The sequence below is a fragment of the Pinus tabuliformis genome, chromosome J, assembly GCF_031772625.1.
Source record: "Pinus tabuliformis cultivar Carrire ecotype Pingquan chromosome J, CPIR1, whole genome shotgun sequence".
NCBI classification, from domain to species: Eukaryota; Viridiplantae; Streptophyta; class Pinopsida; order Pinales; family Pinaceae; genus Pinus; species Pinus tabuliformis.
The window spans coordinates 1,224,615,790-1,224,687,878 of NC_142295.1; the positions used below are offsets into that span (position 1 = coordinate 1,224,615,790).

At 34.5% G+C, this 72,089-nt stretch overlaps 1 pseudogene; it reads right to left on the reverse strand.

The window, feature by feature from the left end:
- Positions 1 to 16,456: 16,456 nt before the first annotated feature.
- On the reverse strand, positions 16,457 to 18,330 carry LOC149231547 (COP9 signalosome complex subunit 5 pseudogene; annotated as a pseudogene).
- Between the last annotated feature and the right edge of the window lie 53,759 nt (positions 18,331 to 72,089).

Genomic DNA, 72,089 nt, shown 5'->3' on the forward strand with positions numbered 1-72,089 from the left:
TCTGATGGGAAATTTATGCAGAGGACCGTAACATTGCGCATGAAATTTTCTATCACATTAAGAATTAAATTTTATATTCTTTTCTCCGCACATTTGTTCTCTTTTACAACACTTATTTTCAAATGCATAAAAAAACACTTCATTTAATATTGGATACTAAGTTTCTACTTAAAGTTTTAATAATTTCATGTGTATAGAAATTCCCTCTACAACATCGTCCCACATTATTAATTGATTAATAATATGTATTGCGAGAGAGATGTGTGCACCGGAACATTGTGAAAGAAAGTCTATGTTCCTTGCTCCACACACATGTTCTCCTACGCAACACTACTTGTTCACACACATTAAAAATACACTTAATTCAAGATTGCATGATAATAATAACTATTTAATGCACAAACGTTGTTATTCACACCTTCGCACTATGCACAAAATGTGGGACATGTGTTTTGTCATTATTCAATAATTCTTCATTTCAGAAATAATTTCGACTACATGTTGTTATTCTTGCATCCACGCTTCTACAATGTGCATAATGAAAGGCAACTCCACATAGTTTTCTCTACACCCCAACATTCCACACATTTGGCTAGTCAATAATGTCTTATAATTTTTGATACGTTGTTCAAAGTGTGGAGGTGCGGATTCATACATTGTGCAGAGTCCAGAAATTCATATTGAGCAATATTATATATTATTTTATTTGTGTGGAGGGGAATGTATGCGAAGGTGCAAGTTCATCCATTATACGGAGCTTGAAAATTCATATTAAGGATATAATAAAGAATACGAAGCCCAACAAATTACAATCTTCCTTTTAATGAGTGCAAAAGAAGCATAAGGCAAATGGAAAAAGAAAAAAATTATAAATTATTTTCATGTACAACGAAAAGAGCTTTCATTGCGCGGAGTGAATTTTCCACATTTTCATCTTCCGCATAATGACATTAGCTCAATACTAAGACGTTTCAACATTCTTTCGTCGAATCAAAGAATCAACACATAATTGGGAACAATAAGTGTTTCCATATACAAAAAATTGTTTCTATCAAATAGAGCCAACTGACATCAACATAGTACTGGGTGTAAGCTGACCTATGAACTCGTTTCATAATAGAGATAACTAGCCAGGTTTTCACACAATATTTCTTTGCAGTTTCCCTTGCACACATTTCGACTTAGAGTTATTATTGACAACATTTTTCCTAGTTGTCATTATCACAAAGAATTCACATTTAATTTGGTTTGTAAACTTCTGACACCTAGGATATGTATGTCAATCATATTAAAGCAAGAGCAAAGTGTGAAGTAAATGGAGTAGATGGTTTTGGAATTTCAAGATTTATTTCCACTTCTTCCCATAAATGCTGACTTTTCTATCTTGAATTGCTAATTTTTTTTGTAAATGAGATATTATGTATTACTAAAAAAACATGAAAATTACAAACTTTGGGTTATGCCGGGGAGAGATCCCGACACAATGACCAACAAAAAAGCATGAGGTGGCCTTAGTATTATCTTTTTTACACAACATCCATGGAAAAAACAGGGTCTGAGTTCTTCGATGGAAACAAAGGAGAACATTTTTTACAACATCCTAAAAAAGGAGAGTATTACTTATAACCGAAGCAGAGTGGACTAGGCTTGAGTCTATTATTTCTGATGCTATGAAGTCTGCTACAGTCAAATCTCTGAAGAGGAAAAGAGACAAAAGAGAGTTAGCTGAAGTCATTCTTGGTTGGTGGTTACCAGATCATCGTCTAGGCTAATTGGGGTCTCCTAGGTGCTCCCATCTTGTTGCGTGACAAAGTTCAAGCGATTAGTGGAGGCTCATGCAGGCTCCTTCTTGATGCTTGGGGAGCCTTCCAATGTATAATGGACAACTTCAACATAGATGACAAACTTCTCAGTAAGATTGTCAATATCTATTTCAAGAAACCTTGGTGCTCTCCTCCCGCTCCTACATTGCAAGCCCCATGATGGTTTTCATCTGCCACCATGTTTCTATGGTTCACCTATAGAGGTTCTCGCGTGCTTTAGTGAGGGCGGGATTAGGGATCCAGGCAAAGTCAGTGTCAACATCCTCATTCATGACCTCTCTGTGAAGAACATTTGCTTGGGCTTCCATATTGTCTATGCGTTGTTGAGTTTCTGGATTAACATCGGCCATGTAGCGCAGAGATGCACGCCTCACAGGTAGTAGGGGATGAACCCATAGAATGCCAGTGGGAAGCTGCATGACTATGCTTTCCTCCCCGACTGGAGCCTAGGATGGAGCTATTCTTTGGATCCATGAGGAAAACAAAGGGGTTGGGGAGTGAAAGGAAACAAAGAGTGAATAACGAGCGAGGAGGAAAGAGAGCAGAGGATAAGATGAGGGGGAGAAAGGGGAGGGGGAAATATATATAGGCTAGGGGATGAAGGGAGGTGTTAGTGTCAGTATTTTCAAACTTCCTCCAGTGATCAAACATGCTCTTACAAAAGTGATTTTAAGGTGTCAAGGTCAAATTTTATCATTTCAGTGAGTCTTCAAGTAAAATTTGGTCACTAGGCATTAGGTCTAGGGTGTGATTTTACCCTTGTCAAAGTTGTACAAATGATGTTCCATGTCACCATTAATCTGAGTCTACCATCATTCAGAGGGTTTTCATCATCATGTCAAGTTCCATTGGGTCATTTCACACCTTGTTCGTGCTTCAGTTGCGCCTAGGCAAGGTTCATTTCCCTCTCTTAGGGTTTTGAAGCTAATTTCTCTTGGATGGTCAAATCATTGGAAAAGCTTGTATCCTGATGTTCATACACCTTCCCCTATCCTTAACATACCTTATCAAACACTTCCCATCACTGAGATTCCCCAAATTCCTCATTTTCGCACAAACCCTAATTTCTTGCTACAACCTGGCAATTTTCTATGGTTGGGCTTGTGTTTTGCCTTTTTGGACCCCTTTCCCTCACTCAATTTCTGAGATTCCACTTTCCCCTACTTCCTAACATCCCTCCATACTTCCCAAAATTTCCTCAAGAATTTAGAAACTCCCTATCCCCTTCATTTCGCTTCATTTCGGCAAATCCTTTGTCCTACACATCGGGATATGTTTCACTCAAATGATGTTTCTGAGCAATAAAAGATGAATTCGGAAAACCTGAGAGAGGTTTTTGTCCATAAAATACCAAGGAAAAAAAAATCCTTCACTTTTTACACAGATGTTATGGTTTTGAGGAAATGTCAAAAATACAGTTGCCTTAGGAGAATTGATGCACCTCTAGAGCGACCTCAGGAAAATCAAGTTTTATCCTAGCTCGGTTAGCCAAATGACTTTTTTGATGATCCAAATGATAACTAGAGACAATTATATTTCCAATGAGCTATCATGAGCTCAATTTGGAGTTGAGGAAGGCATTCAAAAGTTGACTGTAACAACACTCTACCTTTAGGCAGTCTCATTTGGCACAGTTCAACTAGTCTTGGGAGATTTGATTTTTGGCAGGGCAAATGAACTCCAAATTGCAAAATTCTAGTTGGGTTGGAGATTAGATAGCACAGGATTTCCAATGAGCTATCAAGATCTTAATTTGAGATTGAGTAAGACATTCAAAAGTTTACCTCAATAGCACTCTGCCTTGAGGCAGCCTCAGTTGGCACAGTTCGACCAGTCTTAGGAGATTTGATTTTGACAGGTCAAATGAACTCCAAATCGAAAAAAATATGGTTGGGTTGGAAAGTAGACTCAACGACCTTTCCAAAAAGCTATCCTAAGCTCAATTTGGACATCGGGAAGGCCTCAAAAAGTCACCTGGAAAAAGCGTGATGCACAGGAGGAGGAGCACGACGATTTTATAAATATTTTCACTCCATATGGTCAATTATACAAGTGGCAAAGGAAGGCAAAAGGTCATCCAAGCCATGTGTCATGTTTTTGGTGCTACACCTGTAGTTGATTCTTGGCTCTCCACCTTCATTTTGTGACCCTTGGGTGTCCTATCTCTTCATGGCACATTCTATATATTGTATGCAAACCATTTGCAAAGCAATTGGGTTGGTTGGCTTGTAACTTCTGGGAGACTGTAGGAAAGAAACTTTGTTTCTTCACTATGTATTTTTGATAGAGAATTAATGAAAGGCAGCAGCTCTGTTTCATGAGATTCTTGTGGTTGTGAGTGTAGCAAGTGAATTTCTTATGTGTTCATATGTATCTAGTTATGTTTCATAATTCATTTCATGCTCATTTTCAGTGAAGTTTTTCAAATGAGATTAGGTAGAATTCAATTTTATTGCTCTACCTGTGGGAAAATTTCATGTTAGTGTTCATTCTTCTGTTGAAAAGGATTCATGTGGTCCATGCCCTTTTCACTCTCTTAATCAATCCCTCCATTCCGCCATATCTTAAAACTAAATTGCTATGCTTTCCGCCTACCTTGCCTCACGAAATAATATGTTCCTTTATGTTAAGTTCTCTGTTCATTGAGGTCCAGTGATCCCATAACATCCCAGAAACACAGTCATTCATAAAAATCACTTCTTGTTTCCATATTCACTTACTAGCCTAAGATAAATTGTTCGTTTGAAAGTCATCTCATTCCTTTTCGTTCATCTATTCACTAAGTGTGACTTGGAGAGAGCCCTCTCCTGCTCTGGTAGGGCTAGCTACCAGACTGAGCGTGGTTTGTGGTTACCTTAATTTTTTCCTTCCTTCAGCCTGAGGCACATTTAGGTGCTAACATAGTGGCGACCATACTGGGGAGAAAATAGTTTGCTTGAAATTTTTTTTGCCCCAGGACATATCTCAAGCTCAGATCTGATGGTTGATGGTGAACAACGATCAGACATAAGAAGATGGCTGAAATCATTCACCTGGTGACTCCTTTCACTGAAGAATCCAGCAATCGGTGCTTCATGGTGACTCCACTGCAGAGAGATCAGTAGCTTTGATATTCTCAAAATGGAGTGGATTGCAAGAAGATACGCTCCCATGAGCCGAGATCACATTCCAGGATTTCCAAATAAGATTCCGAAAGTAGATTGGTCAAGGAATTTGCCTACGTTTAAAGATGATGGTAAGAAGGACGCTGCTTTACATCTAGTTCGATTTCACATGCATATTCGCAAATTGAAGGTTGATTTTCCTGAAGATTGCTTAATGAAGATATTCATGGCCACTCTAGAAGGTGAAGCCCAGTCTTGGTATGAAAGTTTTCCGCCTGCTTGTATTTACAGTTTAAAGGATTTTCATGCCATGTTCATTGAAAGATATAAAGATTCTTATCCATCATTGAATCTAGTTCATGATTGTTGCAAGCATGCTTATGGTTTTATTGAGAGCCTTGAAAAATATTATGAGGATGATAATTTTGTGGATGATGAAATCATGGAAGCCCTGTATGAAAATCCATTTCAGCAGTGTAAAGACCATCAGGAAACTTTGCAGCAGAATCAAGATCTTTGTATGGTGGAAAATGAAGGAATTTTGCATCTTGACAATCAACATGAATTACATGAAATAGATCATCAGGTTGGAGAGTTCCATATGGCTGAAAGAGATGAAAGAAAAAGTGTTGTTTCAAATTGGTCCATAGAAGAAGACAAAGTTTTGGGTCCAAATGTTCTAATGTCATCAGAACAAAGCCTTCATGAAGAGGTAATCCAGTCAGTTCATAAACAACAAGATGAGATTTGTATTCAAGTAAGTGAAAAGCTTTCTCTGGATGAATTTATGGTAGATGATAAAAATGTTAGTGTTGGGTTTCAAGAATCATCCAAAGTTGCTTTTCTCAAGATTGATGAATGTGATGAATGTAATGAGAATCTGGCTGTCATATCATGTCAAGATGATCAGAAATATATTCAAACTATAGCCGATCAGACCATTATGGATTCCATTTCAGATTATTCCTCATATGTTTCATGTTTTGAAGTGTTCTTTGAAGCGGAAATCCACTCATCTGCTTGTTCAGAATTTTTTGAGGACCAGGAACATACTTTTTCTGAAGTACATTATGAAGGGAGATCAGAATCAAAAGAAAAAGACATCTTGTTTCTTCAGCAAGAGGTACATCTTCATGTTTTTCATGATCCAATGGCATATTTGTTGCAGACAGCAGTGAAGGTCATTATTGCAGTATTCAGTGATGAAGGATATCATGGCCAATTATGTTTTTGGATGCCCGGTTACCGACATCAATTGTTGACCAAAAGATCTGATCGGAAGAATCAGTCAAGAAGCCATCTTCTTGATTGGTTACATTGGCAGTTTGATATAGTTTGATGATATATAGTCTTGTAAGAAATAAAGGTGGTCATGCTCTACCACCAAGCTTTAAGTTTTAAGTTCAGAGTCAAGTTTTTTTTAGTCATGTCAGTTTGCATTGAGTCAGTTTGAGTCAAGTTTCAGTCAATAAATTGAGTCATGTTGGTTTGTCGGAATAATGGACTCCATAGCCCAATGGACAAAAGGCATTGTCTAGCTCTTCCAGAGATCTGTTGTTCTTGGCACCTCCAAGGAGCTACCATCCCCCATTGGAGCCAATGTTAGTGTCAGTATTTGCAGCCTTCCTCCAGTGATCAAACATGCTCTTACACAAGTGATTTTAAGGTGTCAAGGTCAAATTTTATCATTTCAGTGAGTCTTCAAGTAAAATTTGGTCACTAGGCATTAGGTCTAGGGTGTGATTTTACCCTTGTCAAAGTTGTCCAAATGATGTTCCATGTCACCATTCATCTGATTCTACCATCATTCAGAGGGTTTTCATCATCATGTCAAGTTCCATTGGGTCATTTCACACCTTGTTCGTGCTTCAGTTGCGCCTAGGCAAGGTTCATTTCCCTCTCCTAGGGTTTTGAAGCTAATTTCTCTTGGATGGTCAAATCATCGAAAAAGCTTGTATCTTGATGTTCATACACCTTACCCTATCCTTAAAGTACCTTATCAAACACTTCCCATCACTAAGATTCCCCAAATTCCTCATTTTCGCACAAACCCTAGTTTCTTGCTACAACCTGGCAATTTTCTATGGTTGGGCTTGTGTTTTGCCTTTTTGGACCCCTTTCCCTCACTCAATTTCTGAGATTCCACTTTCCCCTACTTCCTAACATCCCTCCATACTTCCCAAAATTTTCTCAAGAATTTAGAAACTCCCTATCCCTTCATTTCGATTCATTTCTTCAAATCCCTTGTCCCACACATCGGGATATGTTTCACTCAAATGATGTTTCTGAGCAATCAAAGATTAATTCGGGAAAACTGAGAGAGGTTTTTGTCCATAACAGACCAAGGAAGAAAAACCTTCTTCACTTTTTACACAGGTATTATGGTTTTGAGGAAATTTCAAAAATACAGTTGTCTTGGGAGAATTGATGCACCTCTAGAGCGACCTCAGGAAAATCAAGTTTTCTCCTAGCTCAATTGGCCAAATGATAACTAGAGACAAGTATATTTCCAATGAGCTATCATGAGCTCAATTTGGGGTTGAGGAAGGCATTCAAAAGTTGGCTGTAACAACACTCTGCCTTTAGGCAGCCTCATTTGGCACAGTTTGACCATTCTTGAGAGATTTGATTTTTGACAGGGAAAATGAACTCCAAATTGCAAAATTCTGGTTGGGTTGAAAGTAGATAGGATAGGATTTCCAATGAGCTATCAAGAGCTTAATTTGAGATTGAGGGCTAGCTACCAGACTGAGCGTGGTTTGTGGTTACCCTAATTTTTTCCTTCCTTCAGCCTGAGGCAGATTTAGGTGCTAACAGGAGGTATGGGGTGGGGAAGAGGGGCGGGAGGGGGAAGAATGCGAAGAATGGATGCTAGGTGGAGGAGGAAGAGCCGAGCAAAAAGGATGTGATAGGGAGGCAACGTCCGCACAAGGGAGAAGGGAGGTGGTAGTAAGGGCCATGACATCTGGCGAGCTGAGGATGGGTCTGGGCACATGCACCACTATGATGTCCTTCCTCCTATACTTGGAAATGACCTTGAAATGATGAAGGGTACACGAACATTTATTGTTCAGTAGATTGGATATATTTGTCATTAATGGAAGCACAGTTCTGATGGAGGTCACCGTCCTCCAGATCCTTCCATGCTCTGGAGTTTAGTTGAAGGGTCCTAGTTGTACCCTCATTTGCAAGTCTGTCCACGAGCTTATTACCACTCCTTCTGATGGCCTGAAAGTGGAGGCCTGTCATTCTGTCTATTATGTGTTTGATCCGCTGTAAAAAAAAATTTAGTCGTTAGTTGTCAGAGACTTTTTTCACATCGATGCCCTACTATAAATTTTTGCCTATCTGGGTGGCCACCGTGGAATCTCCTTCCACGATCAGAGGAATAAGCTTTAAGTTGTGCGCGATGGTGATACCATTTTCCAGATCTTGAAGTTCAACAACATTGTTTGTGGCTGAACCTATGTTTCCCTCATATATCCAAACTATTTCACCTTTTGAGTTCCTGAAGACCCCTCCAAAACCTACTTGGCCTGGATTACCTTTTTCTGCACCATCATAGTTGAGCTTTAAGGTGCCCAACTCTGGCGACCTTTAGATGTATTTTTGATTGTCATGCCTAGAGAAGGAGGTGACTTCGTTAACCTTGATCTGAAGAAGGCCCAACTTTGAGATAATTCTTGCTTCGGAGTTGGTGGGAGGGGCTTTGGAAGTCTGAGTGGGTAGATAAGCCACAGTTTCCCAAATTTCTCTTTTTATCTTCGATATTAGAATTTTGTCTTGAGTGGAGATGCCCCGAAAGATTCTTGCATTGCGCTCCTTCCAAAGTGCCCAACTCACCAAACTAGGAATTAGATTCCATGCGCGATTAACTAGTGGATGTGAGGAGAAGGGTGATCTCCAATTCACGATGGTGTTCTATATGGAGGAGGGATCCCGATCTAAGATGTTGAATACCAGTAATATCCAGTCCAAAAATTTGGACGCGTATGGGCATTCATTCAGAAGGTTATTGGGAGTTTCTTCTTCTTGTTGACAGAGATGATATCTGGAGGGACCGATGAAGCCTTTTCTCCTTAAGTTGTCCCACGTTAAAATCTTACTATGCATCAGTAGCCATAGAAAGGTAGATATTTTAGGCCAATGCTTCTTATCCCAGATGGAATTCCATTTCGAGTCTAGTTGCAATTGATCCAGCTTGGCAGTGTATCTATAGTTTTTTTTTAAATTGAAAAGACTTGCTAAATTTTTGTCCCATCTTATTTTGTCCTCAGCAAAGTCAAGGAGGATTTGTCTTTTTTGAAGTTTTGAAGAAAGATCAGACCAGGCTTGAGGATTATTATGGGGAGCCCAGTCCTTTTGATCCAACCAAATTCTCCATCTGTCCTCTTCCTCACTCGGTTTCCAATACTGGCTTACTTTAGTCTTCCCTCTGTTTTGCATGTCGGTCTTGATTTGATGGTATTGATCTTGATCCAGTTCTGACCTTTGTTGCCAAGCATCTTCCCAGAAGAGAGCCTTATTTCCATTTCCAATCTCCCAGAAACTATGTTTTTGAATGATATCCCTGTTCTCCCACACTTGATTCTAGATAACTGATCCTTTGATATTTCCATTTAGCTTGATGATTTGCTCTTGCGAAAGGGAAGGGGTGTACTTAGATTTCCATAGGATTCCCCAAGGGGATTTTGGATTTGCAATCCATCTCCATAAGGTTTTGGCACCCAGGGCTTTCCCCAGAAGGTTTATGTCTCTTAGACGAAGGCCTCCATCTTTTTTTGGCTTGCAATTTTTTTCCCATGCAACCAAAGCCCATTTCTGCTTAACCTCTACGCCTCTCCATAAGAAATTCCTCTGTAGGTTTCTAATTTTTTCTGAGATCACTTTGGGGGAAACCAAAGCTGAATATAAGTAGAGTAGGATGGCCTAAAGAACTTATTTAACAAGGACGTCCTTCTAGATTGAGGGATCTGAAGGTCTAATTGGAAATTATTTTCTCCAACTTATTGATCAGGTCTTCCCAAGTAGCCCTGGAGAGTGGCTTGTCTGTCAGGGGAACCCCTAGGTAGTTGGAGGGGAGGGTGCTGATGGGGAAGTCCAGAAGTCTGATGATGTTTCTACAGATTGGCAATGGGGTGTTAAAGAAGAACAACTTGGATTTTTCAGGGTTGATATTGATACCAGAGGCCGCAGAGAAGTCGAAAAGAATGGACTTAAAAGAGGATGCTTCTCTGATTGTCGGGAGCCCCATAAGAAGGGTGTCATCCACAAATTTTTGGTGCATGGAGGGGGGAGCAGAGGCATAAGGCTAGATGCCTGAGAGCTTGTTAGAGTGCAAAGCAACAGAAATAGAGTGGCTAAGCCCTTCAGCCATGATGACAAAGAGGAAGCGAGAGATATGATCTCTTTGTCTGACACCCCTGGTAGGATTGATGGGTTGTGAAGGGGAACCATTCACGAGGATCGAGAAAAATGCTCTCAACATCATTGCCATGATCCATTTGATATTGTCTTTGTGTAACCCAAATGCTTCCAGAACTTGTCTCATATATTTCCAATTTATTTTTTCAAAGGCTTTGGACATGTCCAATTGAATCATCATACCAGGTTTTTTTTGAGTTTTGAGAGAGTGGATGAGCTCGTGAGAAAATATGATACTATCTAGGATTTTCCTACCTTCCACGTAGCCAAATTGGTGATGGGAGATAAGGAGAGGCAGGATGGATTTTATCCAATTGGCGAGGACTTTGGAGATAATTTTGTAAATGACATTGAAAAGGGCTATAGGCCTGAATTTTTCCAGGGAGTCAGTGGATTTTCCTTTGGGAATCAAGGTTAGGAAAGTGGAGTTCAAGGCTTTTAGGACATACTTCTGTATGCGGGACTCTTCCACAAGGGAATGGACATCTAGTTTGAGGATGGACCAGCAAGCTTTGTAGAAGTCAATGGTAAATCCGTCCGGACCAATGGCTTTGCCATTAAGCATTCCCATTATCACATCTTCCACTTCCTGGAGGGACACTTTTATTAGGAGCATTCTGTTGTGCTCTTCAGTGAGGATTTTGGGGATATGGTTGGTTATCTTTTCAATTTCTTGCACTTGGTCATTCCTTGGATCTTTGAGAAGAGAGCTAAAGAAACGAGTGAGTTCAAATTCCAACTCCTCTTGAGAGTGAATGAGATGACCCTCTCGGTTCTTCAGAGCCAAAATTCTATTGTTCCTCCTGTGTTGTATCATTGATTTATGGAAAAAAGCAGTATTCTTTTCCCCACATTTCAGCTAATTGATTCTAGATTTTTGTTGCCAACACTTCTCTTCCTATATGGCTCTTTCCTCCTAGATTTGTTGTAATCTTTTTTCCTCTTTCTTTCTGCTCTTCATGAGCCCTTCTTCAATTATATTTTGTTGGAGAAGTTCCACTTTGTGCTCAATTTTTTTTTTTTTTGTTTTTTGTTTTTTTTGTTTTTTTTTTTTTTTTTGTTTTTTTTTTTTTTTTTTTTTTTTTGTTTTTTGTTTTGTTTTGTTTTGTTTTGTTTTGTTTGTTTTTTTTTTTTTTTTTTTTTTTGTTGGTTTTTTTTTTTTTTTTTTTTTTTTCGTGATGATGTTGCCGAATGATTCTTTGTTCCATTTTTTGATTTCCTCTTTGATATATTTTATCTTTTGTTGGAATTTCTACATTTTGTTGCCTAATATGGTGGGAGGATTCGACCACCATTGTTTCATTTTTTCCATGAAGTCCAGGTGATCCAACCAGAAGGCTTCGAATCTGAAAGGTTTATTTTTTTGGCCATTGGAAATTTGAATCTTGAGAGAGATAGGCCAATGATCTGAGCCTGCTTGCAGGAGGATTCTCACCTCTATTTCCCAAGAGGTGAGATAAGTTTCCTCTGATAAAAGGAAGAGGTCTAACCGTGAGGCTATTTGACAGTCTCCTCCTCTTCTGTTATTCCAGGTAAAAATTCCATTGCTGGTAGGTATGTCTATGAGGTTGAGGTTTTCTATGATAGTAAGGAAAGCCTTTGAGTCCTTATTGAGATTTTGGATACCATCTCTCTTCTCAGCCACATTAGATATCATATTAAAGTCACCTACTATGATTTTGAAAGGAAGGTTTATAGGATCAAGGAGGTTGGAGATGCATCAGAACATTTTTATTCGGTCTATAACCTTGTGTGGGGCGTAGACGTTTTTTATGCTGATACTCTTGTTGATACCAATAATTCTCAGGGCCACTATTATGGAATGATGAGTTTCCAAGGAGGATATGAGGTCGAACTTGGAGTTTTTCCATAGGTTCATTATTCCTCCCGACGAACCTGTTGCTGAGTTAGATAAGAAGTTGTAAGGCCTGAAACAAGAGTTGAGAAGGAAAGGGGGGCATACTGACTAGAGTTTGGTTTCTTGAATTAGAAGGATATCTAGCTTATAAGACATAATTCTGTTTTTCAAGATTTGTTTCTTCCCAGGATTGTTCAGTCCTCTAATATTCCAAGAAATGCAATTCAATGACATAGAGAGGGATTAAGGGCTAGAGATTTTACCTTTCCTTCATTGATTAGCTTGGCTTCCAGTTCTTGGGGGAGCTGACTGGTGGTATTTCTGACTCTTTTCTGCCTTGGGCCTTTGAGGTTGATTCCTCCTACTGGAATACTTGCTAAGACACCCTTTGATGTCGTACTTTCTTGAATGAGGTGGAGTGCTATGAGTTTTAAATCTTCTTGGAGGAGATAAGAACCTTCAATTTTTTGTAGCTGGTGTTTTGGTATGGAAATAATTCAATTTAATTTTCATGCCTCTGCAATTGTTTCTAAATCTGCCCCCTCCAGATCTTCTTCTATGGCACTTTCCTCTGGTGTTTCTTCTGTCGCTATTTTCTCCATTTCTGTATCCTCTTGTGAGTGATCCTTCCCATTATTCGTATTGACTATGTCCCTATCTTCGTATTCTCTGTGTTCTTGGTTCAATCCCTCTTCTCCTGCTCCATCTCTTGTCAGGTAGTTGGGATCTGTTTGCTCCTGAGTGATGTTCAGTGTCTCAAACTGGTTTTGACTTGCCTCTTTGTATTGATTCTTCTTGGGGATCGCCTATTTCCTGTTGTTCTTATTCCCGGAGATGACTTTAGTTAAGACTTCATTGTCTCCTGCTCTGGAGATTGAGGGTTTTTGTTAAGAGGACAATCTCAGAAGAGATGCCCGTGCTTGTGGCACTTCCTGCATCTGAAGGGGATATGTTTGTAGCCTATATTTTGAAGCCAAAATTCATCCCTGAATATTAATTTGATTGCTTCTGGAAGGGCTCTAAAGACATGAATGTATACAAAGATACAAGCATAGGAAACGCAATGTCCAATTCTGGTACCTTCAGACATTTTGATATACTCCCCTAGCTGGTCTCCTATACCTTTTAAGACCGAAGGAGCCCAGTAATAAATTGGTAAAGAGTAAATGCAAACCCAGACTGGAACTCTTGTGAAATCCTCCTTTTCTGGTGTGAATTTGTCCTTCCAAAATCTCATGTATAATCTGATTGAGTTGTAGAAATAGGGTCCTCCAAATATTCTATCTCTATCTTCAAGGAGGTTAAAGATGACTGTGAATAATCCTTTGGATCCAAACTGAAGTCTTATCTCTCCCTTGAGTACCCATTTTCTTTGTATCCGTCAGTTCAAGGCTCTTTCAGTTGACCAGATGCCCATAAACTTGCATATTACTACATGTTCTTGCATGTATTCTCTATAGACTGCTACTCTTGGGTCCTGGATTTCCAGTTCCGGTATTTTCTTCGCTATGGGGTTGTAGTTGTTCTCTGTTTTTTCCCCTGTTCTTGCATATTATCCTGAGATTTTGTTGGATTTGTTAAACACACATGGGCAACAACATAATCTGAAAGATAAAACATGAGAATACAATTTTATTAACAAATGATATACATTTATAGTACATGTTGTGACCGTTGGGTTCCACATCCCAAGGTATCTTGAACTCCTTTTGTCTATTTGGCTTCCACACTAACCCATAGAGGATTAGGTGTCCAACATTCCCCCCTTAATCCGAAGGGTTATGTATGATTCCAAGAAGAGAGTTGTAATACAAAGTGTGCAAAAATGCATGGCAGCACTAGGCTGAATGTGCTCTCTGAAATGTTGGTATAAAAGGCAGTGGTTTAAGGATGACCACCAACACTGGAACGCTTAGTGCAGTTCCTAGAACTCTTCCAAAACTAACAGGAAGTTGAAGTCTGCTACTAGAGGAAGTTCTCTTATTGTTTTGAAGAGGGAAACCTTCAACCATGAAAGGGAGGTCTCACCCCGCATAAAAGGGAGAACTTCAACCTGAAAATGGAAGTCTCAACCTGTGATGGTTTAAGGATGACCAACAACTCTGGAATGCTTAATGCAATTCCTGGAACTCTTCCAAAACTGGCAAGAAGATGAAGTCTTCTACTAGAGGAAGTGTTCTCAATTTTGTTCCTGGAATTCTTCTGAAACTGGCAAGAAGCTGAAGTCTTCTGCTAGAGGAAGTGTCCCAGATTACCAACTGAAGGCATGTTCAGGGGCATCTTTGTTTCTGGCTACAACTCTGAAACTGGTGTGGCAGGTTGTGGCTCAGGCTCGCTTGATGTGACTTTGAAGCTTGTAGATGACCATCATTTCCCCCACTGTCAGATACAAGGTGAGATGGTGGAGAAAACTCAATTGCAAGACTGTTCAATACTCTGGAACAAGTTCTGACATGTGATTGGAGTATATTCTTGGTTGTTGATGCCCATTGCTAAGAAGCGATCCATCCAAGATGAATCTTTGTTCTTGCAGGACGTTTGTTTCTGAAGCATCTATGTGAAGAATGGGTGGTTTTATGACAGTGCTTACATGGATGGAGATCAAAACAGTGATCTTTCAAATGGCCAACTCAGTCACAGTGTTGGCATTTCACAATCTGTTGTTGTTGCTGTGGAGGAGGAGCAGAATTTGGAATAGCTAGATGTGAAATGTCATGAAGGAATCCAGCACTCTGAAACTGAATGGGCTTTGAGTAGTCTGGAATATGAAATGACAAGTCCTTCTCATATCTGAGGGCAGTTCTGTGTTTGTTGTGAACAAGCTCTTCCCAAGGTCTGATGATGGGCTTGGGAAGTGCAAACTGGACTTCTGCATTTTCATGTACAACTGCTGCTTTATGGGAGTCTGTTTCAATCTTCTGAATACAAATAGGTTCAGAATGATGACTCCTCTGTTTTAATTCTTCTTACTGTAGTTGAGATTCAAGCTGCAAAAAATCAATTTTCTCTTATGAATTTTGTAGACAGACCTGAATGTCTGTGAGAGAAACTTTGTTGACTTTTAATGTATCATGAGTAATAGACAATATCAGAGTTTTGAGGAACTCTATACTTCATTGATTCTGGCCAAAAAAAAAAATAATGTCAGAATTACACCTTAAAAATTGTTAACAACTACTATTCAATGCAGAAAAGTAATACCCACTCACAGTACACAACAATATCCTTTATAAATGTGCAACAAATGATCAGTGTGCAACTAGTAAGCACCAATTACAATCCATTACATAAAAAAAAGAGTTTACTCATGATCAGCACAACGGACTAAACTTTTCTCCACAAAAGATTACTTTTATTTGTCAAAACAGTCATTGCCTTTATACAACCCACCAAACTCTTATGCAGCAGTCGAATCAAGGAATCAATGCATATATATGTAGACAAATAATGAGTTTTAAATACAATGCCACACTGGGGCAGCAACAACTGCAAACTTGCTTGGATCCTTCAAATACTCCTTCACTTTCAAAGAAGAAATGATGGCTATCAAAACTTCAACAACTATAGCACCATGTCATGGACGGGACTTGAATGCTCATATATAAATGCTTTAACTAGGGTACGAACAAATATTCTCTGATCTTGCCACTTCTTCAAAGAAAACAATCTGCCCTCATATATCACACAGAATTTATGGAGAGCTAACAACGCATATGCCAGAATGCATTATATAGAGAGTCAACGATACCTCCAATATTCCAATAAGAATGATGAACACAATAGTGACCCACTTGTAGGAGCTATGCACCAATGAAAGGATTATTCCACATGTTCATGCATGTATGAACACACAGAGATGAACCGACCAACTCGTTGCTTTAACACACAGCTTCTCTTGTGCGAGTCTCTCTGCTTTCCACGCCACTGCGAAGCTGTTCTGTGGTGCTTCTGATCCTCCAAACTTTCACATCTATAGCTATTTGATCATATCGATCATGTTGAGGTGTTTGCAAGATAAGACAAAAAATATATTCAAATTTTTAAGCACAAATATTTCACACACGACCTCTATCATATGGTTGATCTTCAAAATATATATCGACCAGAATATAACTCCAATTCCTAGTCAACACATGTTCTTAATAAAAATGATTTAATGTAGGGTCGTTCAATATTCCACCAGTGATCAACACTCCAACATCATCCATGGTCTTCCACCAAAAGCATAGCAACGTTTATGGGAACAGAAATATCAGATGCTGCTTGGCTAATGGTATTTTACCACCGCCCAGCAAATGATGGCAATGATTTACACATTCAGAACAAGAGACTGATGCGATGGCAAAATAGCAGATCAATGAAAGATAAAAATGAGACATCAATTGGAAAACGACTTTGCACAATTAGCTAGGCCTTTTCAGTCAAGCATCAGGTCTCAACCATGGGCTCAGGTCCTGATCCCTCGCCAAAAGCAATTTCGGTTTTTTTTTTACTGGTGAACTGAATTAAACAAGATGTCCTTGATAACCTGTGACATCAGTCCATGCACTTTCTCAACAGTAATTTTTGAGCTGTCCTTCGTAATCTTTGCAAGTTGTGATTCCTCCTCCTTCTTCCTGCGTGGAGGCACCAGAAATGAGCTTACACGTGAATGTGCCAATTGACTTTCTGCTTGCTCTAGCTTCTCCACAAGATCTAAAAGAGTATTCACCCAATATTTATTCCATAAGAGGTCCAAGAGGTGAGAATCAAGGGATGACTTGAAGTATGTAATATCCAAAGCATAATACCGCTTGTAGTAACACCAAAATCCTCAATTTTATTCAGAGGGATTGTTTGATACTTAGAGGCAGGCTCATCAGAAGGTTTGTATCCATCAGGGTATGTTTGAAAAGCACCAATATCAACTTTTCCAGCAGATACAGTTCTTGTGGGGTCTATGACTACTGCTAAGAAAGGTTCTTGAAACTGTTGATTAGAAACCTGTGTATGCACATCAATACCAGAAAGCCAACAACCAAATTGAGGCTCATCTCAGCCACTCTCGTGGCAGATGCTCGGAGGATTGTTGCAAAATCAATCTTGATGCTTTCTCCTGGAATCAAATATAAACTAAAATCAAAACAAAAATCATAGAGATCAAGGAACACATCTGTTCTTCTTGGTAGAAGCTTGTTTCTTCTTCGCAGCTCCGAGTTTCATCAAGGTAAGTGATCAATTAACGGTCATGCAGTGGTAGAGAGGAAGGACGAGTCTGTGCTCTAGCTATCAGTGATGTTAGTTTCTGCAATATGGGCAGAACATGCAAACCATGTCAAGGAAGCACATTATATGAAACCGTGGATTATATCATGTCAGGGCAATGCATTATATATGCATCAGGATTATATGTCAGGGTAGCGCAACGTTATATGCAGGTAATTATAAAAAACCAGTCAGAGAAGAGCAGAGGGGCAGCGCTCTATATGCAAGGCAAAAAATAGCCAGAATAGGGAGTTACAAAGCATAGGGAAACCAAAAATGGCGTTGGAGAAATGACATAGGTGGCAGCTAGAATTTAGCTGAGAAAATATTCATAAGTGATAGCAAAAATGACCTGCACATACAGACCATAAAAAAAATGGCTCAAAGTAATTATGTAGGGCAGGAATATGCCTGCTATGAGACCATGTTAAACACACATGGGCAGCAACATAATCTGAAAGATAAAACATGAGAATACAATTTTATTAACAGATGATATACATTTATAGTACATGTTGGGATCGTTGGGTTCCACATCCCAAGGTCTCTTGGACTCCTTTTGTCTATTTGGCTTCCACACTAACCCATAGAGGATTAGGTGTCCAACAGGATTTGTGTCTGCTAGGGAAGGCATGTGCGAGGCCTTTCCATTTTCTATTCGAATATCTTTGCTTTTCCCTTTCTCTATTCCTTTATTCCTCCGAGGTGGTTCCTTTTTCTGAGAGTGTATTGTTCCTTCATTATCAGAGTTTCCTCCTATTGAGTAGAAGGCCAAGCTAGAGGTAAACTTTGTGAAAAATGAATCCTAGTTTGGAGGCCTACCTGTGGCCATGTCCTTGAAGGGTTTGGCACCAAGGTTCTGAAGTGGTTCCACCATGACGGGCAGGGGAAAACATGGCCCTAACAAGCCATGTTAGGGGAGGCTGCGAAGAGTGCGAACACAGAGATTAGGTCACGTTCATCGCAGATGCTTGCAGAGATCTTTGTTGGGGGAGCCCTTGATAGGTGGGTGGAGACATAAAAAAATTTGAATTTCTATTTATTAAGAGTGTATTGTAAAACATATTTCACACGCAAAATAATAAAAAATGTTGATTATTTAGCGTATCGAGAAATCTATACTTAAAAGGAATTGAAAATGTTACTGATTGAGATAATATTTTGAAAGTACAAAGTGGAAATGGCTAGTAGAGGAAGGAAAAAAACTATTTGCACTGATACAAATAAATCATTATACTTATCGATTAGATATTTCAGTGTTTGGTTGTGTATCAACGATATGTGAATTTGTTAACAGAAGAGAAGAATAACAATAAGATTTTGTCTAGGGGATTAGTGAATGTTGCATGTGTTACAGAAGTGTTTGATTTCATAGAAATTGTTTATTTGTGTGCAAACAATTTTCATTCAAACATGAGAACATTTATGTTAGCAGTGAAGAAAACTCAAATTCCTCCGACTCCGAAGGCATTCAGATGCATATTCAAGCTACTAAAACTAGATATATGCTTAAAATTATCAGAAGCAAATAATAGTTTTCTAGAGTCACAAGCAGGGGGCATGAACATCATTCAAGAGTTTAGTTCAACAACTTCTTAGGTTCCTTACGTTATTTCCGTTCTAGATATTTCCTTGTTTAGACAATTGTTTAAAGAATTCTATTGGCTATGTGATCGTCTGATGGGCCAAGAAACTACGACCAATGTCCCAAAATCCATTCTCTATTTTCTCTATTATTCATGTAAAAAATATTATTTATTCGATTGGGTTTATCTTATTTCAAATGAATTATATTTTTAGTTAGTTATTTTGTCCAAAAGTAATAGATTCTTTATGATGGTGTACCTACTAACAACCCTCATCTTGACCCATGTATTTCATGACTTACCCCATAGACCTAAATTTAATTCTAACAAAGAACCGATGCAGTTCTGGTATCCCATACTGTGGAAGCAAGAAGATGCTTTAATGTTTGTCTAATCCAAGATGTGTTTGTAAAGAAGATCATTTACACGATAACTAGAAAAGAGCCCCATCGAATAGCTACCCAAGCCTAAGTTTTCTCGTGGGATAAAGGGGTATATGAAGAAATATAAAATAATACGGTTATTCAAATTTATGGGTTTAAAGGTAAACCATTGTTGCTTCCAAGAATTGTTATATATAAGTATTTTGTTGTTGAAGTCTACAGACAATACCATGCTTGGCTAGTTATATTTGAACAAAAAAAGAAAAACCAATTTATTTCTTTGCCATTTACTGTTGGACAAGTCGCTATGAAGAATGTGGCTCACATTGCAAAGCTTACAAAGTCTTTGCATTGTTTTAATTTAAAATAAGTTGAAGTCTGATGAGGCTTTGATCCATAAGGCCTATTTACCACACACCTAGGTATTGTTAAATATGACAACTTGTTTACAATAGTTACAAAGGAAAGAAAAGATAGTCAAAGTTCTCTAAGAAACAATCAAGAACTGGTAATGAATACTAGAGAAATTGTTGAAGAAGTGAGCATTAACACAGAAACAAAGTACAAACAAAGGGGCGCAAACCCTCCACAACAATATCCACCTTGCACATTCAACACTCGTATAACTTCATATTTAAGTCAAATAAAGATAAATTATACCACAAGTGTAAAATTGATTCATGGTTAACTATCAGGTGGAAAAGATGACAAAGAGGCTCCTCAGACATTCATTGTCGACAAAACACAAATGGCTTAATCAACCAAATCCAAAATTCCCCCAAAAATAAGAAGCATTGAACAAGCTATGAACGTGGAAATTGAGAGCGTTATGCTACCTAATTAGTTTAGTACTTGTTTAGCATAAAATTAGAAAATAATTGAGCAAATTTCTAGAGAAGCCACTACTTTTGATGATCACCCTATTACTTTGCAAGATGAAAACTATGACAAGGGTAGTAAAAATTTGAAAATTGAAAAATGAAAGGTCCATAACAAAAGGTTATTGATAAAGTAGAAACATATGTTGATATGTCTGGAGTTGCATCTAGTGGACCCATGAGATTGCATCAAGCTACTGGTAACACACTTGCAATGTTTATTAGCCAACATGAAGCAGAAAGCCTAATACTGAAAGCAAGAATAAAAGAGCTAGAAGATGCTCTAAATTCAGGTTTGTAGTTATTGACTCGACTAACATTACATTCACTACTGACGGTAATTTCTACTTGCAGCACATCCCATGGACCTAATAAAGCTTTGAAACTCCTTAATGTAGTCAAATATCATATTATCACTAATATATGCCAAAGATTAGAAATCATTGAACATGCATGGCAAGCAATTTCCAATCTGCTACGTTTATCACAGGGAATTATCTTATTTTCCGATTTTCTTAAAAGTAATGTTAAGGAAGACAAGCATTTTGTTAACAATGACTTACTTACTTTTAGTCAAAGGCTTGGTTTGTTGTCTGATCTAGACAAAAAAACAGAGGACTCCCAAATGTTAATCGAATGAAGTAGATCAAGTTGGATGGTCTAAAAGAATCAACACACAAGGAAACATTATTTCAGAATGTGAAAGCATAAATAATAGAAGAGATGATGTGTTTATCAAGGCGTTTCAATTTTTTTAGGATCTAAATGGTTGATGCATCATACACGATTCTAAATTAATTACAAGAGATACACTAATAGCCAAATTGGAAAGGCTAAAAGAGTCAATGAAAAGAGAGTTTGATGATATAACTGATATCGTAGAAGAAATTAGCAAATGGATAATTACTTTTGTTAGTATTAATGAAGAGAAGTTTGTCTTGGCTTCTTAATTACAAAAATAGGCTATGGAAATTGAGAAGCATATATTTAATAAACATGTCGAGCTAGATATTACAATCGGTCCAACAAAATATTTCATTAAAGCTTTGTTGGAGAGATTGGTTCAAGACATCATGGATCTAGAAGACAATTGATAGTCAAACAATCACCATATATACTTTCACATATCATAAGTGTCCTTAAATCTTGACACATTTATTTTTTTATTTACTAGTGTTCAATTATTGACATTTGTCAATTGTGTTAACATCACCTAAACTAATTTCTTGACGCAGTTCCTTGTTTTCTTTTGCAGTTTCCTTTTTCCATATTACGGTTCATGGAGTCTAATCCCAGTCCCCATTGAGACGAAAACATTTACTTTTACAATTAGGTAGCAATATTTTGATGACTTCTTTAGACATCAAACACAAAAGTAAGTCTAGTTATCATTTGCACATGCCTTCCTTTTACCAGATATCTTTGTTTCAAAGATAAATTATAATTTATTATGTTTACATATTTTCCCTAGAATCTAGGAGAAGATAGTTAAAGAGAATATGCCAAAATAGCATAATGAATGAGTTGATGTGCTGATCTACTAGACATTCTCATTACCGATAGGAGCAACTTCCACCATAAATTAGGGTTCTTAATGTTTTGCATAAGATCTTGTATGGATCCGAATTTATTGGCGTTGCTCAAAAACATGAACAGAACATAAGTTTTTGAGGATATTCTTCTAACTTTTATATTATATCTCTTCTTTTGTTACTTACATAATGAAAATGAATAGTCGAGAACAATTTTAGATTTCAGATATATGTTATGTGTAAAATATTTATTTTAATCATAGTTATAATGATTGGAATTTGAATCCTGGTACAATTCTTGTTATTGTAATTGTGTTTCTTATTGTTCAAGACTTATGCTTTTAGCTCCTATTATATATCATACATGCATATGGAAAACATGAATAATAAAAATGTAGTTACGAGTTTTTTTAATTTTAGTACTTATATTTTCTATGAAGTTTGAATAATGTAGAATGTTTTAATCTTTGAAGTTGTGTGGAGTGAGGAGGTATGGCAAAGCCTTTCATTGCACTTCCTCCGTATCCCCATATTTCACATAATGAATGCTTATTTGCACTTTGAAATGAAATTGATATATTGATTTTGTGCAACTTGGATTTCTGGGTCTATATTTTCTTGATATAAAATGTTTTAATCTTAAGCACAATGAGAATTTCCTCCACTTTGTTTTCCATTTTCAATGAACATAACTTAGTATCTAATATTAGATGAAGTCTCTTTTTAATAAGTAACTATTAACTATGTTCAGTAGCTCTGAGTTCGGAGATGCAAAAGAAGCAAAATGAAATATTCTTCAACATGTCCGCGTTTCGCATAACTTTAAACGATTAAAACATATAACACTTTTTCTAACATTACATTAAAAAGAATTACAAAAGTTTGATACATGAAAAATTTGGATAACCGATTAACTGTCCCTAATACTATTTCTACGTGGAGTCATTTTATTTGAGTTTAGTGCCATTTCAAAATTGTGAAATACGTGCTTATTACCCAATATTAAATGAAGTGTACTCTGCCCCTTATGATGATGTAGTTAACTTCATTATGCAAAATAGGAGTGCAGAGAAATTTTTCATTGTGCGCACTACAAAATCAAAGCATTATTATTCAAAAAATAATATTGCTTAGTGTTTGTCTTTCTTTTATTATTTAAATCAATTTAAGATAACAAAATAAACTATTTATGCATTCGTTCACACATTCCGAAAAACGTTGGAAGTTTTAATCCTTTTAATTTTTGTAGATTTCAAAAGTGCGAAAAAGGATTTCATTGTACTTCTCCAGTATCTCCATATTCCACATAATGAAATCTTCCTCCACACCTATACAGAAGGATAATCATACAATATACAAACCTACACCTCCACACATTTTTAACTTTGGACAAATTAACTGATACAAAATATTGGTCAGTATTGGCTCAATATGAGTTTCCCGACTCGCACAATGTATGAATCCACACCTTCACATTTCATATAATGTATAAAAAAATCTTTATATTTCGTTATAATTCTAAGACACATTGTTGGGCGACCACATGTGTAGAGTGTGGAGGTGCAAAGAAGGAATATGTGCAGAGATAAAAAAGTGCAAAGAAGCACTTCATACAATGAAAGCTTCAACTCCACCTCTGCACTCAGCACAATGAAAACGTTCACTGCCCCTTTGTACTACACACTTGCCACACTTTTCACACACCCTTTGTCAGTATCTAGTATTAAACGAAGCCTCTTTTGAATTTGTAACTATTAACTATGTTCAGTGGATCTGAATACGGAGATGCAGAAGAAGCATAATGAAAGATTCTTCAGCATGCCCGCACTCCACATAACTTTAAACAATTAAAACATATAACATTTTTGGAACTTTATATTAAAAATAATTACAAGAGTTTGAGACATGAAAATTTTGGATAGATGATTAGTTGTCCCTAGTACTATGTCTACATGGATTTGTTTTATTTGAGCTTCCTGAATACTAAGTGTCATTTCACAATTGTGAACTAAATGTTTATTATCCAATATTAAATGAAGTGTACTATGCCCCTTATGACGATGTAGTTAGTTTCATTGTGCGAAATAGGAAAGTGCAGAGAAAGCTTTCATTGTATGCACTACAAAAGCATTATTATTCAAAAACCAATTTTTCTTAGTGTTTGTCTCGCTTCAATTATTTAAATTGATTTAAGATAACAAAATAAACTATTTATATATTCATTCATGCATTTCAAAAAATGTTAGAAGTTTTAATCTTTTTAGTTTGTGCAGAGTGTGAAAGTGTGGGAAATACTTTCATTGCGCTTCTTCCATATCTCTGTATTCTGCATAATGAAAGCTTCTTTCACACCTATACAAAGGGATAATCACACAATATACAAAACCACACCTTTGCACACATTCCAATCCAGACAAATTACGAATATATAATATTGGTCAACATTTACTCAATATGAGTTTCTTGACTCTGCACAATGCATAAATCCACACCTTCACATTTCGTACGATGTATCAAAAAATCTAAATATTCCATCATAATTTTAAGACACATGCCCACATGTGAAGAGTGCAAAGGTGAAAAGAAAGGGTATGTACGTAAATAAGGTAGTGTGGAGAAGCACTTCATATAATAAAAGCTTCGACTCCACCTCCACACTTTGCACAATGAAAACCTTCACTACCCCTCTGCATTGTGCACAATTAAAAAATTTACTGCCCCTCCGCAATCCATTCAATTAAAACATTCACTTCCCCTTCACAATATGCAGTTACCACAAACCTTTTCTTCCTCCTTCACATATATGTTCAACGCCTCCCCCCACCCTTTATAGTTTGAGTTTGTATCTACGCTCTTCATCTGGAACATGTTTTTACTTATTTATCTTCTTTAAAGAATCCATATATGTTTGTGCCAAATACCTCCCGGGAAACGAGTTTTTAAACATAACATTGGTCCAATTATTGTAGACTCAACTATTGAATCAAATTTCTTTTCTTGAACATAATTCAATTGCAAAAATGATCATAAATGATAACCACAATAATATATACTTGTTCGTGCCCTGTAATCATAACCTAATTAATTATTGTATCTGAAAAAGGTGCTTTTAGCTCGAGGTATATGAAATATCCATGGAAAAATCAAAGCTACCGATGTTACTTTGTTATTCTGTTATCAGTTCCCAAAATTTAAAAACAAAGACATGTAAATAAAGTATACTATATGTTACAGTTAATACTGACCCATTTTTAATATTTTGTTATAATTGCAAGACACATTATTGGGTGGCCACATGTGCGGAGTGTGGAGCTGCAGAGAAGCACTTTGCACAATAAAAAACTTTGACTCCACCCCGCACTCCACACAATGAAATTTTTCACTGTCCCTTTGCACTCCACACTTCCCACACACCCTTTATCCTTAACATATCTTTTTATCCCCCCCTCCCCCAACCTTAGTTTTTTAACATACCAATATTCACAATTACCGCAAGGACAAATAATTCATCACATCCAACATTATGCACAGTGAAAACTTTGTACCCATAATAAGAGCTATCTCCACATCTCCTAGTGCAATTAGATAAATGGATGAAACTATGCGAATATGACTTTCATTGTGCAGAATATGAAGGTGCAAAAGAAATCTATTGGAATGTGGATTTCATTGTGTGAAATATGAAGATGTGAACATGTAAATAGCGTCAGATTGTGTAAATGCGAACATTCTCAAATAACGAGAAAATGCAAGCCCCACTGAAAGAAGCATGAATTTAATCAATAAATTAAGGGTCAAGGTAAGCACTATAGTGTGTTGCAACTATTAATATTGTTTATATTGGTATTATATAGACACCAATTTAAATTCAACCCATTTTCAATTTACTTTGTATTCATATCAATTTAAATTCAATTATTTTAATTTAAATAATACTAATCAAATTATAGATTTTTATCTCTGATCGGGTTGTGAGTCTGTGCAATATCATCCTTGGGATCTGTCCGATGGTTGAAGTGATGGGTGGCAAGGCCGTTGGGTGACAACAAATCCCTCCTTTTGTGTGTGAACAATGGGATGGTAAGGTAGTAGGCATGTGAGAGTTTAATGCTCGTGGTGCGGGATGCAGAGCATATAAATTCCAGAGGGAAAGGCAAGGTAACATTATGTGTGCAAGCATTTGGATATTGTATTGGATTCTCTTGGCTGGGTCAGCGCGAACATGGTGGTGGAACTAGCCTCAGGTCGCGTCCTCACTCACCGGGTTGATGGAGCTTGACATCGGGTATGTATTCCTCCTTTCAACGCCTCCCTGTCCATGGCATGCACGTTATAGCTTTGTCTGTATCCTGCATGTGGGTTGGAATGGAATTTGGTGTCCTGAAAGAAAAATATTATCTGTAATTTTGACGATTGCATATGATGTGGGGTATGTTGTTTCTATTTCAATGTCTATTATCTATGCATTTTTTGGTCCCGCATGGGAATGTTTGTCCATCTCCGGTGTAGATGTGGTAGGATCAAATTTGTATAGTTAACAAAGGAAAGATTTTTAATTTTCAGTTTGTGCTGAACATAGAAATGTATTTAAAATCTCTATATATGAATTTTAATGATAATGATGTGGTTCGTATGGAGTTTTGGACCAGGGAGTGACTCCTTGTTGTAATTCATGTAAAGGGTTAGAGCAGTTTCACAAATTTGGGGCATCTTGGCCCTCCTGAGCATGAGGTGATGTGCGAGGGATATGAATGGTGGTGCAGGCCTCCTGTTTCGAATTTAACCCTTGTCCTCAGGCTAAAGCCTAACATAATTTTTATCTTGCCACTTCTTAATGTACCAGCAGCAGGTTCTTATAATTTGTGTTTATGTTGTGACCACGGGATAACCTTTAGACGAACAGTGGTTTTAGGGACAGGAAGGGTTTGAAAATGGCTTGTGATGCTAATTCCTCAGGAAATGGTGGTCGGGGCAATGGTCGTAAGCCTAAGAATCAAGACAGAAAAGGCTCCTCCTTTGACCGACCCTCGAAGAGAAGTAGACGTAGAACAAACACCAAGATCCTCCAAGAGGAAACTTAGGCTTACAATGTTGGACCTCCAACCAAATTCAAACAGATGATATCAAATTGGGAAGCAGAGCTCAACCAGAGAGTAGAATCTGAAGTGCAAGTGGAAGATTGGCGGGTTCTAGTTTCGGATCCTAGACATACTCATGGCTGAACCACCCAGTATAAACAAACATTGCATTTATATTGGTTAATGAAAATTTTGGTCACCAAAGCTATCATGACCTTACCGGTTGATGTTAGTAAACCTGATCCTAGCTTCCAAGAAATTCAAAAGGAATTTCAGTTGATTCAATTCCTTATTCGATAGCGAAACATGCGTTTGGGACGTATAGAGAAACACACTCAGTGTATCTCGCAGTTAAAACTTCTAGGGTCCAGTGCAAATGACCCAATTCCTGTGGAGTCCTTCAAGGACTATATGTTATTTCAATTTAGTTTTGGATGCTTTTTTGGTTTATTTTCCTATTGTATTTGTGAGCTAGTACTGAATATTATAGCTTAGTAGAAAAACATGTTGGTTAGACATTTAGGCCTATAAGGCCTTGTGTGACAAACTTAAGACTTTCAGATTTTGGATGGCATACAATGTGTTTTGGTGGCCACAGATCTGGTTTCCCTTTTGGGCAGGTGGAGGCCACTGAACGTCTTTCATGGATGTAACCTGCTTTTGCAAATGAATGAATTAAGAGGACCTACCAAGCTTACATTTTTTTATTATTATAGATTTTTAATATAATCGATATCATAAAAGATAAAGAAAATCATTATAATCAAATAGTACACAGAAATATGTGTCATTATAAGTGTCAAACATAATGAATTCATGCCAAATTTTTGCTTTTCACATGGCATTCACAATATACGAGATAAATTTTGTCCCAAATTTAAAATTATAATTCGCCACTCTTTTTTGGATTGCAATATAATTTGTAGAAAGTTATTGGACATATATCTAATATTATTTTGTCATATATTATTTGTTGTAACTTTGTAAAGAAATTATAATTTAGCATAATTTTATAAATATTAATCATAATTTATCATAATGTTATGCTTATTTAATATTAATATTGTGAATTGCAATATAAGTTGTTGTATTTTTTTTTTCCATATGGTCCATGGTCCTTGAAGATCGATGACTATTATGTCCACGAAATATTACAAAAAAATCTAAATATTCCGTCATAATTTTAAGACATTGTTGAGCAGCCACGTGTGTAGAGTGCGAAGGTGCGGAGAGGGGTATGTGCAGAAATTAGGTAGTGCGGAGAAGCACTTTGTACAATAAAAGCTTCGACTCCACCTCCACATTTTTTACAATATAAATGTTCACTGCCCCTCTATACTGTGCACAATTAAAACATTAACTACCCCTCCGCAATACACAGTGACTACACACCCTTTCTTCTTCCTTCGCATATCTATTCAGTCCCCCCACCCCTCTACAATACACAGTGACTACACACCCTTTCTTCTTCCTTCGCATATCTATTCAGTCCCCCTCCCATCCCCTTGTGATCCAAATTTGTATCTACGTTCTTCATCCGGAACATGTGTTTTTCTATTTATCTTCTTTAAAGAATCCATATATTTTTACGCCAGATATCTCTTGGCCAATGATTTTTTAAACATAACACCAATCTAATTATTGTAGACTCAACTATCGAATCAAAGTTCTTTTCTTAAACATAATTCAATTGCAAAAACAAGCATAAATGATAACCACAATAAGATATATTTATTCGTGCCCTATAATCATAACCCATTTAATTATTGTATTTGAATAAGGTGCTTTTAACTCGAAGTATCTGAAATTTCCATGGAAAAATCAAAGCTATCGATGTTACATTGTTATTCTATTTTCAGTTCCCAAAATTTAAAAACAAAGACATGTAAAGAAAGTATACTATATGTTACATTTAATACTGACCCATTTTTAATATTCCGTTATAATTCTAAGACACATTATTTGTTGGCCACATGTGCGGAGTGTGGAGGTGCAGAGAAGCACTTTGCACAATAAAAACTTCGACTCCACTTCTGCACTCCGCACAATGAAAATGTTCACTGCCCCTTCGCACTCCACACTTCCCGCACTTTCCACACACCGTTTCTCCTTCCTTAGCATATTTGTTTATCCCCCCTCCCTCCTACCTTAGTTTTTTAACCTCCAATACCAAGATTCACAATTACCACAACGACAAATAATTCATCAAATCCAACCTTATGCACAGTGAAAACTCTGTACCCACAATAAGAGCTATCTTCGTATCTCCTAGTGCAATTGGATAAATAGATGAGACTATGCGAGGCTGACTTTCATAGTGCAGAATACAAAGGTGCAAATAACAACTATGCGAAAGTGACTTTCATTGTGCAGAATCCAGAAATGCGAACACATAAATCACGACATATTGTGTAAATACAAATATTCTCAAATAACAAGAAAATTCAAACCCATAAAAAAAAAACAAAAACAAACCAAAAAAACAAAAAACATTACTTTAATAAATCAATTAATAATAAAAATTGCATCGCAACTATTAATATTATTTATATTAGTATTATATAAAATAAATTTAAATTCAACCCATTTTCAATTTACATTTTATTAAATTAATTAAATTAATTTAATTTAAATAATACTGATTAAATTATGGATTTTTAATTTAATCAATATCATAAAAGATAAAGACGATCATTAAAATCAAATAGTACATGGAAATATGTGTCATTATAACTGTCAAACATAATGAATGCATGCGAAATTTTTGCTTTTCACATGGCATTCACAATATACGAGATGAATTTTGTCCCAAATTTAAAATTATAATTCGGTTTTGGATTGCAATATAATTTGGGGAAGTTATTGAAAGTATACCTAATATTATTTTGTCATATATTATTATTTGCCGTAACTTTGTAAAGAAATGATAATTTATCATATTTTTATAAATATTAATCATAAATTTAAAATTATAATTTTTTTATTTTTTTGGATTGCAATATAATTTGTGGGAAGTTATTGGTGTTATATATTATTATTCTATTTTGTCATATATTATTATTTTTTGTCATATATTATTATTTTTCGTAATTTCGTAAAGAAACGATAATTTATCATAATTTTATAAATATTAATCATAATGTTATGTTTATTTAATATTAATATTGTGAATTGTAATATAAGTTGTTCACTTCCTGCTAGCTCAACCATAAAGCTAACCACAAAGCTTGGCCCTAAGAGTGTCAAGAGAATTGAACCCGTGACTCTTCAATAACAAAGGTGCTTTAACATTGAAGATTTGACCAACTAAGTTAACCCTCAAGGCTATTGTAAGTTATTGTAATATTATTTCCATCTAATATTAATTTGCCATAACTTTGTAAGAAAATTATAATTTATTTTTAACTTTAGGAATATCAATCATAAGCATTTGCCTTAAATCCTCATACTTCAGTTTTAAAGGTAAAATTTATGAGCAAACCCATGGTGTTGCAATGAGTTCCCCATTATCCCCATTGATTGCCAATCTTTACATGGAACACTTTGAGCAAATGGCCCTTAGGTCTTTCCCCTTTACACCTGAAGAGTGGAAGCGGTTTGTAGATGATATCTTTGCTAAATGGAGCCATGGCTTGGATAGGCTCAAGGAATTCTTATCCCATATAAATAGCCTCTCCCAGCACATAAAATTCACCATTGAAATTGAGCAAGACAACCAACTCCCCTTCTTAGATGTCCTCCTCACCAAGAAAGAAGGCAAGCTAAGCCACCAGGTCTTCAGGAAGAAAACACACACTGACAAGTATCTTCATGCAAACTCCCACCACCATCCTAAGCAAAAAATGGGTGTCATCAAAACCCTAACCACCAGAGCCTCTAGAATCTCCGACCCAGAACATCTAGAGGAAGAACTTATCCATCTCCATGAAGTTTTTGTAAACAATGGCTATCAACATCACACCATCAGCAAAATTATTAAAAATTCCTTAACCAATAAACAAAACAAAAAGAAATCATTTGATAACCCTAGAATATCCCTTCCCTATATAACCCTAGAATATCCCTTCCCTATATCAAAGGAATCACTGATAAAATTGCCAAAGTTCTCGCTAAGCATAACATTATGGTAGCTTTCACCCCCCCTAACACCATAAAAAACATGCTTGAATCTGCAAAAGATGCAATTGACCCAAAATGTCACAAAGGCGTTTATTCGATTCCCTGTTCGTGCGGTAAAGTTTATATAGGGGAAACAGGGAGATCCTTTGGAGTAAGATTAAAAGAGCACATTAGTGATATTACTAGAAATAGGAACAAGCTAAATTAATCCACAAGGAAGACCACTATTTAAAAAGAAGAATTAAAGAGGCAATAGAAATTGAAAAATCTTCTAATAATATGAATAGGGATGATGGTCTTAAACTAAGTAATACCTGGAAACCCTTGTTAAACAAAATAAAGTAACTTTAATTTATACAAATTCTCCCTTAAGACAGCATTTACAGCTCAAATAAGTAAATAAATTAATATTAACATATATATATATATATATATATATATAATTGCATAAATTAATAACCAAATTCTATTAATTAATTAATTAAAATTTTAACTAAATTTAAAATTAATTTAATTAATTAATTAATTTAAATTGATTTTATTTTAAATTTAGTTTAAAACTAATTTTATTTTTAATTTAGGCCAAATTAATTTAAGTGAATTAATTTTATTCAAAAAATTATGATTAATTAAATTAAATTTAAAAATTAATTAATTAATATAGTTTTAAATTTATTAATTAAACCAAATTTAAAATTAATTTAATTAATGAATTAATTAATTAAATTGATTTTACGTTAAATTTAGTTTAAATTAATTTTATTTTTATTTAGGTCAAATTAATCTTAAAAAAAATAAAATTACTTTTAATATAGTTTTAAATTTATTAATTAAATTAAAATTTAAAACAAAATTAAAATTTATTTATTCTATTTAGTTTTTAATAATTTTATTTTTAATTTAGGCCAAATTAATTTAAGTGAATTTATTTTATTAAATAAATTTAAAATTTATTAATTAAACTAAATTTAAAAATTAATTAATTAATTAATTAATGAATTTAATATAGCTTAAAATTTAAAATTAATTTAATTAATTTATTTTATTTAGTTTAAATTAATTTTATTTTTAATATTAGGTCAAATTAATCTAGTAATTTTTTTTTTTACTTTAATATAGGTTTAAAATTATTAATCAAAATTAAAAAATTATTTATCCATTTATTAATAAATTGTTGAAAATCAAGCCGACCTCTCCAAACATAGGTTATCTATCCATCCTTCTATTAATAGGTTCTCATTCTCTTGACTCTCTCTTTCTCAAAATGCAGATCTCATTACCCTGATGATGGACTCACCTAGCTAGTCCGAAACGTCGGTTTCAAAATTGCTCACAGGTTTTTCCATTAATTAAAAACAATATCAACCATAATTTACCATAATGTTATGTTCATCTTATATTAATATGTGAAAGGTTTAGGAATGAACCCAAACAACATAATCATGTCTAGCATAAACTATGGATTTCAGATTGCAATGGTTATGAAACTGCCCCAAATCAAGACTCTAAAACCAAGAACATAGATCAATGAATGAAAGATAAAGTATCCAATACAAATACAATGATCTAATTTTAGATATTCAAGAAACATCTAAAAATATGTGCATGCCATGAATTACTCCACAAGGCAAGGAACACAAGCTAAACAAGTTTAACATGCATGAAGGCACTAAAGTAGAGCACTAACATACACCAACACTCAGCCATAAGTGCAGCTTAGGTGAGTATGTATAGACTGAGATGAGTCTTGGGAAATGTGAAGCCATATTATGTTCCTATTTGCAAAAAAAAAATAACCCAAGAAGTGTGTGTGAAAGAGAGAAGAAGAAGAAAACCTAGTAAAAAAACCATCCCCAAGAAAATAGAAAGACATGAATATATAGCATGCTTTGAAGAAGAAGCTACTCACATCCCCAACAAGGGTTATAAATGAAGAAACTTGTCTTTTATAAAATGTTTGGTGTTCAAGATATCAATAATATGCTCTATTCTTAGGCAATGTCTCAGATCAATGACTTTCCCATGAATAAGATCTCGAATGAAGTGCATATGAATTAGATCTCATGAGATTTGACTTGTACTCTAATTTTGATTGATTTTATGGAGAAAAATTGTGTATAAAATTTTGAAACATCTAATGTTTTAAGTAAACACTCCACATGCCATTAGGGACAATTAATTAGCATTATGAGAATTTGTGAAAACCTACACACCCAGATGGTAATATGGTTTTTACAAGATTGATAGATGAGTGACAACATTGGATACCAAACTATGTGAGAATGCACTAAATAATGATGGTTTCAACGATTGCAATAATAACTCCTTGATACTTTGCCTTTGCGGTAGATATAACATTGGTTGATTGTTTCTTTCTCAACCAACAAACTGGACCAAAGTAAATGAAGAAGAGATAGAGTAAAGTGGATTTGTCATTTGTTGCATTTCCCATCTAATATAAATCTATATATCCCACTAAATCAATATTGCAACTTGTTGTAGAAAGAATCCCAAAGCAAGGAAGAAAAGCTAAGCAAGCTTAGCATATATGATGGCCATTGAAGTAGAATGCTAACATGCACCAACAATATGACATTTTTGTAATTTTTCATAATGATATGCATATCAAATTTCTAATGATATTATAATTTATCATAATTGTGTTGTGACTGTAGTTTAAATTTTTGTAATTTCATAAAATCATACTTATAAAATATAAAGTTGCCATATTATATCATAAAATGCAGTGATATTATACTTATTTATAATATTATTTTGTATGAAAAATATATCATTACTAGCTTCAATACAATCTCTTTTGATTTAATATAAACTAGAGCAGCCATATAAATTAAATGACTAGTATACGCCTTAGATATCAATCCATGATCAACATTAAAACACTTATCCTATGATACATGCCCAATATTAAAAAAAATCATAAAATAAAAATAAAATTTTAATTTAAATAATTATTATTTTTAATTAAAAAAATAATCAATCTATTTATCTATCTATATTTAACCATCGTGATTCACTTTAACTTTTTTATTCGGAAAATAACTCTTGTTACAATACCATGACCAATACAATGACTTATTAATATGACATGTGTTGATATGGCATTTTCTTTAATTAATTAATTTGAGATAAATTAATTAAAAAAACATAACTAAGTTGAAAATGAATCTTAACTCTTGATATGTGAATACCACTATAAATATTTTTTCATATTCTATAAAAGTTAAATTCTACCTTTCACCTAATAATTACTGATAATTAAATTAAAATTGTATAAAACCTATTTTAAAATAAACATGCCTATATACATAATTATATTTCGCTCATCAACAAATAAAAAAATAAAAAATAATTGTTTATCTTCTTAATACGATGTATCATTGTTATGGTTGATATCCACAACCACAAAGGACTTCCACCACCAGGTTGACATTTCTATTGGATACATAAACTTAAATATATATGTTTATATACATACATTTACTTAAAGTGGGGAAGTATTGGATTCTTACATATAACATGTTGAAGTGTGCTTATAGATAATTTGATATATAAAATATTATATTTATCGTAATCATTATTAAAATGAAAAGTATTAAAAGAAGATTTTAATATTAATAATTATTATTGAAATAAATTTTATTTTATTTTTTAAATATTATTTAGTGGTAGGTAGTAGTTAGTATCCGTGGTTTATTCGAGGGAAATTGATATTTGGATTGTTGAAAGATGAAACTATATAATTTTATTTAATGATAGATTTAAGGTAGGGAATTAATTTTTTACCAACAAGTAAATTAATATATCTATTGATTTTATTTTTGGGAAAAAATAATATACTAATCTAGGTGAGTTTGTTTTGTGCACAATGTTATAATCAATAGAAATGGACCAAAAATCAAAATCTTTATCAATTTTGATGAGATTCTAAATTTATTAATTTTCTATCATTTAATAAAATAATTTAGTAATAATATTTAAAAAAATAATTTAGTAACAATGTTTATTGAATAGTTTATATTTTAATTTTGAATAGAAATCATTATTATTTAAATAAATCTGTTCAATATATTTAAAAATCTCAAAACACTTAATTTATACAATTTTAACAATTAAAAAATTATTTTATTATTAAATTTAAAATTAATAAAAATCTTCATATATTCATACTTAAAAAAATATTATTTTATAAACTATAAACAAAATATAATGTAATAAGATAATTAAACGTAATTGGGCTAAGATAAATAATAATGATAGTGGAAATATGCAGTTTAGGTGTGTTTATAATGTGTTTCTCTCTTAAAAAATTGGAAGGATATTACGTTGAGAGTTAAGTGGTACATCAAGTGTAAAATGCAAAGGACTAGTTTTGAGAGAAATCTCAACGCAATAGATTTCCTGAGTTGCAACAAACAGGTTTTGAGATTTGAGAGCAATCTCAACATAATAGATTTCTTGTCACATGACACTGAGTTGTGTATAATGTGCTTCTCTCTTAAAAAATTGGAAGGATTAAATAATTGAATTGTATTACCCCCTTGCAGAACTTATGTTGAGAGTTAAGTGGTATATCAAGAATAAAAGGCAAAGGACCGTTTTGAGAGTAATCTCAACGGAATAGATTTCTTGTCACATGACATTGAGTTGCATACCCTATATTGCCCAAAATTATATTTTGCAAGCTTATTTTGGATTATTTCTATCCTTAAAGGTGGAGAGTATAGAAATAGTGGCAAGATTCGTTGAATTGTTCATTCTAAATTTTCAATACCAATACCATAAGTAAAGTTGTTGGATTCAAAATTCTGCACTGTTTTTGTACCAAAGGAATCCGTTTACAGTTTTGGGTTTTGATTTAGTGATTTAGCATAGCAGTTGAATGAGGATGTGCTACTTCAATAGGCTTTCAATATGTTTGACAATGGCTGCACATTCAAACAACATAACCAGTATATCAAAAGACCGACAATATGTTCAGAATTGAGGAATTCCAAGTAGACATAGGGCAAAATCAAAACAAACCTAGAAAATATAAATGAATCGGACAATTTTGAAATGGCAGATTCAAAAAATAAAACATTTAGTCATTGAAAGATCTGGAAATCTGAATCTGCCCTGAATAGATTGAATAGCATTGTCAATGGCCCATGTGCATCCAAGCAGCAACCATAAAACACCAAACCCTACCACTCTATTTTTCTTCCTCCGTCGGTTTGTAACTTTCACATTTTCAATGAACACTTGTAACTTTTACATTTTCACCAAACCCTTGAATCTGCCCAATAAGAATGGTGATTTGGAGGTTACACACGTTTTTAGGTAATTCATTAAAAATATAGTAACCTATCCAGATGTTGGCAATGAGGGAGCTAAATCCATAATCTTCCATTTCCACTTAGCCTAATATTTCTATTATATAAAAAGAAAAAAGAGAAACCCAAAAAAAACTGATAATTAGATTTTTATTTTCATATTAATTTCATTTATATGAAAGTCCAGATTGTGATATTAAAATTTCACATCCATTCAATATGGATTTTATATATTTTGTTTTAATAGAAAATTGACAAATTAACAAATTTCTAATAAAATTTATTAGATCACAAATCATTTAAAAAATGAGGATTAATATTGATTTTTTTATAGTATTTTCAGACAAAGTTTTTTAAAAAATCATAAAATATCACAGGCTTTCTTATTTTTTTACTTATAAAAAATCAAAAAGTTAAATAAAAAAAATCTTAAAATTAAATAAAAAGGAAATAAAACTAAGGTTTTTTTAGCCATTACTAAATTAAGAAGTTACAAAAAAACACTCATAATAAAACCTTAACCAATCAATGTACAAATAAATAAATTTAAATAAAAATAAAAAATAATTTCTTAATATTAAAGCTACACATCAATAACAAATTATTTTAATAAAAACAAAATAATAACCGTCAAACCAAAAACTGAATACAACGGAATACAAAAACAAAATAATAAACCGTCAAACCAAAAACTGAATACAACGGAATACATTATACATGCTTGCGGCAAGTATAATAATAAATTGCTTAGAAACAATGATAGGAATTTTCTTACATATGTAAAATCGCGGGTTGAATACTTCTTAGTATTATTTAAAAACTGAAATTTTTGAGTGTAAGTATAAAATCGGAACAATCATTAATAAATTTTAACCGGGAGAAGTGGTTTTGTTTGTTGTTATAGTTATTTTTCAATTAAATTTATACGTATTATTTATTTTTGACTTTTTTATTATTTAAATATAAATATCATATATTTAAATGAGGTGATATAGAGATGATTTGACAGGTGTAACATGTTATTAATTAGTATTTATAATAATTATTTAGTGATAAAGAAGATATATGTTATATGTATATGATTATTGTGGAGGGGATAATATTTATTACTAATGAGGTTTTTTTATGAGTATGTATTACTATCATTCATTATTTGAGTAATTTAGTTAACACATGTTTTTTTAACATGATAAATGGACTTAGAATACGCGTTGCGCTGAGCCGATCGCCACCCTGCAACTGAGCCTGAGCTTCTCGGCCCTGCGACCGCCTAAAGGACTCCGAGAGGTGCATCGCCAGCAAGGAACCCCTGCAATCGCATCTTTGACAGGCTAGAATGACTATGCCTGCCGCGATCTGGGGGAGCTTGATCCAGCCGAGCTAAGACTTCCCTCATGGAGTCTTCTTCACCCTCCCCGCTGAAGCCAAGGCCTTTGCTAATCTGCTGAATTCTTTGCCAAAAAAGAAAACATCAGAGGTTTCGAAATTTGTGAAACGCTTGGATGATATCCCAGAGATCTCGCTCCCTCCTAAGAAATCGATCTAGGTTGCCCTTTCCTTGTCTGAGCGTGCCTTGGTGGGACAGTTCACTGGTCTTTGGCCCTCCCCCAGATCCACTGAAAGCTGGGTCGCAAGGAACTGGGCGCCGCTGATATCGGGCAAGGTCACTTCATACTTTCTGGGGAAGGGTTTCTTCCTGTTCGAATTTTCTAAAAAGATAAGGATCTGATCTTCCGAAATGGGCCCTATTTCATGGGCCCCCAAGGACTGTACCTAAATAAGTGGATGCCAGACTTTGATCCAGCAATCGACGTGCCCACTGTCGTCCCTGTGTGGGTTAGATTACCTAAACTGCCAATGCATTGTTGGAACTGGGAATCCCTCAAGCACATCGGGAGAATTTGTGTTGAAGTTGATCTCGAGGTTGGTCTACCTGAGGCAATAAAGATCAGAGTTGGAAGTTGGACGCACGTTCAAAAGCTGGATTATGAACAACTACCGTTCAAGTGCAGGAAGTGCCAGGTCTATGGCCATTTCGCTACAGGATGCCCAAAAAATACTGAAGCAGAGAAAGGCAAAGAGGACGGGTGGACGCAGGTTAAAAGGACAAAAATCAAAGCCCCAAGAACAGGAAATGTCAATGGGAAAGCTCTCCAAACAGGTTCAGGGCTTCAAAATCCACATATGGAAGAGCAAGGAAACACATTTATACAACTAAGTTCAGCAATAGAGGAAGTCCATGATCTGGAGACACAAAAGAAAGAATCAGCCCAAAAAGAGCCCCCCCAGGGACCAAAGCAAACAGACAGTAAAGTAGACAGAATGGAAGATACACCCTCAGAAGAGGCTGAGGAAGTACAAGGCTCAGAGGATTCAGAAGAAGAAGGTGAGATAGGTGAATCACAAACCTCGGCCAGAAGATCTTTGAGGGGCCGAAAATCAACCCGTGAGAAAAGAGAGCAGGAGACATACAAAGACAAACTGCAAGGAAGCCAACCCACCCTCGAGAAACTCCTGGCTAAAACTTCGAAGATGAATAGAAACCCGCCCCAGAGCTCTAAAGGAGCTCTCCATTCCAAAAATAAGTGATGACGATCATCTCCTAGAACTATAGAGGTATGGGGAGAAAAATCAAAGAAGAAGCTGTCAAAAGTTTGATAAGATCTGAATATCCTGACATATTCCTCATCCAGGAAACTAAAATGGAGGACAAGGCCTTCCTCCTTATCGGAAAAAATCTGTGGAAAAGAAGTGAAGGGCAAGTTGTCTCAGCCAAGGGTGCCTCAGGAGGCCTGGGTACCCTTTGGAATGCAAGCAAGTTCACAAGGGTGAAAGAGATCGCCAATACCCATTGGTTGTTCTCAAAACTGAAGCACGTTGAATCAGATGAGACTCTTTGTCTCTTTAATTTGTATGTCCCAGTCAGTGCAGGAGAAAAAAATAATTGTTGGGATTCTATTAGAGAGCTGGCAGACTCTGAAGATTTAGCAAATATCATCATCATTGGAGATCTAAATCTCACTTTAACTATGGCTGAAAAATGCAGAGGGAGCATAGTAAGGGATCCAGCGCGAGAATGGGTTGAGGATCTACTCTAGGATTGGGACATGATCGACATCAAACCATCGTCGGGCAAATACACCTGGTCCAACAAAAGGCTCGGTCCAGGCCACATCGCTACAAGGTTAGACAGATTTCTTGTTCAAAGCTCTTTTCTTCTTCTTGGTCTAGATTCTAGAATGCATATTCTCCCCTGTAGTGTCTCTGATCACAGGCCCATCAAGCTTGAACTTTTGGCTCACTGGGATAAAGGCCCCATTCCTTTTAAATTCAATCCTCTCTGGATCAAGGAGAAATCCTGCTTGCAATTAGTAAAAGATACTTGGAAGCAACCAGTTAATGGCTCTGCGTTCTTTGTATGGGAGGAAAAACTCAGGAGAGTGAAGGCTGCTTTAAAAGTTTGGGCAAAATCTCTCCCAAATCCTACAGTGGAAAGAAAGAAGCTACAAGAACAGCTAGAGACCCACCATCTTAACTCAGAAAATGAAGAGATCACAAAAGAAATTCTCGAAAAAGAGGCGGACCTCCAGCAAAAGCTGCTTAAAAAAAGCCTGGATGAGGAAGAGTACTGGAGGATCAAATCTCGCAGGCTTTGGCTTAAGGCAGGCGATAGGAATTCATCCTTCTTCCATAAGCAAGCCCAAGCACGGAAAAACTTCAACTCCATCATCGAAATCAAGGAAGAGAACATCATACATAGAGACACTCAAAGCATAAAAAATGTGGCCTTCCATCACTTCAATAATCTATATAGCGAAATAGAGGGACAGGGTCAAATTCCATTGACTGTAAATGAGGTTCCCACGCTGATATCCAACAGAAAGAATCAGTTCTTGGAAGCAGAAGTCACAAATAACGAAATCAAATCCGCCCTCTTCTCTATGGAGCCAGACAAGGCCTCGGGCCCTGATGGCTTTACTGCCAGATTCTTACAGAATTGTTGGCAGATAGTCGAAAAAGATTTGTGCAGAATGGTCCGGAAATCTCAAACCTGTCAGAAAATAGGGGGAAGCACTAACTCAGCTTTCTTGGCTCTTATCCCCAAGGAAAGAGGTGCAAATTCCTTCTCCAGATTTTGCCCTATTTCCCTTTGCAATATAGGCTATAAACTGATAACAAAAGTGATTGCGAACAGATTGAAAACAATTCTCCCGGACATTATCCCAGAGAACCAGGGGGGCTTCATTCAGGGAAGACAGATTGTGGACAACTATATACTGGTTCAAGAGGTGATTCACTCAAGCTTGGCCCGGAAAGAGAAAGGAATGGTTGTCAAACTCGATCTTGAAAGTGCCTTTGACAGGGTGAGGCATAGATTCTTGCTGGAGGTCCTTCACAAATTCGGGTTTGGGCATAAGTTTATCAATTGGATCAAGGCTTGCATTAGTGAGCCATGGATTGCTCCACTGGTGAACGGGAGAGCCACGGACTTTTTCAAAGCCTCAAGAGGGCTAAGGCAAGGGTGCTCTCTCTCCCCCTTGCTCTTTGTCCTCCAAGCCTCGGTTTTAAGCTTCCTCTTGAATAGAAAACAGGCAGAGCAAGAAATGATGGGAATAAACATTGCAAGAGGAGTAAAAAGCATAAATCATGCGTTGTTCGCAGATGACTCTCTGTTGCTGGGTGCCGCCTCATTGGTCTTGGCTAACCTATTTAAAGAGGTAGTGGACGTCTACTATGCAGACTCAGGAAGCAATCTCAACAAAGGCAAATGCCATGTCTTCTGTTGGAATATTTCCGTCAGATCGATCCAAACCATTTCTAACTGTTTTGGTTTCACAGCCGCCTCTACTTGGACTTCATTCAAGTACCTGGGGCTCCCTGTCTTTCAAAAAAGGGATCTCAGTAGAGAATGGACGTCGCTGTTGGAAAAATTCAAAGCCAAAATTCAGTCCTGGGGATATAATTGGCTCAATCTAGCAGGTAAGACAGTACTGATAAAATTAGAAACAGTCTACCCATTTTTCAGGCAACAATGATGATGGCTCCCATGGGCATAATGAGGAAGATGGAGGCTTACATAAAAAATTTCTTCTGGAAAGGTGGCAAAGGCAACGAGAAGAAAATCCCCTTATTAAGCTGGAATACGATCTCTCTGCCCAGAATCGAAGGCGGTTTAAATTTTAAAAACCTCAGCAATCAAAATACAGCCATGGGTGCTAAATTGGTTTGGAGGATCATCGCTCCAAAACCGGGTTGGGCACAGCGTGCTCTGTGGAAGAAATATTACGGAGGGCAGAGAACACGTTGTCTGAATAATTCGAAGGTAATTTCAGGTTCGACGATCCATAAATTATGTGAAAAATCCGCAGCCCTTATCAAACATCACGCACATTGGATCCCAGGGAATGGTCAGCACATCCACATTTGGGACGATAGCATCATGCGCAGTGAACCGATTACTGAAGACCGATCCTTAGCCGCTCTGAAAGATTGGATGAACGCTGAAGGTATTAAAACTCTGTGAGATCTATCCCTCTGGGATAATGACGATTGGTGGCGATGGAAGCACCTAGAGGTGCCACCGAATCTTGCTAATGAATACACCGTCTTTCTTTCCCATCTGAAAGGAAAAGCCCCAATGAACAGAAGGAAAGCGGATAGCCGAGGTTTGGGTCCGATCCCTGGTAAATATACTGTCTCGCAGGGATATTTCCAGCTCTCACGATTTCCTAATGCACCGCCCGATCCGAGGCCTTGGCAGGGGATCTGGTCTTCAACAACACTACCCAAAGTTGACACCTTCTGCTGGCTACTATGTCACCACAGAATTTTGACAGAATATAGGCTCAGGAAAAAAGGATACTTAGGGCCATCTCGCTACTTGCTGTGTGAGGAACAAGAGGAAAATTCCCCCCACATGATGTTGTCCTGTAAATTCACTGTAGATTTGTGGAAGGAGGCTTTAGACCCATGGAGCATGAATTTTGGCCCTTTCAATCACTACTCAGAATTGTTCTCTAATTGGAAGCGAATGTACCCTGGTGGCACTGTTCAGAACTCCCAAATCAAAGATGCATGGCTCGCCCTGCCCAAGTTAATCTGCTGGCATATCTGGTTGGAAAGAAACCAAAGGATTTTTAAGGACAAGAAGAGCGCTTCTAAGATAATCTGGGTAAAAATTAAAAGTCACTTCAAAGATTGCATGGGAGACCAGATTAACATGAAGGATCTCACTGAACAAGAAATAGTCTGGGGTGCCTCCCTCGATATTCAATTCTCAGATAATGTAAAGACCCCCTCTCCCCCCTTAAAGCCTTGGCAAATCTGCTTTAATGACACAGAATTTGCTGAATTTTGCACCAAAAAGGCGAGGAAAGCTCTCTTTTTGACGGTGCAGCTAAAGGCAATCCTGGCAACTCTGGAGCTGGTGGTGTTATTAAAAGTGCAGAGGGTATAACGGAAACTAGATATGCTTGGGGAGTGGGCATCAACACCAGCATTCAAGCTGAAGCTCTAGCTCTCCTCCAGGGAATCAAGGTGCTTAAGAATTTGGGAATCAAAGAGACAGTAGTTTTTGGGGATTCTCAGACTATTATAAATGCCATTGTGGACAACTCCTCTCCCTCAGATTTAAGACTATCTAGATTGCTGAGTAGAATTAACTCCCTTACATACTCCTTCCAAAAGTTGGAATTTCTTCACATAAAGAGGGATAATAACAAAGAAGCAGATGTCGAAGCCAATAAAGAAGTTCTCCTCCCTCTCGGAAATTATATAAGAGACATAGAAGAAGGCTGGGATCCGATCCCCTAGCTACCCGATAAGAATGTTTTACTGTCTACTTCTAAAGCAGTTTGTTTGCATCTTTAAATTAGGATAGATAGAGAATTCTATAAGAAGTACAGAATGTAAAATCTGCAAGATCATTAGGAGGATAGCTATATGGTTCCTGGATGAGGCAAAATCTGAGCCCTTCCTTCCATTTTGTAATCTGAATTGAGGCATTTCAGCCAAGAAGCAATATATCAGTCTAATCGTTCCTGTTAAAAAAAAATCTAGTTAACAAATGTTATAGACATCAAGGTAATGGAGACAATTAATGAAGGGAAGGGGAAACTTTAAATAGGGTACAACATTTAGACATGAACCTTCTTAACCATGATGATACTGGTACATTTCAAAATCATAGCTTGCAAAGGCATGACATTGAATTACGGTATAAGGGTATTTGTAGCTATTTAGCTTTGAATCAACGTTTCCTAATGAAAGTCCCCACTCAGTGTAAAATGGCTTCTCCTACCACCCTCCATCGACATCGTAGACACTAAAACTTGGCCAATTAGAGAAAGGTGGAGGAGAACCAATGAAGGCTAAGAGAGAAATTGTTGAGGCAAAATGAAATAATTAACACATATTTTAGTCTAACAGCTAAAACACCTCAAAAAGGAGGCAAAGGAAATAATAAGTAAGGCATACCACAACAAAAAGGGAAGGAAGCAAATCCAATACTGCTAAGGCATGAATGTAGGGGTAGACCTTCCTCTTGCAGACCCAACTAGGAAACCAAACCCATAAAAACTTGAACTAGAAGAATTTATATCAAGGCTCAACATATTGTGTGGGGTTTCAAGGGTGGGCATAATGCCGCCATAATGCATAACCTAAACAATTGGAGATGAAGGTTCGAGGACATAGAATTGTTACTAGTATAGAGTAGATAGATAAGGAATTGGTCCACATTATACTAGACAATAGATTTTCAAGAAGAACGACCACCATCTACTCCTTAACCAAATATCACTATTAGAACACTAAGGAACTGATTGCTTCTTGCATGGATTTAGTCTTAAAGAGAAGAACTCCCCACTAGAATAAATCAAGGAAGAGTTGGTACAACTCAAGGATATATTATTTTTTGTTGCAAGCCCTACAAGGTTCAAAATGAGCTCCAAAAGATGGACAAGAGGGAGAAGGGGAAGACCATTCATTCGACGAGGATTCCAAGCACCCCATCACCTTAGATTAAGAGGATGGATATAGTGAAGAAGCTCAATTTGAGCCATATATCTAGATTCCAACTTTATTGTTTCACTTCACAAGTTTTAATGGTCAAAGGGCCATTATTTTTCAAAGCTATTATTTGTTTATTTTGATGGAATGTAAGGACTTGAGGCTAGGATTTTATTCCTTTCTAATGCTTATGCCATGCTAAAAAAGATGGAGGCTAAACCATATACAAATTGTTTCATTTTTTTTATGACATTACTATTAAAAATATAACCAATACTGAAAGGGGGGTGAATCAATGTTGGACACTTTTAACAATTGTTTAAAACATTAAAGACAACATGCAAATAATACTTATCAACAACACATTAATTTATGCACATAATTTATCTTAATTAGTTTCAATGTTTGCAAGTATCAACTTGAAGGAGGCTACAACCCGCTAGTTTACTAGGACCTACTGGAGGAGACACCAACCTACTAATTTACAGGCTTCAACCTAAAGGAAGCTATGACTCTCTTACCTTGCACCACCCTGCCACCCTTGCTTTAATAAAGAGAAATAAGGACTCATGTACTAGGGATATTAGTGCTCTCACAAACACTTCAATATGGATCTGCCTTGCTCCTAAAATTTGTGCTCTTCAAGAGAAACAAATCGCACTACAATATAATGATGAGCGATTCCAATCCAAGCTACTCTAAGGCTATTGTTCTCCTCCAAGAAATCATCTCCAGAAGATAGTCCTCAAAGTAGTCTAAAAGAGCCTAAAAACCCTTAAACATACGCCAAAAATTTTCCCCAAGAAAATCACTTCATATCAACTCTTATTGACTTTTGGTACTAAGCTATGAACCTTAGAATCCCTTCTTTTTGTTGGGAATCATGATTGTCGTTAAACCAAAACCTGCAGGTGTTAGTTAACGATCACATCGCCAGAGACAAGGATCCACGAGAGGCGGTTAGTCCATGTCGTGAAACACATGAGGAGCGTTGGTTTATCCAATGTCCAACAATCTCCCCCCCAATGAGAGACGGGTGTGTGTCGAACTCATGACCTACACTCTGATACCACTTGTTGGGAACCACTATTATCGTTAAACCAAAAATCGCAGGTGTTAGTTAACGATCGAATCGCCAGAGATAAGGATCCACAAGAGGCGATTAGTCCATGTCGTGAAACACACGGGGAGCGTTGGTTTATCCAATGTCCAACACTTTTTTGCGCTTCATTGAATAGACCTGGATTTGCTTGAGTGAATGAGTTGAAATGCTCCTTCTCACGCCTATTTATGATGCATTTAAGGTCTAGACTGGACCGACTTGTCTATTGGCTAGATTGGTTTCTGTAACTAACATAATGTATAGTGAATATTCAAAAAATCATTTCTCCTCAATCGTGAGGAGTTAGAAGGAATTCCATATACCATTGGAAAGGTATCAAAGTAATATTTCCAACCATATATGTTATTCTTCCATTTGAACTAGTTAAATAGAGTAAAAATGCATTCAAAGATACAATATCTAAATGGGGCATCAAAAATAAAAAAACCATTTCTCCTCAACTGTGAGGAATTAGATTAAGTGCCATATACCATTGGAAAGGTCATGAGATAATATTTCCAACCATCCATGTCATGCTTCCATGTGAACTAGGCGAGTGGAGTAAAAATGCCTCCTCTTTTTCTTGGACAACCTTTGACATAAATGGAAACTTCTTTCAACAATCTCCCCATTTGTCATCAATGGAAACCAATATACTCCCCGTTTGATCATGCTCCCTCTATCTCCATGATTCTTGGTTGTTCTCTACCCCTTTGACATCAATGGAAAAGGGTGATTCTTCTCTTTAAGGATGCTCCTAAATTTATGGCACTCAATAATACTTCTCCTTTCTTTTCTGTCTTCTTATCCTTTCATTTGTTGTTATCCTTGGAGATCTTTTGCATGGCTTCAATCTTCTTTAACTCCTTTTTGTCCAGAATGTATATATTATTTGACATTCTTGTCTCTGTTGCAACCAATATTCTTGAGTCTTCTTCTTTGATTTCACATCTTCGACAATCAAACAAGAGATTGTATCCCTGATCACATATTTTGCTAACACTAAGGAGATTATGCTTCAAATCTTCAACCAATAAAACATTTGCTGCTTTTAAATTTTCACTTCCAAGACTTACTAAGCCCTTTCTAGTTATCTTGACAGAGGACTCCTTTCCAAATGCAATATTGCCACTTTTTCTTTTCTCCAAAATGATAAAAAAAAATTGGTCCCTAGTCATGTTTGTTGAGCACCCATTGTCTATGTACCATTCATCTTCTTTATTTTTAGCGAACAATGCTAGTCTACAAGCTTCCTTCCTTTTCTTTTCCCATATTGTAGTTGGTTTCTCTTTCTTTATGATATGGGCATCTTCTTTTATATTTATGCAATCTTGTGCCTTGTGACTAAGATCATTTCATTTGTAGCATACAATGTTCTGATCCATCAAGGGATCGAATGGATTGTAATTTCTACTAACAAATCCATGAGCATTTCCAGGACTATGGTCATCCTTTGTATATCCATAATCACTTTTGTTTCTTATATAGTTGTTTATTACATTGATTTTACAATGAATTGCTTTGTCCAAAGTTTTAACAAGAATAATAGTGACCAAGAAAACTATACTTGGTAGGAATGAACCTTCTTGGTGGCTCAATTTTCTTCAATTTTGTTCTTCTATTCCAGCTAGTGGTGACATGTTATTTTTGTTCTTCAACTCTTTTTTGTTTGTTGTTTTCACCTCTCAAATCATTGTCATAGCTTCTAGACTTTTCTTCATCGTCCCTTATTGGTGGTTTTGTATCTTCTTTATTTATGGTTTTTGATTTTAAACTATTGTCATAACAAAGCCCTATCTTATGTGTATGTGGTCTCTATTTATTGATCATTGCATCTAATATTTTAGTACTTCTTTCAAATTTCATGTAATCATTCAACTGTTGATGTCAACATCAACTCATTTCTTGTGTGATCCAATTCTGCTTTCAATTCCTCATAATTGTTGGCTTTATTTGACTACTTGAAACTATTAATTGTCTTTTCAAGCTCATGATTATATTCTTCATTCCTTTCTAGTTGGCCTTTATGTTCTTTGTTTTTGTTTCCGATCTTCATATTTTCTTCTTCAACATAATTCAAATTTTTATCAAGATTCTCTTCATCTTCTTATTTGTTTTTTGTATCATCTTTGATTCCCCAAAAGTTGTTTAGTTCCATATTTGTTTCTTTTGCATCATAATTAATTGTATTGTTTATGAACTCTTCTTTAGAATTGATATCATTGGTTTCAGAAGTTTTATGGTCGCCATTATGGGTTTCTTGAATTATGAATATAACTTTCCTTACATTTCCTTCTTCTTCATCACTTTCATCTGAAGAACTGTTGTCCTATTTGGAGTAAATACTCTTTTTATTGTAATTTTTTTTCTTTTATTCAAAAGGACATCTCTTAGCATAGTGTCCTATTTTACCATAAGTGAAACATTTAAAAGGTAACTTACCTTCGTATCTTCTAGTTCACCTTTTGAGCTTCCTTACGAAATTTTCTTCTTCTTCTGATTCATCCCCTAGTCTTCCTTCTACCCCGTGTTCATTTTTCCTTATCTTATTCGAGGCTTTAAAGGCCGCTTCTCTATTTGGCTGTCCATATTTGGTATCTATTCTCATTTCATATTCTATGAGAGTGCCATGTAGTTCATACATTATCGTTTTTGTCAAAGGCCTAGTTTCTCCTATGACAGATACCTTGGATTCATATCCCAAAGGACGTGATCTCAACACTTGTGGTACAGTTAAGAATTATTGGAATTCTTCTTCTAATCCTTTGATAGCATTGACAACTTCATCTACTCTAATTAAATATGTTGCAATATCTTCCGATTATTTCATTTTTATATTTTCAAACTATGCTCTGTGTCATTGAAGCTTGAGTTGTTTGACATTCTGATCTCCTTCATAAAGACTTTTTAGCTTATCATAAACCCGTTTAGCTGTGTTGCACCCCATCACCTTGGTCTTAACAATTTTTGACAATCCACATGTGATAACATGATGAACCTTTGAATTACAACTAAATAATTTCTTCTCATCAAGACTAATTAGATGATGTTTCGGAAATTTGTAGACATTAACAATAGAGATCCAGACATCCAATCCTAAATTTTTCAGGTAAATTTCCATGTTATTGCTCCATAATGCATAATCATTTCCATCAAATGCCTAAATTATAAATGGAGAGAGGCGTTCGATTTTTATCCATATTTGTTCATGACCTTCCTTCCAATGATTAGATTGTTCTGAAGGTAACCTGGTTTGATACCAGTTGTTTAAAATATAACCAATATTAAGGGGGGCGAATAAATATTGGAAACTTTTAACAATTGTTTAAAATTTCAGAGGCAACATACAAATAATACTTATCAACAACACATTAATTTATCCATGAAACTTATCTTCAATAGTTTCAATGTTTACAAGTACCAACTTGAAGGAGGCTACAACCCCCTAGTTTATCAGAACCTACTAGAAGGAGGCACCAATCTCATAATTTACCGGCTTCAATATGAAGGAAGCTACAACTCCCTTACCTTGCACCACCCTACCACACTTGCTTTAATAAAGAGAAACAAGGACTCTTGTACTAGGGATATTGGCCCTCTCACATACACTTCAATATGGATCTACCTTGCTCCTAAAAGTTGTGCCCTTCAAGAGAAACAAATCGGCATGAAATATAGTGATGAAAGAATCCACTCCAATTTTCTTTAAGGCTACTGTTCTCCTCCAAGAAATCAACTCCATAATATCGTCCTCAAAGCAATCTAAAACAAGCCTAAAAACCATCAAACATGTGCCAAAAACGTCCCAAAAGAAATTCACTTCAAATCAACTCTTCTTGACTTTTGGTTCATGAGCTATGAACCTTAGAAACCCTTCTTTTATGTGATTCCTTAAACAAATCCAATTTTTTCTCGAGCAAATTTATTGAAATTCCCCTTCTCACACATATTTATAGTGTTGTTGTAGTGGCTACAACCACCCTCCAAAATTTTGGCCCACACCAATTTCAGAGCCTCCCTTGATGACTACACGAACTCGGGTTCACTCCGTGAGCTCATGTGAGTCTTTACATCCGCCTTGCTTGATTCATTGCATTCAAGTCTCTACATGCTGATGTCTGTGTCATGCTTGCAACCGTTTTCTGGTTATGCTCAAAGTCTTCGCTTCGTATGTGTTTGTTTTATTCTCTATGAAAGCATCTATTTCACTCGCACACAGAGTCACATTCATTGTTGCGAAAGCGTCGTCTCAATGAACGATCAATCAAGAGTGTCGTGCTTGTCGCTTACACCATCGGTCAGTCTTGTTGAATATGTGTGTCTGTATGGTTTGGTCGTCTCGTCGTCAAGTCATGCGAGTGTGTGTTCGTATAATCACATATGCATCTTTCGATTGTTCATGCAGTTAGCCATTTTTTATGAAATTTCTAACGACCAGACTCCCCTCTGACAGCCAGACCATCACCCCGCCATCGAATCGATTGACTGTCAACCAGAACAGCGCAGAAGCACCAAGCTAGTCTTTTCAAGTTGCGCTGCCCGCAAGCAATTCAATCAACTCTTATGTTAGCCACCCAGACAGTCGAAGCCGACAGTCACCCTGGGACTGAATCCCCTAAAAAATTGCGCAGAGGCCACTGGCCTCACCCACTCAACTGACTGAGGAAATTGCGCAAATAGGCTAGACAGACACCAAGTGCGCGTCCCTGTCTCCCTCAGAAAATTGCACAGTTTTCTCTGTCAATCATCCTGACAGTCGACCAACTGTTCATCTTAGAAATTGCACAATGTTCATGAGAAGGCCTTCACTGCCCATCGGTCAACGCAACTCAGAAATTGCGTAGAGATAATCAGTAGGCCAGCCTCTTGGCCTCAGTGAAGTTTTCCTTGCCAACAACCCCTAGCAATAGACTGCTAGTTCTCTCCGGGAATTCCGCAGTTTCTGCTACAAGTCTCCCGAGCAGCCAACCGGAAGTTCCCTCTATGAATTGCACAGTTTTGGCTACTAGTGACCCCAGCAGCCAACTTGAAGTTCCATCTGGGAATTACGCAGTTTTGGCTACTAGTGACCCCAACAACCAACTGGCAGTTCCCTCTGGGAATTGCGCAGTTTTGGCTGCAAGTGACCCCAACAACCAACTTGCAGTTCCCTCTTGGAATTGTGCAGTTTTGGTTGCTAGTGACCCGGGCAGTTCTATAGAAAAGCTACACAATCCCTGCATGCTGACCCTGCTTGCAACCTAATTTGTTCCTCTGGAAAATTGCGCAAATCTGACTATCCAGCCCCGCTGCCCATTCCTTCTGAAAAATACGCAGAGCATGCCTGGCTTGCCTTCTAGTAGCCCAGACTATTCCTCCCAAAATTTGCGCAATTTTTCCTCCCAATCGAGCTAGACCTTGAAGACAGTCACTGACGACTCAGATTTCTTATCTCCATCTCTCAGTGACTCTTGTGCAGTTTTCATCAGCAGTTGCCTAGAGCCATCATCACACATCAGAACCTTCCTGCCTCTCCCGATCACCTGCATCCGAATGATCATGTGTCATGGTAGACTAGGAGGTTTTGGATTTGATGTTGTCTCGTCATGAGTGACTGCAGGTACAGTTAAACCAACGAACATGGCAAGATGACGATTGGGATGAACGAAGGGAGCACATGCAGAATGACAGGTTCACCAATGGATGAACGAACGAAGCATGCAAAGCGGACGAACGAAACAAACATGCACCTTTGCGAATAGATGAGCTTGTCAAGCCTTCCAACATGCAAGCAAGGAACAACATCGTAAAGCTTCATCAAGAGAACCAAGGACCATCGAAGACTCCACGCACTTTGCCAAGCGGAGGTGAAGTTATGATACACCATGAAGACATACATCATCTAGCAGCACTATAGTTGGACATGCACTCCAGCAGCAACACGAATGTACCAGCATTGTCATGTCAAGTCATGTCAAGTCACGTCATGAGTCATGTCACCCACATCTCCACCATGGGTTTGATGTTAATCAATGTGATGTAACGTGGAAGTCCAAGAGACCCACTTGTTGAACAAAGAGTCATGTAAGTCGAAGAGTCATGGAAGTCAAACAGTCATGAGGGTAGTCGAATAGCCACAAGGGTCAGTTTCACCCTTGGCTATAAATACCCCCTCATTTGTACATGCAAAGGGATTTTCACCTTAGCTCCTCCCACATAGCCAAGAGAGTCTGTAATATTTTCTTTGAGGAGTAAGTAGTGGCTCCAACGCCTTGCTGATAGGGTTAGTGATGTATGGTGTAACGATGTGTCTTGGAACTTTTGCTTAATTCAGAAGCCTGTTAACAGGCCAACACGTTTTCACACATGTATTGTATCTGTTGTAAGACTGATCTTTAACACTTGTAATGCATGTTTCTTTAACATATGTTCTACATATGAACTGTTTCATTTGTTGTAATGCATAATCTATTAATGGAAATGTGTTGTATATGTTGTTAATGTTGTCCCATCCATGTCGACTGCTCTGCCAGACATCAGACAAACCTTTCACCTGAACCTTGTTGTAACAACCGTTGCACTTGTTCGAACTGTTCCATGAGTGTTGTACGTGTTATCTTACCTTGTATGTTGTGACTGCTGCATTCGAGTGGACTGCTCCGCCGAAGCTGTGTATGTCCTTTTGTGTTGTGTGTTCCTAGCCGAGTTGGGACTGATCCCTTTCAACCTAGAACTCACCTTCACCTTCTTCCCCTCATAGTGAAAGAACCATTGACACAAGTACACTTACACTCACCAAGCACGTGAACCTCACTTCTTAAAGACAAAGCGAACCACTCTCCAGTGCTGACAAGCAAGAGTTGAGGAAAATCCTTAATACAATGGAAACCAAGCCATCATACCAGATGGGACTCCCACACCAAACGGTGTGAGGTCTAGTTGGGACTTCATACCGGGGTGATCCCCTGATGTTGGTGGATCTAGCATAGTCAACAAGTGCATTCAGTGTCTATATTAGGCTGACTTGTCCACTGGATGGATTGGCTTGTGTAACTAGTAGAATGTATAATGAATATTCGAAAAATCATGAGTGCCATATACCATTGGGAGGGTCTCATAATAAGCTTTCCAGCCATATATGTTATTCTTCCATTTGAGCTAGGTAAATGGAGTAAAAATGCATTCAAAGATAGGGTATCCAAATGGGGCATCCAAAATTCAAAAATCATTTCTCCTCAATTGTGAGGATTTAGAGGGAGTGCCATATACCATTGGTAAGGTCTCGGAATAAGCTTTCCAACTATATATATCATGCAAAAAATGCAAACTAGGTGAGTGGCGTAAAAATGCATTCTCTTTTTCTTGGATACATCAATGACAACTTCTTTCAACAATTACTTAATCCAATGGCTTCATAGAATACTATAGAGAATTTAGGTGAAGGTTCCTCAACTTAATTCTATACTAACATGTAAATATTTTGCCACCCCTTATGTATAAGTGATAATTACCCTCTTGGTTCTTGAAACATATATAAGACTAACTATATATTTTATATCTCAATAATTGGAAATTGACTTGGTGTCTTTACAATTTCCAAAAATATAGATCCTTCTTTTGATCTTTTAGAATGTTAAAAGCTTCTTGTTTCTCCTTTTTTAATTCATGTTGAATGAATTGAGTGATTTGAGCATTATGGAGCTTCTCCAATAGTGCTAAATAACTTGCTTTTTTTGAACCATCAGAGGAAATCATTCATTTTCAAGGTTTGGATAATCTAATTTATGCCACCTCTTTAGTCCTTTAAAAATCATTCATTTTCAAGGTTTGGATAATCTAATTCATGTCACCGCTTTAGTCCTTTTTAGGGGTTCTCAAGTATGATAACCAGTGGAGAAGAGGATTACTTATGTGGCATCATTAAATCTATGCTAATATCACATCCATTTAAATGTTGACCAAAAATCTTTGGTGATACTATTTATTTATTTATTTATTATTATTATTTTATTTTATTAAAGGAACAACAACATAAAGATTCAACTAAAAATCCCTAACCACTAAATTAACTATCTTATTATTTTTTTGTTCCCGGGAATTTTTAACTCTTTATATAAAATTATGTTAAATAACATTTTTTTAAATAAACAAATTAACTTTTACAAATCACATTTTTATAATTTGGTTTTTAAATTTAATAATTACATTTTTATTATTTCTATTTAAAATAAATATTTATTAAAATAAAATTTTATATAAACTTTCAAAAAAAAAAAAAAAATTTTAAATAACACAATATATAACATATTATAGAAAGAAATTCCAAGGGGTTTTGGATAGAGGATGAACGATCGAGTGATGTGATCTATTAAAACACTTCTTGATGTGAAGTCATTGGTTCAATTCCCTTAATCGGGGTGATATATTGGAAATGATGAAGATGTAGTCCTCCCAAGCTTACAAAAAAAACATATTATAGAAAGAAAGAAGAAAAAAAACCTAATTTAGCATATGTTTTAATTTTTGAGCGAAGAGGCCCTTCATAGCCCAGTATGGGGGAGATGAAATGTTGAGGCCCTTCATAGCCCAGTGTGGGGGATATGAAATGTTGATATTACATAATGGATAATTCATTCTATGTTCAGTTTATATGTAATATTTAAAACAAAAATATATTAATAACAAATATTGAACATGATGAAGATGTAGTCCTCCCAAGCTTACAAAAAAACATATTATAGAAAGAAAGAAGAAAGAAAACCTAATTTAGCATATGTTTTAATTTTTGAGCGAAGAGGCCTTTCATAGCCCAGTATGAGGGAGATGAAATGTTGATATTACATAATGTATAATTCATTCTATGTTCAGTTTATATGTAATATTTAAAACAAAAATATATTAGTAACAAAAAATATTTTATTGTCAGCGATAAGTAAAATATTTCAATGCTAAATTATTATTAGTGAATAGGAAAATCAAATCCTATAGGCTTGCTTTGGCAAGGACCAATAAATTGAGAAGTGAAGTGAATGAATTAATTGTTTGCTCACGAACAAGGACTTGCATACATTTTGGTGGGTAGTGACCACTAGTAAAACTACACATTTACAATTTTATTCATGCTAAATTATTATTAGTGAATAGGGAAATCAAATCCTATAGGCTTGCTTTAGAAAGAACCAATAAATTGAGAAGTGAAGTGGATAAATTAATTATTTGCTCGGAAAAAGGACTTGCATAAATTTTGGTGTGTAGTGACCACTAGTAAAACTACACATTTACAGTTTTATTCCTACATAAGTGTTGAGGAAAACATAAATAATAGTTGGAGGTAACTCTTAGTAGGGATATTTATTTACCTCTTATTCCTATTCATTTTTTTTATGCAAATACTTGCTTCAATTATAATGGAAAACAAATGACGGTAAATATGTGAAAAAATGTCTAAAACTCATTACATAAATATTGCAATCACTTGCAGAATTTAGGGACATGTTTATATATATATAACTCATTACATGAATATTACAATCTCTTGCAATGTGTGTGTGAAAGAGAGAGTATTAATAATAACAGGTTTTCAAAATTTAAAATATTTTAATAATATGTTGCTCAAAACTAGCATAGATTCATTTAACTCCAAATCTACCACCTAAGAGAAATAAAATATCTCAAAGTGCACACATTTTCTCAAGGTTTGCACTCAAAAAGATATTTCATGTTGAGAGATTTGATCCCTCTGGATGCTTAGTAGATTTAGAGATAAATGGATTTATGCTGGTTGAGTTGAGAGGATCACTCTGCAATCAAATATGAGAGAGATGTATAAAGTATGTTTGTGTTCAACTTGTAGTTGACACATGTCCCTTAAAAAAAATTGATTAAATAATAATAAAAATATATATATGTGTGTGTGTGTGTTTGGTTTGTTTAAAGTATTATAAAACATCAATAGTCTCACTCGAAGTGGTCATACTAAGGAGAAGTGGTAAAAATATTTCACTCACTCTAAACCATAAATAAAATATTAAAAAACATAAATGAATATACATGTTTAGTTTGTTTAATTAAAAGTATACTGTCCATACTAAGGAGAAGTAGTAAAACTAGCAATTGCACTAGATGTTGCAAAGGAAATTTCGTAAGGAAGTAGCATAGGAAAGAGTAGCATTAAACTGTTACTCTTCTATAATGAAAGTGAAAGTGTCACCAGATGTTGCCAAAGGTTTTAAGTAGAATTTTGGATCTTAGTTAAAGAGGGGGGTCTCAGGAATTGCTTCATTGGCATGACAGGAGTATAAATTATTTCCTACCTCTCCATTTGACATCCTCCTTATATTCCTAAAATTCTGAAACAATCTTTCGAATAAGAATCCGAGGCACCTTCTTCAAGGTTCATCGATTTTTATTCCCATATTCATTTTCATGAGCATTGGAGTTATTTTTAGTCAAATAAAAATGTGGACTATACTCGTGTTCTTGACCAGAGACTCTCTCTTTTGATAGCTATGTTTCTTAATGAATTTTCCAAATCCCGGTTCATTAAATGCCCTTGGTTTTTCATCAACACTAGGGTTGTTGCGAGTTTGGTATGATGTTGTAAAAATATTAAGAGTCACAAGTGATTTTCTTTCATGGGGACAGAGCATTCATTAGGATAGTTGACCATACACTAAATGTAAAAAAATGGATTCCACTCAAACTAATTGATCTGTATGTCCATTTGGTTCAAATTGAGACTAGCTCTATCTTCCTCAAATGCTAAAACAAACTTTTGAATGAGAATTCGAGGCACTACTTCAAGGTACATAAATGTTTATTCCCATATTCATTTTCATGAGCATTGGGGTTATTTTCAGTCAAACAAAATATCGACTATACTCTTGTTCTTGATTATAGACTTTCTCTTTTATATAACTAGATTTCTTAATGAATTGTCCAAATCCTGGTTCATTAATGCCCTTAGTGTTTCATCAACATTAGGGTTGTTTTCAGTAAAATAAGAATAACCAGAAAGGGTTTGTTTGATTTCAAAAAGTGGATAAGCATCAACTTCATCCAAAAATCCCATAAAATTATCATCAAAAATAAGAAGAAAGGAGGATTCTAATTTTATTTCATCACATGTATCCATCATAAGCATTGATTTTTCTTTTTCTATATCTCTAGCTTCATTCTTTTTGTATATCTCTACCTTCATTCTTTTCAACATAAATTATTTTCTTCCTGTCCATTTGACATCCTCCTTGTATTTAGTATTCTACTTGATTTAATGTATTTTCTATCATATTTCCCTTCATTTGGTTTTCAAACATGAGCTATTTTCTCCTCCATTTGGCATCCTCCTTAATTTTTCCTTTACGCCCTCTTTTCTCTCTCACATAAGCAACTCTCCAACAAAAACAAAGATGCTTATTCTCCTCTGTCCTCTCCAAACCTGTGTAATAGTATCAAAACTATTTCCACATAAATTTTGACAAATTTCCTAAATATGAAAATAATTTTGGCACTAACGCTATTGTCAAAGTGTGCTCTCAATGTGACCTCTCACTAAATCTATGCGGCACTAATTTTTGTTCGATAGATTTTCATTGGGTTTATCTATCAAACCAGGATTGTAGGTATTATCACACATATGTCCCCTATGCTAGCCACTGAATACATCAATCATGAAATTTGGACTGTACTCCTATTCTTGAGCAGAGACTCTCTTTTGTATAACTAGGTTGTTCAATGAATCACTAAATCTGTGTGGCACTAATTTTTGTTAGCTAGATTTTCGTTGGGCTGATCTGTCAAACTATGATAGTAGGTATTATCACACATATGTCCCCTATGCTAGCCACTGAATACATCAATCATGAAATTTGGACTGCACTCCTGTTCCTGAGCAGAGCCTGTCTCTTTTGTATAGCTAGATTGTTCAATGAATTTTCCAAATTCTTGTTCATTAATGCTCTTGGTTTATCATATGATATTTCTCCTCTAGAAATGATCATAATCAAAGTAGATTAGTTCTAGGGTTTTCTTTGGATGCTATGGATAAGAGTATACATTATTATTTTAGCTTTGAGCTCGGAAGTCTGATATTTGGATCTGTGTTGATCATGATTCCATCCAGAACCCTCCAAACCTGCTTGGTAGTCATGAATAAGTCTAGAGATGGGAAGTAATTACAAAAGTACCACCCCTTTACTTATAAACATATTTGCCTTATCATATGCAATACATGTCATGACATGTTTTGAAGCACATACCTAACCATGCCAGTTATATCCGTTGTTGCATTAGTTTTAGAACCTTGATGAGCATGTAAAATCAAGTTTACCACCACTTCATACTTTTCCATTATCAATTCTGAGCACTTATAAAAATATTTTCCTTATCAAATGCAATACATGTCACAACACGTTCTAAATAACATACCTTACCGTGCCAGTTATATCCATTGTTGCATTAGTTTTAGAATCTTGAGGAGCATGTAAAAACAAGTTTACCACCACTTCATACTTTTCCATTATCAATTCTGAGCCTTGTATATTGATAGCAGTTGACATATGAGGATTATACAAGGAGTTGTAAACTACTTCCCATGCATGTGCAAAATCCATATTGTGCACAACTTGCATAAGTTTCGTACTCCAACTTAGGCATCTTCCCATTCACCACCTCTCCGTAAAATTTTGCAGACTTGGGCAATAATCCTACAAGAAAATAACATGATATAAACTACTTCAACAATGCTCTCCAACTCTAAATTCATCACTCAATTACTGCTCTCCATTGATAGCTGCAAGCAAGAGTAGGAGGAGGAATTTTAGATGAAACAAAACCTTCAAGCGTTCTCAGTAGTGTTGACTTCCCAGATTTGGTAGGACCCGTGATGACTGTGAGTGTTCCAGGCAGTGCATACCCAGTAGATCTCTTAATGACCTTATCTGAGTATTTCCTTTTGCCTCTCATAGTAATTGTCAAGTCCCTCTACACAAGATTTGTTTTTCATGTTATTTTGGGATAAAATGGATCAACCAACAATGGAGTTGGAGAAACCCCTGCTCCGCTATTTAGTTCTAGGGAAGACCTTGTAGTGTCATCCCCTTCTGTCCATATGTCAACCCTAGCCTTAGCCTCCATGTCATCATCCCACTCAGGGGAATCCTCAAATGAAATCGGCCTCAACTGCGGACCTGAACCTGGTTTTCTTAGGAAGAAATATAAAGTAGATGGCAATGGGTTTGCAGGACTACTAGACGATGATGAAGATATGTATGTGTCTGCAGATGATTGTATTTATTCCATTAGATTTTACTACCAATAAACAATAAGCCTTCTTCAAGGAATTGGATTTCCATTCCCAATCATGGTGGGCACATCGACAATGAATAATCCCTATTGGAAAATAAGTGAATGGTTTCCCTTCTCTGCATTCACTTCAAATCTATACATGTAAAGAAACCATATTCTAGAACTACCCTCAAGCAGATTGGTTAAAATTAAATTCATTTACATGTAATGGTTTCCTGACTGACATATCATTTTCTTGAAATTTTTAATGTGCATTGCCCCTGCTCCATGCTTTATAGTTTATCGTTTTGAGTACATTGTTTTGACTGCAACTGTTTTGCTCGAACCCTAAAGATGAAATCAAAAACTTTGTTGCAAAGTGTTTCTTTGGAAAGCGAGAGTTTGAATGGAGAACAACTATCGCAAGGCTGGAAAACTCTGCCACCCTTCTCCCTGGTGCATATATCCAACGTCTCATGCAACAAGGGACCATTCTATTAGAACCTGAAGTAAGGCCTGCCTGCCAACATGCTCACCTGTGGCATATGACAAAGACAAAGAATAAATGAGAAAAGATCCTTGTACCCAACAAAATGAGAGAAAACACATGTATTGGAAAACAATCCCTATTGAACAGCGAACCTACCAACGATTAAAAAAAAGGAAGCTCAGTTAGTAGGGGTGTCGGTCCATGGGTAAAAGCTTAAGAAGAAACAAATAATAATAATAATAATAAGTAATCGAAAGGGTTAGGGTTGCAAGAATATTACCTTTGTATGAGTGGGAAGGAAATCATGATCCTTTGTATACCCTGTAGGATAATTAAGGGGAACCATTGTAAACTTTGGAATTGAAAACCCTAGAGAAGAATTACCAAATTAAAGAGTAAACAAGGTTGAGCTGTCAACGAGCAGACCTAGCATTGAAATGTTGAAATTTTCCTATCCTCTTTGTCCTGACTTACCAAGAATGGTGTCTAAAACAAATAACATTCCACATGGTGCTCGAACCCCAAGGATGAAATCTGCAACTCTGTTGAAGAGTATTTCTTCGGCAAGAAAGAGTTCGAATGGAGGCACAACTGTCTCAAGGCTAGAAAACTCTACTACCCTTCTCCCTCATGTATATATCCAAAGGCCATTTTTTCAGAGCCTAAGTTCTGAAGCAAAGTGGAAGGATGGGTTTGGAGGCATTGGTTGTTTGGTAGGACCTTGGAAGCTTCCCTTCCAATCTAAGAAGAAAACGAAGACCGTAGAGAAGAGCAAAAGTAGAGAAAGCGAAACCGCTTAAAATAGATGATCCAACGACTGAACATTACTTGATCATCTAACATTTGATCACGACGCAACACTAGACATAGTGACAACTAGGCGAGTTGTTTTCAAAAAGAAACACCTTACAACGTAAATATTTCCCTCTCACTCTCAACCATAAATAAAATATTTAGATGTCCATATGAAACAACATAAGCTTATATCAATTTTATAGAGAAATAAGGTAGTTAAAAGTTAAAAACAAACTATATATACATTATATAAAAAATTTGAATAAAAAATAGTTTTTTATAGTTAAAACATTTTAACAGTGTTACTATTTTATGCCTAAGTAAATTTTGGTCTATTCTATATATTAAACAATGAAAAATTACAAGCTTTATATATATATATATATATATATATAGAAGATTAAATAAACAATTTTTTCAAGTTTCACACTCTAATTTATTTTTTTCAGGTCACAGATTTGATCCCTCTTGACTTTTGCTAGATCTGCAATTAAAATAGATTTATAATAGTTTATATTAAAATATATTTTTCATATTTTAAAAACTTAATAAAATCAATAAAAATTAAGTTGTCAGAAAATCACTTGTATTCACGAACTCCATTCACAAACTTATCCTCCGCCTCAATAGACGACTCCATTCACAAACTTATCATTTCAATAAATAAAAAATATAAGCTTTAGTAACTATGTAACTCATGAAGTAGTTAAAGAAAGCATGGGCACATGGGGTCAACATTTATTGCTTTTGAATATTTAACAAGTGTTACATATAGTAGCTAGTACCTGTCGCTTAGTTTAAATATAGCTAAATTAAATTAAAAAATAATGAATAACTAAAATTGCATATATCATTTTGCTGAGATAAAATATAGGAGATATCATTTTGTATAAATATCTGTAATTTTTTTATTATTAATATATTTATTTTTAAAATAATAAAAATAATTTTTCAATTTCTATAATTTACTCAAATTTAATTAAATAATTTTTATATAATTATATTTTTAAATTAATAAATCTTTTACATATATTATTAAAGCATATTTTGAATGCTAAAATAAAATATCTATTAAGTGATATGATAATCTAAAAAATAATATTTTTTGATATCTATTTCAAAAATATCAAAAATATTTTTTTACTTTTGATTTTTTTAATAAATTTAACATTTTTAATTAGAAAATAAATTTAAATTAGAAATAAAATTTATCACCTAACAATTTGTCATTTCTCTAAATATAAAAGAAATCATTTTTAAAAATATATTATTAATATATTTATTAAAAAAATTGTCATTATGCTCTAAATATAAAAGAATGGATTTTTAAAAATATATTATTAATATATTTATTTTTAAAATAATTATAAATTATAAAAAATAATTAAAAATAAATTTGCAATTTCTATAATAAATATATTAAATATTTTTTTTATATGATTATATTTTTAAATTAATAAACCTTTTATATATGACTAAAGTACAAATATGCATTGGTAAGTATGTAAATGGGTGGTACAAATGAACTTATGTATTTGAGAGCTCAAATGTAGATAAGGAAAATCCAATGTAGAAGAAAATTAGCTAGCAATTGTAAATGCCATTTTTATTTTCGGAAGCTGGAGGAAGGTGGAAAAGAAGAAAAGAAAGAAGGGGTAACTAAGTGTTTTTACTTGGTCCCAAAAGTGGTTAAAGAAGAAAAGAAGGAATGGGTAACTACTCATTTTTACTTGGTCCCAATGGTGATTTTCTTCACTATTCTAGGTTGTTGCTTTATATCACTATTTTTTTTGGTGCACCAACTTCAAATGGCTCTAGAGCATATACAACATGTAATTTTAATTTTTAATAAAATTACCATTTTTCCTTGGGGAAAAAATGTGTAAAAACTAAATATTACAATTATAAATGTGTGTAAGCTATTCGATTTAAAAGACAAACATAGTTTGCAAGAGATATTTGAAAAACACTTTCCAGTGTAAGATTTGAAATCCAAACATTTTGTAAAAAAGTTTTAAAATATACTTCAGGAAATTATAAACCTCAATGTTTTGAGAAAATGTAGAAACCAAAAATAAACTAAACAAAAATCTAATGAAAAACACATTTATAAAATATATGTTGTATATTAATTTTCCATTACTCTAATTTTTATCTCATCTAAATTTTATTTAAAAAATTAAAATAATACAAATTTTGAAGCTACTATGGATTTAGTATTATCATGGTAAAAAGCTAATCAAAATTCATGTAAACAAACTAATCCATTTATGTGGGAGACAATGCACAATCATGCATTTTCAAATATGTCAAAAATTATGGTAGAAAGCTAATCAACAATCATGCACAAAAAGTAATCCACTTATGTGTTGGACGTTGCACAAACATGCATTTTCAAATATGTAAGACTTTCAAAACAAAATAAAAAATAAGATAATGCCAATTTCAAGTTTGTGTTGTTTCATTGTTATTATGGTAAAAATCTAGTATGTAAAAGAAGAAATACAATTTCCAGTTTGTGTTGTTTCATTGTTATTATGGTAAAAATCTAGTATGTAAAAGAAGAAATACAATTTCAAGTTTGTGTTGTTTCATTGTTATTATGGTAAAAATCTAATATGTAAAAAAGATAATATCAATTTGAAAATTAAGGTAATACCAATATTGAAATTTGTATCTCTTTCAATATTATTGTTGTAAAAATATAATAAATGTTCATGAACAAAAACTAACAACATGTTTAAAACTTCTGTATCGTTAAACTTAAACTTAAGAAAATATTTTAAATTTACTTTACATTTTAAAAATTAAAAGACAAAACTGAATACTTTGTAAAAAAATAAAATAAAAACATTTTCTAGGAAATCATAAATCTCACTATTTTGAAAAAATGTAGCAAACCAATAATCTATCAATTTGTTGAAATCTAGTTGAAAATACCAACTAAAATCCCATCTACATTGTGGCTTCTCTTTTATATAAAAATTGTTGAAAACTATAATTTACATAAAAACATGTAAACTAGATTAAAAAAATACAATTACTTAAAAACAACTTTGTTTCTCTGAGATAACGGTAATACCCATCAAATATTCAACTTTCACGGTTTTTAAATACATGCTTTGATTAAATTATTCCATGCTTACTATGAAATTGAAAATAAAACTCCATATAAAATGAATAATTACTATTGACTAAAAACAATGACAGACAAGAAGAGACATTCTCATCCAAATCATCTCAGAACAACTTAGATACTTCATTTATTCCATCCAATTTTTTTTTAAAACAAAGTTGCTCCCCATCCATTATTTAAGTGACAAATTTTATGAGTAATAACAACTAAATTTATACAATACTTTTAAAAACATTTCACCTTTTAATGGGATTTGGGCAACACAATAGTGGTTGGGCACAAGTGCCTTTGTCACTGCACTTGGGGGAATAGTCATCACTGGGCACAAGTGCCTTAGACACTGCACTTGGGGGAATAGTCATCATTGTCAAAAGTTTTAGCCGTTGTTACAGTCCAGCAAATAATAAGAAAATAATAATTAATTGAAACCTAAAAATATAACAATAATCGAAATAAATAAATAAAAATTACAAAGATTGCAACTTCAACTTCACAAGTTGTCATTTTCCAAATCTATAATATTTGAGTGCCCACAATAATGGCAAGAGGTCTTTAAGAATTGAAATAGAATGAAGAATGAGATTTGTATATATAAGCCAATCGAGAAAATTACACTCAATTTTTGTTTAAATTTTATTAATTTCTTATTTTTAGAATTGTTTTTAACTTATTTAATTATATTCATTGAAATCCAAGTTTTATTGTATAGTTGTCAATGCTTTGAAAATTATAGAAAGGCCAAGTGAAACAAATAAAGTCAAATTAAAAATTGACAAGAAACAGAAAAAAGCTATGATTAATGGAATTGATACTGAAAATAGAGAAAAAAAGGTCAAAGAAAAAGACAAAAAAAACTAAAATAAATATCGAAAAATGTTTTTAAAATATTTTTTCATCTTTAAATTTTGCCATAAAATAAGGAGAAAAAGCTATCATTCAGGCAAATGGAAATAATAGAAAAAAAACCAAAAACCAAAAAACAAAAAACAAAAAAACAAAAAACAAAAACAAAAACAAAAACAAAAACAAAAAGTTAAATAAAATAAAAATAAAACTAAAAACCAAAAAAATAACTAATAGAAAAAAATCATTTTAAATTGAAAATATTGTGAAAAAATTGTAATTCATGAAAATATAAATAATAAAATAAAACAAGAAACAAAAAATTAGTAACCAATAGAAATGGAAATTACTAAACAACTCGTAATAAAACTTCTACCTTATACTATACCCAAAATAAATATAATAAAAAAACATTATGTTTAAACTTTTTTTTCAAACATAACAAAATTAAATTATAAAAACTTGTACTTAAACATAGTGGAATGGGTAAATTGTTGTGGCTCCCTTTTCTCCAGAATAATCCTATCATACTTTGTGGCAACTTAATTTTTTTAATATTAAGATTATTTAGAATGTGTGAATAAAACTGAGAAATGATTAGTATTCATCATATGGAATTATTATTAATCTATGGAATTATTTATTATATTTAATTTTATTTTTTATGGAATTATTATTAATTTTTTTATAAATATTTTGATTTTAATCATTAATTAATTTTGTTTATGGTGTTTTGGATAGATGGTGATAAGGTGTTTTATTAAGATATTTTTTGATGTGAAGTTATTGGTTCAATTCTCCGCCATGATCAAGGTGATATATTGAACATGATGAAGATGTAGTCTTACCAAGTTCAAAAAAATGTAAGAAATCTAGTTGTTTGTAAGGAATTTTAGTCATGTAGAATATAGTGAAAATGTTTCTATGTAAATAAGAAAGTGTTGAAAATGCATTTTTAGTGATTAAAATGAAACTTGTTGCTAATGAGATGAGACTTACATATGTGGGCTAACAACCATAACGAGGTTCTAATCCAACATCCATGACTTGAGCTAGTCATTAATACTTGCAAGATCTAATTGAATGATCTCTATTGGTTAGTAGTGGAAAGCTCCTAATACTTATTGGGGTAGGAATTTCAAATTTGAAGCACCTATAAAATTTAATGATTTATGTGACTCTAATGCCCAATTTGATCATTTTATCACAGAATGTTGATGGGCTGAGAAATTTTTTTGTTACATGCAACCATGAATACTAGTATAATGTAATCATTTTTTGTTCCTTGAAATCTATTTTTTATATAAGTTTGGCAGGATTATATCTTCATCATGTCCAATATATCACTTCCATCGGACGAGAATTGAACCAATAATTTCACATCAAAGAAAATCTTAACAAAACACCTGATCACCATCTATCCATAATTCCATATACTATTCTTTAAAATCTATTAAAAACAAAAAATCAACATATTTATTTGCTTAACTTTTATAGATTTCCTCGATATAAAATTAAAATAAATACTTTAACCACTTAATTAAAGTAAATACAATAACAACGTAACTGAAATGGAATTGATAAAACGTATAAAATTTAATTGCCTCCATTTTCATATTCGTGATGAACCATTGTAAAGTTGCTTTGAGATACACAAATAATAAACCTTCTTGTACGTTTAGAAATACTTACTCCTTTTCTTAATATAACTATTTTAATTAGGCATTAATGGTAAAATGGTCATATTCATATCACGAAAGTAGAAGTTCAAAGTTTTGACTTTATTTATAATTAGTATTACCTGATATCAATTTAGGTTGAAAATTTAACTAATTTTCAAATAATTAATTTCGATTCAATTATTTTAATTTAATAATACTAATTAAAAATATATATATTTTGTTTTAGTATAATCAATATCATAAAAGAGAAAGTCAATATCAAGATCAAATATTAAGTGGAAATGTGTCATTATAACCGTGAAACATCATGAATATATGCCCAAAATTTTCTTTCCACATGATATTGATAATATATGATATAATTTTTTTGTCCCAAATTTAAAATTATAATTTGTCACTCCTTTTTGGATTGCAATATATTTTGTCACATTTTGTTAGAAGTGATTGCAACTTTGGATTGCAATATATTTTGTTAGAAGTGATTGCAATTCCATCTAATATTATTTTGTCATAATATTGTTATTTATTATAATTTTATAAATATCATTCCTAAGTGATCATAAAAACGTTCTATTATAATGTTAGTGTAATATGTAAATTGAAGTAAATATAATATTATTTTGTCATAACTTTAAAAAGAAATTATAGTTTATTATAAGTTTATAAATATTAGACATAATAATGTTATGTTTATTTAATATTAAAATGTGAAATATGTAGAAATGAATCTTAATAACATAACTAAGTTTAGTATAAATTATGGATTGAAGATGGTAATGGTTATGAAACTCTTCACAACTAGGACTCTAAAAACGAGAACATAGATTAATGAGTGAAACGCCAAATTGATGTAATGATATTACTCTATTCTATATTCATCAACAAACTTACCCATTGGAAATAAAGATAATGCATTTAGTACACATAATGATGTAATTTTAGATATCCAAGAAACTCTATCGCAAAATTTATGCATGCCATGAATTTCTTCATAAGATAAGGAGTGAAAGTTGAGTAAGGTTGACTTGTATGAATGCATAGAAGTAGAGCACTAACATGTACCAACACTCGGCCATACACGCAACTTAGGTGAGTATGTAGTGATTGAGATGGGTCGTGGGAAATGTGAAGGCATACTAGGTACTTGTTTGCGAAAAAAAAAAAAAACTCAAGAAGCATGTGTATGTGTGTGAGAGAGAGAGAGAGATACCTAATTAAAAAACCCTCCCCCAAAAATAGAAAGACACGACTATGTGGCATGCTTTGAGGAATAAGCTACTCGCACCCCAAACTAGGGTTGTAAATGAAGAAACTTGTTCTCTATGAAAGGTTTGATGTTCAAGATATCAATCATATGCATTATTATTGGACAATGTCTTAGATCAATGACCCTCCCATGAATAAGTTCCTGAATGAAGCGCATATGAATCTCAATGTACTTGGTCCACTGTTGGTGAATAATATCTCATGAGATCTCACTGGTGCTATGATTTTGATTGATTTTTAGGGAGATGAATTGCGTATAAAATTTTGAAACGTCTATTGTTTTTAGTAGACACTCCACTCGCTATTAGGGACAATTAACCAACATTATGACTTGTTGTGAAAAACTGCACATCTATATGGTATCGTGGTTGTCACAAAATTGACATATGAGTGATAATATTGGATACAAAAGTCCAGCGTGAGAATGCATTGAGGGAAGATGATTTTAGTGGTTGCATTAATAACTCCCCGCTACTTTTCCTTTTTGGTACATAGAGGAATGACTGATTGTTTCTTGCTCAACCAACAAACTGGACCAGAGTAAAGGAAGAAGAGATAGCTTAAAGTGGATTTGTGATTTGTAGTGTTTCCCATTTAATCCAAATTTATATATCCTAATAAATCAAAGTTGCAACCTATTGCGGAATGAATCCTAAAGAAAGGAAGAAAATATAACTAAGCTTAACAAGTATGAGGACATTGAAGTAGAATTGTAACATGCACCAACCATATGACAATTCTTTTTTATAAAAATGTCATAATAACATCCCTATCAAATTTGTAAAGATATATAATTTATCATAATTATGTTTTGATCGTAGTTTAATTATTTGTAATTTCATGATATCATACTTATAAAATATTAATTTGCCATATTTTCTCTATTATACTTATTTAGTAATATTGTTTTGTAGTAATATTTTTATTACAATTTCATCATTAATTTATAAGTGGTAAGCATAATGAAATCATATATTAATAAATTCAATTGGTAAATTATGCTTTCATATTATAACACTTAATTTATCATAGATTTTCTAATTCATAACTTTATTAGAATTTCATCGTTAATTTATAAGTAGTAGGCATAATGAAATCATATAGTAATAAATTCAATAGGTAAATTATGCTCTCATATTGTAGCACTTAATTTATCGTAGTTTTTTTTAATTTATAGCACAAAAATAAAACAGAGCGTAAGTATAACTCATCGTTATTTATCAAACTCAACAATTAGAAACTTAATAATCAAACAAGGTTAGATTCATCATAGCCCCTATGTGGCAGATCAATAGGTGATCACTGGGATATACCAAGTGATATGTAAACTATAAGAATTCAGGTTCAAATCCCCCAATTTAAATAATGTCTATGGAAGGGGAATATATAAGCATATAGAGATATAGTAGTAGTGATTGGAATCGACCCCATATGATACGAATATGAAACCAACCTATTTATCAATTCCTCTAATAAAAAAATTATATAAAAAAAATCATGAAAAAAAAAAATTAAAATTAATTTCATCGTAACATTTATAAAAATAAACAAATATAATTTTCAATATCAATTTTAATTCGTAAATCTCAACATTTTATTTATAATATAAAAAAAAAAAAAAAATTTATAATTCACAAATATTAATTTAATTATATATGGCAACTATCATACTAAATTAAACATCACATTTATTTAAAAAAAAACCAAAAAAAACAAACAACATACAACATAATACCAACCAAAATTACTAACAATATTTACATACAAACTATTTCATCATTGCATATAAACTATTCTATCCCTGCATAGTAATCTAATCTAAACCCCTTTGAAATTCACATGTCATTGAAAACTATCTAATGAAGGGATAACCACTTCTCCATATGATACCACTTTAAATCCTTGAATTCACATATCAGTGCATAGTACACTAAGGATAATCGCTTCTACATGTAATACCACTTTAAATCCTTAAATTCACATACCATTACATACTACTACCCAATGAAAGGGATAGTCATTCTTTATGTAATGTTACAATTGATGGTTAATAATAAAGTGTATTCAATACAATTCAACAAGTCATGATGTTGACTTAAATTAAAAATTATATTTCAGAGAGAAAGATATTTTATCTTAACATATCACTATGTATATATTTAATGGAGGGATAACTATTTCTCTATGTAATATAAAAATAATTAATGGTTAATAATAAAGTGTATTTAACTAGAAAATTCAATTGAGATTTAAACTAGCACTTGCACCGAAAGGTGCAAAGAATACCAATAGGAGCAGAGAAACGTGGAAAGAACGAATTAAATAAAATATATGGACAATTAAATACAATTACAATTTGAGTTTATATAGCAGCAAAAGATTAAATTTAAGAAAAAAATTGCATTAACATAAATGTCCTAGAACAATGGCATAGTAATGATGGTATCATTCCCATCCCTGCTCCCTCCACATCCTAAGCTTTACTATATGACATTTGAGAAATGGAGGAAGTACCAAGGTGGTACAGGAATCAATCAATGTCAAATATGAAGAGAGAAAATGAAGGAAAGGAAACCCTTTGCACTCAAGAAGCATAGAAAATGCATCCATGAACTCCCTCATACACTAGATCAAATAAAAAAATCATTGAGCTCCTTGCTAATAATGAGAAAGAAAAGAAAATTGGAAAAAAGGAAACTCGAGAAAGAGATGCTCATTTGAATATAACACTAGGCTCACAAGCATCTCTAGCTAGATTGTGCCACATTATATAATCAGAATTGAAAAATTTATACATGTAGATATTGAATGTATTTATAGACCAATTAATAAAAAACTTCATATGTGAGTGTTCAATCATAGTCATGACACCCATTTTCCATATATTATATATATATATATATATATATATATATATATATATATATATATATATTCACATGCACCTATAGTCCATATTTTGTAGAGTGTAGCTTCATAATTTCACGTCTACGATTTACACTCTGCATGTATTAGCCACATAACAAAAGTTCCAATGAATGAATGAACTTTTACGAATTCTTTGTATTGGGACATAAGCAAGATGTCCGAGCATTGAATAAGAATTGCCTTCTAAGCCTAAGAATAGATACTTCGAAGCACTCTGTGCCAATCAAAGAGAGAGAACACAAACAACATCTACTTGGTTGACAATAACAATTGCAGCATAGATAGATAAAAAAATTGTCCAAACCAAACAAATTGACTAAAAATGTCTCTTCAAATAAGAATAATGAACACACTGCAACTTTAGATGTGTTACAGTAGTCTGTATTTATCTATACTAACCTCGCTAACCAAACCACATAGGATTTAAATTATTAAAGTCAGGAACCTTTCTCAATGGACATAACATATTAATACAGACAGCACAAAAATTGATTCATCGCAATATATCCCCACTAAAAATTGTCTCTACTATAGTCCTATCAGGACTTAGAATTGTAATTGAAATGGGCGCATTTGGTAGTAGAGTTCATTGGCATGATGTAATTTAGATTAAACTTGTAAGTGTACACTGTGACAAATGCAGTGTTGTTTTTTGATAACTCTGGAACAAGCTACTCTTTTTCTAATGCTAAAACACCTTTCATATAATATGAAAAAAAAACCACTACAAGAAAAGACATGTGTTGCACCTAATAATTAAGCACCAAGACTTCACTTACTTAGCATGGCAATATTACTTAGAAAGAGCATTAATCACCATAGCAATATTAAACAAACATGTTGTAGTTATTTTCACTTTTTGAAGGATAGTTGGAAGGCATCTAAGGTCCTCCTCGATGGCTATGTTATTCTAGAAAGATGCTCCTTTGCTAATTCTCAAGAAACTATCATATAATAGACAAAACACTGCTCAAAGCAATAGACATATGTTACACCTTGCACCTAATAATTAAGCACAATGAACTCACTGACCTAGCAAGAGCATTAATCACCATGGGAATATTAAACAAACATGTTGTAGATATTTTTGCCAACTAAAGGATAGTTATAAAACATCTAAGATCCTTCTCAATGGCTAAGTTATGCTATTCAATGTAACCAGAATCTGTTCAAGTCATATTAACCCCTATAAAATCCCAAATATGCAAAATAGATTGCAATGGAAAATTTCCAATGTATTTAAGATGGGGAGAAGAAAAACAATGATACTTTTATCTATGAAACATGATATAACAAATTTTTAACAAAGTAGTGCATATCCCAAGGATCAACCAACAAGTGCACAATACCAGCACAAGGAACATTCATCAAGATTATAATGTCATAAAAAGGACCTTTCAACGTTGGGTGCTGGAATGACAGAACTACCATGTCCCAGCTGAAGAGAATGCCAACATTCATGCCCAACGATGAAGAAAATGAGTTAGGGAAGCCCAGTATGAGGTTTAGAAGGGATAACATAGGGATTAGAAGGAACTAAAGGATGGATGGCAATCTTAAGAGAACTTAGGGGAAAAATGTTAAATTTTGATTTTAAAAGTTTAAGATGTAAAATCGTTTATGATCATGCAACAGGCAAATAGGTAGAAATGGAATAAAAGATTTGAACAGAGATTTAAGCCCTATAGTAGAGAGGCAGTCTGTGAGAAACAAAATCCTTGGCCATGTGCACAGTGTTCATACTGCTCTTGGAGACTCTTAGGCCTGAATTATCAACCACGACTCCAGAAAGTTAGTTTTCATCTTATGTGTTGTTTAAACTCATTTAATATGAATAGAATTTCATTTATTTCTCCACAACAATTTTAGTGTCATTCTTTGTTGTCAAATATGACAGATTTCATGATGAATTTCAGATTTCCGAATATTTTACTGTCTGTGTTTTGACTTGCATATATTTCTACATTTATTTCTTATTGGAATAAGCCTGAGTTTTTCTAAGATGTTTCAACAAATATATTTTCAGCATAACAACAAATCTCAGCTGTAATCAACTTCAAGAACATCATACCAAAACATACATACATCTTCTGTTAACCACGAAAGGAACCATCTCTACACAGTAACAATGGCAGCAAAAGAAGCATTATGTGCAACAATTTACATTATGTTGATACAAATTTTCTACAGGCCTATTGTAGCCACATTT